At 49.4% G+C, this 71,435-nt stretch overlaps 1 long non-coding RNA gene across 1 annotated transcript; it reads right to left on the bottom strand.

Moving 5' to 3' along the window:
* Window positions 1-26,227: 26,227 nt before the first annotated feature.
* On the bottom strand, window positions 26,228-49,842 carry LOC118531083 (uncharacterized). Its single transcript, XR_004914978.2, has 3 exons — window positions 49,405-49,842; window positions 48,621-48,719; window positions 26,228-26,373 (listed from the first exon to the last, which is right to left on the bottom strand). It is a non-coding gene; the product is annotated as an uncharacterized LOC118531083 (long non-coding RNA).
* Window positions 49,843-71,435: the final 21,593 nt, after the last annotated feature.

Here is a 71,435-nt window from a genome sequence, read left to right as displayed (position 1 = left end):
GGTATTTACCCCAAAGATACAGATGTAGTGAAAAGAAGGGGCACCTGCACCCCAATGTTCATAGCAGCAATGTCCACAATAGCCAAACTGTGGAAGGAGCAGAAGATGCCCTTCAACAGACGAATGGATAAAGATGTGGTTCATATATACAGTGGAATATTACTCAGCCATCAGAAAAGATGAATACCTACCATTTACATCAACATGGATGGAACTGGAGGGTATTATACTAAGTGAAATAACTCAATCAGAGAAAGACAACTATCATATGGTTTCACTCATATGTGGAATATAAGGAATAGTGCAGAGGACAAGAGGGGAAGGGAGGGAAAACTGAATGGGAAGAAATCAGAGAGGGAGACAAACCATGAGAGACTCTTGACTCCGGGAAATAAACTGAGGGTCGCAGATAGGGAGGTGGATGGGGGGATGGGGTAACTGGGTGATGGGTGTTAAGGAGGGCACGTGATGTGATGAGCACTGGGTGTTATACGCAGCTAATGTATCATTGAACATTATATCAGAAACTAATGATGTACTATATGTTGGCTAATTGAATTTAAATTTAAAAAATAAAAGAAAGAAAAGGCATCCAAATCAGCAAGGAAGAGGTAAAAAGTTTCACTATTTGCTGCTGCTGATACTTTATATGGAAAACCTGAAAGACTCCACCAAAAAACTGCTAGAACTGATACAGGAATTCAGTAAAGTCTCAAGATACAAAATCAATGTACAGAAACCTGTTGCATTTCTTTACACCAATAATGAAGCAACAGAAAGAGAAATTAAGGAATCCATCCCAAATTGGGCACAATTGCACCAAAAATAATAATATACATAGGAATAAACTTAACCAAGGAGGTAAAAGACCTGTACCCTGAAAACTACAAAACACTGATGAAAAATTGAAGATGACACAAAGAAATGAAGATGACACAAGACATTCCATGCTAATGGGTTGGAAGAACAAATATTGTTAAATGCTTATACTACCCAATGCACAATCTTTTACCCATTTTTAATAGCTTTGTTTCCTTATTTTTGCATTTTGTGTTCTTAGTGTATTTTGGATGTAGGTCTTTTATTAAATATGTGTTTTGCAAATATTTTCTCCCAATCTGTGGCTTAACTTTTTGATTTTTCTAACAGTGTCTTTCAGAGTACATGTTTTTAATTTTAATAAAATACAACATGTTAAGTTTTTCTTTCATGGATTGTGCTTTTGGTATTGTATCTAAAAACTCACCAAAAACTGAAGGTCACTTAGGCTTTTTCCCATGTTTTCTTCTAGAAATTTTGTAGCTTTGTGTTTTACATTTAGGTCTACGACCCATTTAAATTTTTTTTTTTTTTTTTTTTTGTGAGAGATGTAAGGTCTGTGTTTATGTGTTTTTATTGCCATTGTTGCTGTTTTGTTTCTTTTGTTTTTGCTTATGGGTGTCCAATTGTTCCAGCACCGTTTATTGAATTTACCTTTGCTCCTTTGTCAAAGATCAACTGACTATATTTGTATGAGTCTATTTCCCAGTCTATTCTGTTCTATGTTCTATTCTTTCACTAATGCCACACTGTCTTGATTACTGTAACTTTATAGTCAGTCTTGAAATCTGGCTGTGTGAGTCCTCCAACTTTGTTCTTCCTCAATATTGTGTTGGCCACTATAGGTCTTTGCTTTTCCATATCAACTTTAGAATCAGCTTGTCAATACAAAACTCCTTGATGGGATTTTGATTAAGATTGTGTTAAATTTATAGATCAAATTGAGAAGAACTGACATCTTAACAGTATTGAGACTTCCAGTCAATAAACACAGAGTATCTGCACATTTCATTTAGACCTTTTTTGATTTCTTTCATCACTTTTGTAGTTTTTCACATATAGATTCTGTACTTACTCATTGGATTTATATCTAAGCATTTTATTTTTTAGTGTTATTGTAAACAGTATTTTTTTTTTACTTCAGATTCCAATTGTTTCTTGCTGATATATAGGAAAGCAATTGACATTTGTATATTAAATTTATATTCTGCAAATTTACTATACTCACTTATTAGTTACAGGAGGTTTTTCTTGTTGATTCTTTGGGAAGTTTTACATAGACAATCATGTCGTCTGTGTACAAAGACAATTTTATTTCTTCCTTCTCAATTTCTATACTTCTTATTTCTTTTTCATGTGTTATTGTACTAGCTAAGATTTCTAGTGTGCTGTTGAATAAAAGTGGTGAGAGAGAACATTTTTGCCTTGTTCCCAATCCTAAAGGGAAAGCCTCTATTTTCTCACCATTAAATATAATGTTAGCCATGGCTATTTGTAGATGTGCTTTATCAAGTTGAAGGAGTTCCCCTCTATTCTTGGTAATAGAATAGACAGTTGTTATGAATGGGTGTTGAATTTTACCAAATTTTTTTTCTGCATCAATTGATATGATCATGTGTGTTTTCTTCTTTAGTTTGTTGATGTGTGGATGGATTACATTGATTTTTGAATTTTGAACCAGCTTTGCATAAATCCCATTCAATCATGTGTATAATTCCTTTTATATATTATTGGATTCAGTTTGCTAATATTTAGGATTTTTGCATCTGTGTTCATGAGAGATATTGTTCTGTAGTTTCCCTTTTTTTGTAATGTCTTTATCTGGTTTGGGTCTTACCCAAATTGGCTCTGACCTCACAGAATGAGCATAGAATTTCTGCTTCAGTTTTCTGTAAGAGATTATGGAGATTTTGTATAGTTTCTTTCTTAAATGTTTGGTAGAATTCACCAATGAAACCATTTGGACCTGGTGCTTTCTTTTTTGGAATTTTATTAATTCCAGATTCAATTTACTTTAATAGATACAGAGCTATTCAGTTTAACTATTTCTCCTTGTGTAAATGTTGGTAGTTTGTATTTTTCAAGAAATTGGTCTATTTCATCCAAGTTATCAAATTTGTGAACATAAAGTTGTTCATAGTATTTCTTTATTATACTTTTTTTAAGGTTTTATTTATTTATTTGAGAGAGACAGAGCAAGCGAGAGCACAAGCAGGGGGAGGGGCAGAGGCAGAGGGAGAAGCAGGCTCCCCACTGAGCAAGGAGCCCAATGAGGGACTTGATCCCAGGATGCTGGGATCATGACCTGAGCCGAAGGCAGACGCTTAACCAACTGAGCCATACAGGTGCCCCTCTTTATTATACTTTTAATGTCCATGATATCACTAATCATGGCTTCTCTTTCATTTCTAATATGTGAAATGTCGTGTCTTCTCTCTTTTTTTCATATTAGCCTGGCTACAGATTTATCAATTTTATTGATATGTTTAAAGAACCAGTTTTTTGTTTTGTTGATTTTCTCTGTTGTTTTCTTTTTTCAAGTTCATTGATTTTTGCTCTAATTTTTATTATTTCTTTTTTTCTACTTTCTTTAGGTTTAAATTGTTCTTCCTTTTTCTAGTGTCCTAAGGTGGAAGCTTAGATTACACATTTTAGATCTTTCTTCCTTTCTAATATATGCATTCAATGCTCTACAGTTCCCTCTAACCACTGATTTTGCTGTATCCCACAAATTTTGATAAGCTGTATTTTTATTTTGCTTTAGTCCTAAGTTTTAAAAATGTCCCTGGAGACTTCTTCTTTGATCCATATGCATTATTTAGAAATGTGTTGTTTAATCTCCAAATATTTAATCTCCAATCTCCGAATGTGTTGTTTAATCTCCAAACATCTCTCTTGATGTTTAATCTTAATGTTTTTTATCCGTTTGGTAAAGCTGAATTTTTACTTGTTTTAATAAGTTTTCAGTTGCTTCTCTTAGATTTTCTAGATAGAAAATAATATCATCTGCAAATGATGAAGATTCATATCTTGTTTTCCAATATTTATACTTGTTAACTTATATTTCTTACCATATTACATTGGCAGGATCTTCAGTATGATGTTGAAAAAGAATGGTAATGATAGGCACCTGAACCTTGTTCTTGAGTTTGATAAGGAAGGCTTCTAATAATTACCCACTGTGTGTGAGGTTTGCTGTGAACTTCTGGTTTCTTCCAGTTTTCTGGGAGTTTTGTTTTGTTTTAAAGAGAAATGGGTATTCAATCCCATAACATTTTTTAAAGCATCTATTAAAATGGTGGTATAATTATTACCTTTTAAATATGACAGTATAATGAATTACTTGATAGATTTTTCCGATGTTGATCAGCATAGTGGGGTGGGTTCAAATCCCACTTCTTCCTCCACAAACTCCTGTGGATTTATAAGCCTCTGCCCACCTAAGTTTTCTAGAAGGTACCTCATGAGACTGTGGGGGGGGGATGTGTATGTATGTGTGTGTATGCCTCAAACCTAGAACAGATTCTAGTTACATAATAAGTACTCATTACTTTTTAAAAGTATTACTTTCTTGGAGGTAAATTCTACATGGTTATGATTCATTTAACACACTGTTAGATTTTGTTTGCTGAATGTTTACTTGTGGCTTTTTTCATTGGTGTGATTAGCTTGTCATATGTTTTACATATCCTGTTTTTGTTCACCTTTGGTATCAGGGTTAGGCTAACTTTCTAGAGTAAGTTGGATAGCTGTTCATCTTTTTCTATGCTCGGAAACAGTTCATATAATAAAGAAAATTATCCAGGCCTGTTGTCTATATTTGTATTAGTTATACAGTGCTGTATAATGAATTATCCCAAAACTTAGTGGCTTAAAACAACAGGCATTTGTTATCTCTCAGTTTCTGCAGCTCAAGAAACCAGACATGGCTTAGCTGGATACCTTTGGTTTAGGGTCTCTCACAACCTGCCTTCAAGGCACTGACTGGAAAAAAAAAAAAAAAAGGCACTGACTGAGGCGGCAGTTATCTCAAAGCTCAACTGGGACAGGATCCACTTCCAAACTCACTCATGTGGCTCTTGGCAGGTTTCAGTTCCTTGTGGGCTGTTGGATTAAGAACCTCAGTTCCTCGCTAGATGTTGGCCAGAGGACTCCCTCAATTCTTTGCCATGTGAACCTCTCCATAGAGGAGCTCACGACATAGCAATTTGCTTCATCAAGGCCAGCAAGAGACAACCAGAAAATGCCAGCAAGACAAAAATAACTTAATATTTTTGTAACCTGATCTTGGAAGTGACACCCCATCGCTTTTGCCACATTCTGTTCACTAGAAGCAAGCCCACAAGGTCCAACCCACACTTAAGGATTAACCAAAGGTGTGAATACAAGGAGGTAGGGATTATTGTGGGCCATTTTAGAAGCTCTCTACCACAACTTTTACAGGTAGTTCTTTGACTACCCTTCCAGTTCTTCTCTGGCTATCAGTCTAACCAATTTTATACTACTTCTTAGATGACTTTGGTAATTTATAATTTCTTAATAAGTAATTTCATCTAGGTTTTGAAATTTATTTGTAAAATAAAGCAATCTTCTCTAGAGCCTAAATTCATTCCTATTATTATTTATGTCTTCCCTCTCTTTTTCTTTATCAGAAAGAGCACTTATATATTTCATTGGTCATTTCAAACAACCAGTTTTTCATTTATTGCTCAACTTTTTTTTTTAAAGATTTTATTTATTTATTTTGCAGAGAGAGACACAGCGAGAGAGGGAACACAAGTAGGGGGAGCAGCAGGTAGAGGGGGAAGCAGGCTTCCCGCTGAGCAGGGAGCCTGATGCAGGGCTCGATCCCAGGACCCTGGGATCATGACCTGAGCCGAAGGCAGACACTTTATGACTGAGCCACCCAGGTGCCCCTATTGTTCAACTTTAAAAAAATTTTTTTCTTTCATTGATTTCTGCTTTTATCGATATCAATTCCTTGAGATTTCCCTTGTGGCTTAATACATCATTCATTTTTATAAGTCTTTCATGTGCATTTTGAAAAGTGTGTGCATTTTCTGTTTGTTAATACAAACATACATTTGTTCAAGTTTGTTAATTGTATTATTTAAACCCTGTATGTTCTTGTTTAGTTAGGTTAGTTAGTAAGTTAGTTAGCACCTGATGTGATAATTCCTGTGGAAAGTGTGTTTTTATGCTACGATAATGAATTTGCTGATCTCTATTTTAAGCCTAAATTGTAAGGGCTTAAAGTTATATCTTTGTGGAAGCCAGTACCCATTATTGATGAAGTATTTTAATCTTTTTTTTATTGCTTTTTTTGTTTTGAATTGTTTTGTCTAACATTAATATTGTTATACCTGTATTCTTTTTATGGGCACTGGAGTATATTTTTCAATTCTTTTATTTTCAACCTTTTGGTGCTCTTTTGTTTTACAAATATGTCTTGTAAATGGTTTAAAAAGTATACATTTTATTTCTAAGCTTCTAGGGTTCACCTGCACAATATTACTACACATACTAAAACTTTAATATAAATTCTCTGTCAACATTTAACATTAATCAGTATCTCTATTCTCCCTCCAAACAAGGCAAGAAACCTAGAATGCACTTTCTTACCTCTTTTCCCTCTTTGCCATCCCCTCCCCATGTTGTCACCCCACTCACTTCTTGCACTGATATCTTCTTTTACAGATTTACTGATTTATTTGCTCATTTCTTACTATATCTCACCTTTTGTGTTCGAATTCATTGTGTTCCTTAGCATAATATATTTACTATTGGTTATTTCACAGAAGATTTGTGACTTATAAGCTTTCTGAGTGCTTGGGTGTGTTGAAAATGCCTTTGTTTTACCCTCTCCATGGTCTCTTTCTATTGATCACTAAGTGTATTCTTGAATGGTAATAACTTTTTTAAAAAACATATAGTATCTATCATTTCTAGAGATTTGGAATATAAGAAGGAGTCTATTAGGGATACTTGATCCACCATTTACTCTCCCCACACCTGTCTATTCACTCAGGTCTTACTAATATCTGTGGACCAGGGCTGGGAAAACCACCCTTCTACCATCCCTTTCTTTGTTCACCTGCCCCTACCAGGAAGTTTGGTCAATTATCAGGACTCATTGGGTCAAGTCACTATGCATCACATATTAGGATAAAGGTGTGGATTGGTCCTCTTTTTCTCTTTCACCCATGTGGCTGAAGCCATGTGCTAGCTTAGGGACAGCTTTTAGTCAGCCATTAGTCTTTTTTGTCTCTTTCTTCCATGATGCTAATGAAAGTGTGTTAAGATCCATTCGGGTTTGGCCTTGCAGTTTCCAACTGAGATCCCCTCAAGACTCTAGGCTAGGCTGCACACGTCTGCCTGGTGGCCTGGTGTACCTGAGCTCACACTGAGGTTTGACACCCGAAGCCCAGCTAACAGCAAAGTGCTATTCTGCTTTCCTTTGTTATTGTTCTATGTGGATATATCTCTCCTGAGAACCTTGTGGGGCGAACTAGTTTGGGTCTGGGGTAATATTTTGGTATTCTTAGGAAATTTGGCCACAAAAGAATACTATTGCACTAACACTAATTGCACTAGATTTCCACCAATAGCTTCACAGTAACATTCGTGCAGTTGTACTTCATTAACAATATCAAGAGTAAAACTGAATATGCCTTCAGTGAAGAAGACATGGGTGTCAATTTCAATGTGCCAGAGCCCCAGAGCTATGGTGTAGTTTATAAAGGCTATGGACTAAAACTCTAGGGTGCTCCTTTCTAATCATAGACTATGTGAATGCACACCACCCCCCCAGAATTGTGCACCGCAACACTATGAGGTGTCCCTGTCCAGCCCTGCCGCAGCTGCCTGTAAGCATGTTTGCCAATCTTTTTGCCTTTAGCAAATGATCCTATAAATGTCTGCTGTCCTAACATTCCAAGTCTTGTCATGGTGCCTTATCGCATTCTCCTCGGATGAGACCTGTCAGCCCTTTGACACCTGCTTGGGTTAAACTTGAGGCTTAGATAGCGAACATGGCCCAAATTACATAGATAGGAAGTGGAAGAACCAGTGTTCCTACTGACTCCAAAGTCTATACTCTGTCTACTGCAGGCAAAGGGCTGGAGAAATGCAACTGGCAAAATGGTTGAGGTCTTATACCAGCCCATGAAGGGCAAGGTTTTCCCAGACTTGTCGATTCATTTGTCACATTGCCCCTAAGTCTCTACTGGGCAATCAATCACCTAAGGTCTCTCCTAACTCTACCATTTGGTGATATAGGGTATCTCCAATCTCTCCTACATTACCGAGTCCCCTTTTGGTTGCAAATGGTAGGAATCTAACTCAAACTGGCCTAAGTCAAAATAGGATTTTGTCAATTCACATAAATGTAAAGTACAAGGGTGGTCTGGTCAGACAGTGCTAGATCCCAAGCTCAAATGAGGCTTATCCATCTCTTAGATGCCCATTTCTCTTTGTAGGCATCATTCTCAGACAGACTCCTCTCACAGAATCTCCAAGACTCTAGGCTGGTGTCTTTTGGCTGATCAATCCCTAGTGTCTCATTCCTTATACTTTCATCAAAAGTTTCAGGGAGGATTTGTATTGGCCCAGCTGTGGTCACATGACTCTGCATAAACCAATTACTCTGTCCAGTGTGATGGAATGCTCTGAGTGGCCAGGGCTGGGTCAGCCATCAACCCTTGACGCTGACTGATAGGAATTCACAGCGTGGGAGGGGTAGTTTCTCAAAAAAAATTTGGGGTGCTGTTATTAAAAGAGAAAGAATGGATGCTGAGCAGATTAAAACAATGGCCTCCTGCATTTCTCATGGTTTTTTTTTTCATTTTTTTAAATATTTTATTTATTTATTTGACAGGAAGAGAGAGAGAGAGAACAAGCAGGGGGAGCTGCAGAGGGAGAGGGAGAAGCAGGCTCCCCGCTGAGCAGGGAGCCCTATGATGAGGGGCTCCATCCTAGGACCCTGGGATCATGACCTGAGCTTAAGGCAGATGCTTAACCGACTGAGCCACCCAGGCACCCCTGTATTTCTCATTTTACAGACGAGAAAACTGAGACCCAGAGAAGGGTAGGGACTAGCCCATAATTATATGATTTTTGTATCAAGCAATATTAAGTGACTTCTGCAGGCCAAGCATTTCGAGAAGCTGCCTCTTGCTTCTGCCCCAGCATCAGAGATGCTAAGACACCCAGTGGCAGGCTTGCAAATGTGTGCTGTGAAAAAATACCGTGGGATGGAAATCAAGACACCCTCGATCCTAGTCCTAGTTCTGCCACGAACTTGCTGAGTGAAATTGGGCAAGCCCCTTCTTCACTCTAGGCCTCAGTTTCCCCATCTGTAAGCTGAGAGGGCTGGATTGAATGGTCAGAAAACATACGGTCAGAAAAAAATGATGCTTTTCTTCCACTCTCGGGGAAGGGGAGAGAGAAGGAAGAAGACGGAGGGGAAGTTTCTCCTCTCTATCTGGAACTATGTGGAATTTCTGCAGTGGGGACATTTAACCTGACTTTCATTTGAGGTGAAATGTCTGATATTCCTGATAGTAATAACATGCCCTGGATGGGGCAGGGAGGAGTAAGTTTCCCTGAAAAGAATGTCAAAAAGCCCCCCTCTGTTCCTTCTCTTGAAGCACAACTCCTGGCAGGCAGGGCTCCGAGCACAAGTATCCAGGGAAGTGGGTGTTCCTGAGAAGCTGGGGTCAGAGGAATCCATCCTGGGTTGGCAGGCAGCCATTATGGCTGCATGTCAGGCTTTCGGCACCTCCTTCTCCCTTCAGTGTGCCCTGTCCTGCCCTGCTATGCCTATTGGTTGGCTTCAGGCTGGGCCAAGAAGAGTGGAAGGCTAGGGTGAGGGCCAAACAATGGGTGGTGCATGAGGTGCCACCTGAGATGTCAGGCATGGGCCCTGGCAGAGCAGAGAAGGGAAGTGGTGTGAGCACATGGGTGTGTTGGGGTGTGGGGGCGGGGGTGTTGGTGGACAATAGCTAGCTTCTACTACGTGTGCTTGTCCCTCCCTAGATAGCCACCCCACCCCCCAACTGGTTCCATCTCCTCCTCATTGGGAGGTCTCTTGGCTGCCACCCCATCCTTTCCTGCTGCAACACAAATGTTTCATCTTAACCCTCCCTCTGTCACAAACTAGGCCCTAGCCCAGAGAGGTGTGGGGAACAGGGTCACTCATTCATTAAGAAATGCAGCTAAAATTTCTCAACTCTTTTCACTACTGGCTAAATGCACTGTATGTTAAACAATGAAAGTGGAAGTCCTGCCTTGTGTCTAACTTTGTCCCTTCATACTGTATTTATTCTCCTCTGGAGCTAGCAAACCACTGGTCACCAGCCACTACATAAACAGTGCTTGGAGTCAGTGAATAAGTGATGCCCTTGCCCTCCCCCCTTGCCGGGTTTCCCATCTCTCCCCCAGCCTGTTTTCCTGCCTTAATGATCCTTCTGTGATGGGGTGATGAGTGGGCACTGGAGAGCCCATGCTGACCGACTAGCCCCGAGCAGGCAGCCCTCCAATTACCCACAGCGCTCAGGCGAAGAGCAGGCAGGGGGTGGGGAGAGAGGGCTTTCTTCCCCCCTTTAAATATATATATTTAAGCAAGGAAACAGATTTCACTTTCAATCTTCTTTCCAAGAGATTGTTATAAACAAAAGCAGGTCTGGGGCAGGAGGAGGAGGGGGAAGAGAGGAAAATGATTTGGGAGATTAAGGAGGCAGCCACGACAGCGTCCCTTTTTAAACCTCAATAAGGTTGTTTTTCTTGGTCGTTTTTTTCCTCCTTCCCTCTCCAGCCAGCATTACTTAAAAGGAACATTATGTTATCACAAATCAGATTTCCAAACATCATCTCCAGGTCACTATGAACAGCTCAGCAATTTGGCTACAGATTCCTGGAGAAGGCGTCCCCTTTAACCTCAAACTCAGAAGGGAGCTGCCCCCCATTGCAAATGCTGGGGAAGCCCTCCTGGCTGAGAGAAGTGAGAGGAAGGGCTTGGGGGGCTGGGGTGCACCCTTGTGCCTTCAGGGAGGAGAGTGTGGCTACTCATCACCATGCCACCCCACCTCCATATGCCTGCAGGGGGAAGCTTGGGGGGGGGTTCTCGCTGCCCCTTGGAGGATCTCCTTGGCTCTGCTGGGTGGGGGCTGGACCTAGTTGGGGCAATGTGGGTTTCATTTTTCCTCTGCCATAAACTTGGGGCTTACTGATGCCACGGAGCTGCCAGGGGAGATTAAAGTCAACGTTGGCGCCCTAGTTCCAAGGCATGGTGAGAGACCACAAGTATTCCAGCTGTGACAGTGTGGGCCAGGGTGAGAGATAAGGGTGAGGCTGAGGGTGTGGGGCAGCTGAGGGGTTTCTGGAAGAGTGATGCCATGCCTATGGTCTCTTCCTTCTGGCCACGTACAAGGCTGCCCTTTGCCCTCAACTTTATTCTCCCTTCTGAAGATTGGGCAAGAGTTGAGGAGGAGAAGAAAGACAAGGCAGGCTAGAAAGTGTCTGAAGTGTGTAGACCTGGGATGGAACTGCAGTAAGAAGGATTTGGGATAGACACGAAGGATTTCCAAATAATGAAGACTCAGAACTGGTGGAGCAATTTTTCTCACAAAGAATTGAGATGAACCAGTGAACTGTAAAGAGTTGGTGATCTTGGCCTCTAACCAAATGGAAGCAGCTGAGTGACAATAATTGGGATTGGGGTCCCTGCATGTTTTGTGAGTACTCCACTGTCATAGAACAGAGCCAAGCACAAAAGGTTAAATTCCAGGTCCTCAAGCCAGAACATTCCTCCGATGATCCTACCTCCATTAACATTTGTGTACTTCCCAATAGCCCTGGGGGGACAAGAATTGGGACCTCCATTTTATAGATGGGAAAAAAAAGTTCAAAGAGGAAGTGGCTCAGGAAGACCACACAAGAAGTGAGTTAAGGAGTTGGAACTAGACCTCCTATCTCCTGGCCTTCAGCCCCAGGCTCTTTTCTTTGGCCCTTGCCATTATGGGTAGACCTTTGCAGGCCGGTCCTTGCTCCAGTGACTTCCTAAATGAAGCAGATGACAAGGCCGGCTCAGGAGTAGGCTCTGGGCTTTGAATGGGGTGGACATAGTGGGATAGTCCAAACGACAAAGGATGGCCCTGCCAGTGTGGAACCTACAGAAAGAGCTCCACCAGCAAGCGCAAAACTCAGTGAGAGAGCTGACAGAGAGGCCTGCCTGTCACTACAAGGAGGGCTGGGTGGGAGGCTGGGCTGCCAGAGATGGCTGGAAACAGAGAACAGCCCAGGGCCTGGGGGCCCACGTGGGGAGAACCTTCTTCAACAGCACTCTGAGGATCAGGGAGGCGAGTCCCCCTGGCCCAGGTGATAAGGCCCTTGGTACTCTCATAGCCACTCTGTGACTTTGGTGTGAGAGGAGCCAAGGGGACTCCTTGGAGTCAACCTAGGAGTCACAGCTGGCCAAGAGTTCCTTCCTCAGGAGCTTCATGGTGGCCCAGGGGCCGCATCCAGTACAGGGCAAGGAAAAGCAACCCACACCTTCCATGGGCCAGATCTTTGCACATCGTTATCCCGTCGACTCCTACCAACGGTCTTGTGAGGTGATTTTGGTCTCCATTTCATGATGGGAAAGTCGGGCTTTACTTGTCAAGTAAAATAAGAAGCTTGCTCGTCAATAACCCAGCACAAATGTTGGATTTGAACTCAGTTCTGTCTCATTAAGACTTGCACTCTCTCTGCTAAGCTATGACCTCAAGAGTGCAGTCTGAGACCATTCAGGGGTTATGGTGGAAGGTGCCTCACAAAGGCCACGAGGGAACCCTGAGTTTGGAGGGTTCTGGGTCTTTGATCCTCCAGGTTTCCCACTCTAAGGGCCCTCAGACTCCCTGACTGCAGGAAGTGGACCCAGGAGCCTGGGCAGGCCAGAGATCAGTAGCTTGGGGGGCTGGGGTTCCAGCTGGGGACAGCCTCCTGCCACTCCCCCAATCTCTAGATTCCTCCTTCCTTTTAAGTTCCCTAGCTCTCCCTCCAGAGCTCTCAGACTCAGCACCCCAAGAAAGCTCTGTCCCAGGAGAGGGGGCACTGAGGGGGCATTCTGCTTTGCTCCTCATGCCACTAACTTCTGGGCACCTGGCCAGGCTGCCTTTCTGCCCCAGTCCTTTGGGAAGGGAGCTGGAGGCAGCCTTGGGTAGACTGATGCTCAATCCACCACCCCCATAACCAGGCCGCTTAGCTATCAACACTGAGCATGCAGAGGCCTCTCCCTTGCTTGCTTTATTTATCTTGGCCCAAGGACAATGAAGCCCGGATCTGAGGGGAGGATGGAGAGGCCATTTCCAATATTTCCTCCTGGCCTCTCTATGCCCCTGATATGCCCCTTAGTACCCGGGAGGAGAGGGCAGAGGTTGATGGTCTGAAAACAATGGTTGTAAGCAGGGGTGGGAGGGTGGGGAGGGAGGACTCAGTGTCCACAATCCCTGTCATGGGCCTACAGGTAATGAATGTATACCACCCCCAGAATGCGACTGTGAGACCTGGCAGGGAGGGCCAAGGCCTCAGACCTCGGACCTTCCGCTGAGCCCTGCATTACCTGCAGGCAGCTGTGGGTAGGACAAGGGTAGGGGCTGCTGTCCCTGTCTCAGGGCCAGGACCGCACAGCCGTGCAAAACTGCCTGCCCTGGGAACCACTGTGGAGAATCCTCTGTCTAGGCCAAAAGAAGGAGGGGGCTTGTGGGCCCACCTGGGGCCCCAGGAAGCTTCCGACTAGCATCTCAGGAGCCCATTTGCCTTAGCAGAGTGGCCCCACCATGGAGCTCCCGGCCATCTCCCTCTCTGGCTTGTTTGCACTGCTGGAATCCCTGTCTCCATTTATCATGTCCCCCGCCACACCCAGCGCTGTCCTTCAGCCAAGCCACACACATGGAACTGCTTTCATCTCCCTCCTCTGCTGGGCCTGCCCCTTCCCAAGGGCTCAGGGACTTCACTCCTCTGAATTCCCTCCAATTTGTCTCCATCACCCCCATGCTCAGGAAGGTTCGGCTGCACAGTGGCCTCAAGAGGAGAGGCGGGAGACTTGGGGCCTGCAGTGGGCTGTCCTGCTCCCCAAGCCCCACTAACATTAGGGAGGGGAGGACATTTCCAGTGTCTCTCAGCCTCCCTCTTCCCTTCTGGGCTCTGCAGGGGCCTGAGGTGCTGGAGGGTGGGGGTTGTCACCCCAGTTCAGTCAGCAAATGCCTCTGAGCCATTCCAATATGGGAAACCAAAGGGGTCTGACTTGGTTCCTGCCCATGAGGGTCTGGCAGACCAGTAAAGGAGGTCATATTACTCATAATAGCAATAATAACACTATGACAGCATTTACTCTATGGCAGGCACTTTCCTGAGCACTGCACACAGATTAATCATTTCCTCCTCACAAGGGCCCTGTGAGGTGGGAGCTATAACTAGCTCCATTTTATAGGTAAAGAAACTGAGGCTCGAAGAGGTTACATAAATTGTCCTGGGCACTGGGGAGTGTCAGAGCTGGGGTTCCATCCCCAGGGAGGCTGACTACGGGACCTGTGCTTCTAAGTGCTATACTTCACCTGGCCAGGAAGCTCAGCCAAGGTTTAAAGGAGAGGCGGGGATTTCCAGTAGGGCGGCTCTGGAAAGGCTTCCTGGAGGAAGAAGCACTTTCAAAGAGCTTCGCAGGGAATTTGAAAAGCAGAGAGGTGGGAGGGCATTCTGGCTGAAGGCAATAGTAGAAGCAAAGAACAGGGCCTAGGACAGTCTGGGGTTCCAAGCATGGCAAGGGCTGAGGGGAACTGGTAGCCTTGGGAGGCAAGGCTGGGAAGGCGATAGGGCCTCGAGGTGAACAGCTTCAAGAAGGAGCAGAACCTGATCAGAGCTTGGTTTGAAATCTCACTGAGGCTCCGGAGAGAGCCTGTTGTAATTGTCAGGCAAGAGATGATCCTGTTGTGTTCTGTGGTGGTGGCAGCAAGGACGGTGTGGGGGTGTCAGGATGGCAGAGATCACGGATTGACGGAATCTGGTCCCCAAATGGATGCCGGGTGTCAGGGAAGGCAAGGAGGCCACTGGGGGGGCAGAACGCTGTGGAGGCAGGACAGTGTTCGGTTTGGGTCCTGGAGAGTCTGAGGTGCCTGTGGGGCCTCCAGCAAGGATGGGAGAAGGAGAGCCCTGCGTACCTCAGGCGTAGAGTTCATGACTTCAGAGGGTGGGAGATGGTGCTGGAAGGGAGGCTGGAGCCCTGAATACCAAGTTCGGCCATGAGGACTTGACTCTGTGGGCAACAGGGAGTCCTTCAAGGGTTTTCAAGCAGGGGAAGCCATGTAATCAGATTTGCTGTTAGGAAGGCCACTCTGGCGAGATTATCAACATCGAGGACAGGTAGCGGGGTGAGGCGACTTGAGGAGGCCTGAGGAGAGACGGTGGGCGTGGGAAAGAAGGGACGGATGTGACAGACATTTGGAGGACAGAAAGGGCGGGACTGGAGAGGGGAAGCAAGGTAAAAAGAGTAAGCGATACAGCCGCCACATAGAGAAGAAGCAAGCGAGAGAGTGAGAGCGGGACCAGCCAGACGGAGACAGGTGCTGAGGACGAGGCAGGGAGAAACGGGGGCGGCTGGCAGCGAAGGGGGAGGCGAACGCGGGGCTTGTTGCTTCCTCTGCTTGTTTGCTCCCCTGAGGGCCCTGGCTGCAAACCTTTGTTTGAGGACAGAAGAAATGCTTCCAAAGGCAGTGGCCCCCTCCTGCCACAGGTTATAAATCTCCAGGGCCAGACACTCACACACACACACACACACACACACACACACCTGCTGCAGGCCTGGGCTCGGCAGCTGGGCCACCGGGGTAGGGGCCAGTACTTTCCCAAGACAGGAGGATTTCCAGGCTCTGTTTCCAAAGGAATTCCCGGCTGGTGAGACGCCAGAAAGGAGGGAGAGAAGGAACCCGTGCATCCCTGAGCAGGGCCGAGCACTTCACGGAAGGGCGTGGTGGGGCGAGGGGCCCAGGAGGAGACATGGGGCCAGATGGAGGGAGGGTTAATGGAAAGGAGTGGGGGCTGGCCAGGGAGCAAGGCAAAGTAAGGGTACACAGGAGGGTGGGGGCCAGGAATCCAAAACTGAAAGAGGCCTGAGGCCTGGCAGCCAGCGGGCTGGGAACTGCCCCCTCTGGGCCTCGGGCCTCGGACATGAGGTAAGCCTTCCCCTGGGCTCAGGCCTGCGAGTCACAGGGAGGCACTGGTGTCAGTGACCGTGTGAGGCCCACGGCAAGGGCCAGCACATCTTCCACGCAAACATAGAATGAGGCCATCTCGGAGCTGGAAAGACTTCGGCAAGTGCTTGGTATCCAACCCCAAAAGGTGACAGGCAGGAAGCAGGGAGCTCAGAGAGGGGGAGCGACTGTCCGGTGAGGCAGTGGCAGAGCTGGGACCACACCCCAGCCCGTGAACACCTGGGCCAGGGCTTTCTGGAACAAAGTTCTGCCTTCTGAAGAAAGGGGATGATGATAACAAAGATGGCGGTATCTTGGGATTCTTCGGCGACCGTGTGGACAGAAATCTTTCTTTCTGTAATCTGCTGGGGACAGAGAGGACCCAGGGCGAACTACAGCAGCAGTAACTGTCAGAGCAATTAGACTTCGGTGATCCTCGGAGGTATCAAATGTGGGAAACTTGAGGCAACTGTGGACGGAGGCCAAGGAGTAATTCCGAGGCAGGAGAAAGGACGTGTTGGGAGCCATTGGGAGAAACTCGGGCACCGAACTAGAGGATGGCAGGATGCTTGCTGGAGGTTGCATGGCTGTTGGGAATGGCTCTCAGCTGGAGGAGCAGAGTGGAGGACAGGGCAGGGGATGGGGGCCAGGGAGGGCCAGATGACTAGGAGTCCTCAGAAGAGAGACACTTGTTTCAGACAGTAGCTATAAAAGGGACCGTATGAGTCCGGGTCTCCAGGGAGCTTGGTTTCACCTGCACTCCAGAAAACTGCCTGGAGATCCAAACAGAAAGACTCTGGCTTCCCAGGAGGCTGGTGAAGTGGGAGAGAGACACCAGGTGGCCACACTCTGGGGACTGTCTCCAGAGCGAAGGCTTCTGAGATGGAAGTTTCTAATTGCACTGGGGGGAGGGGGCAGGTGACGGCACCTCTCATTCTCTTTGGCTCTGACAGACAGTGGAGGCTGCAGGCAAGGGGTAGCTGCCCACACCCCCTCTGGTGCGCAGGCAAGAAATCGGCGTGCATATTGCACGTGCATACCCTCTCCCTTACATGTGCTTGTGGGAAGACCTGCATGCTCTCTGGACAGAAAGAAACCTCCGGGCCATGGGTATCAGAGACTGCAATGCCTCTCGGTGGTCCCCACCCAGGGGACTTTCTGGACATTTTGTGCGCTCCTTGAGCAAGCTCTGTGCTGTAGCTCATGACCACTCTGCCATGGCTACCCAGACCCTAATGTAGCCTTTTCCTGTTTTGCCCCGGAGTTGGCTCCAGGCCTTTGCAGTAAGCCCACCACGCAGACTCTTGCTCTGCCCGGGAAGGTCTCCTTTAGGAGTTCCCAGTTCTTAGGCATTTTCTGCCTTCTCTGCTAAAGTCCCCCTTTCTGATGCTCCAGTGCATACAATAAGCACTGATGCAAGCTTGTCGATGGTGTGAAAGAGACAGAAAAATAAGGCTGAGTGTCTCCTGACCCCCAGCCCCTGAATGCTGGCAGTCAAGAGTTCTCTAAGGCACCAAGAGCTCGCCAGATCTCCTGGTCTTGCCACACTTGCCATCCCTGAGGGTGGTAGTGGCTAGGCCTAATCAGGAGGAGGATGGTGTGGGGCAGATGGCAAGGTTGGGGGGGGGACAAGCCACAGAACAATTTGCTGTCTTCTGGCGACCAGTAGGAGCAAAGACAGAGCATCCTTGACTCCGATTCTTAGTTCGCAGACCACCACGCCCACCCCAAGGTGATACTTGTAGTTAGAAGAGACCACAAGCCAGCCAGTCATCCTGTTTGAAGAAGTGTCTACACTGTTTTGGAAGAGATAACAACATGGCCTTTGTCTTTCTCCTTATCCCCTTCTCACTGTCCCTGTCCTCTAGTCCTTTACGTGGTAGTTGTCTGGCCCTCCTCTAAAAAGGGGAGGCAAAGGCCACCGAGCTAGGCTGAAGAGGTAATTGGGGCAGATCTGTGTCCCTCCTGTGAACCGGCTGCCTCGTGGAACCCAGGATTGAGGCAAAGGAAGAGAAACGCAGATCCCTCTGCCTCTCTAGAGGAAAGGTTTACAAAGCTGACCCTACCTCAGTTGCCATGGAAATGACTAGCTGCATCGTGGTGAAGGCCCCAAGGGCAGACACACCAGGCTGGTTTGTATGGGCAAGCACCTCTCCAGTAGAGGGATGGAGTCATTGGCACTCGGGTCACCTGTCAGGCCCAGACTGGGCCAACGGCCTTTCAGTGCCAGCTTCGACCACTTGGGGTCTTTTCTTAGGACTCTGAAGCCAGGAAAGTTCTCCAGAAATAGAATCCAAACTATCCTCTTCCCCCGATCTTGACAGTGGGTGAAAACTTTCTTTTAGGCACGTATTTAGGTACAGACAAAACCCTCCAAGGGTCATCCTATTCATTCCTCAGCCTTCAGACTGGAAAACTTTTCTCCCAACTTGGTAGCCAATGCCTTCCTGCCATGTTCATGCATTCCGATCTCAAGAATGGCACGACAAAGCTCCAGTGACATTGGTCTCGGGCTGCTGCCTCAGCCACCTTCCCAGAAAGCTTGGGAGCCATGCGTGCTGGCTTCTAAGAGCAAGCTGGGGGACCCTCCAGGGAAGGTGAGTAAGGAGTCACATGGCGTAGCCGGGGGCACCTTGGGGCCCAAGGCCCCTCTCGTGCTGAGGATTACCTCAGAGTGAGGTCTTTAAGACTCCTGGGAGCTGCCCCCCTGCCTTCCTGGTAGCCTGCCTGCATCTCAATTTCTAAGCAGAGCCTGGGGCCTGGCCTCAGGAGTAACCCAATTTCCAGCCCAAGGCCTTCTGAGAGCCATGGAGTGGGGCAGCCCCAATCAGCCTTGGCTGCCTCGCTTCCTGCAGGTGGAAAAATCATTCTATTTTTCCCAAATGGATTTGTCTACTCAAACAACAAACAGACCCAGAAATACACGTGAAGTCACAGACACGTGCAAAAACAGCTCCACAGACACACACAGAGTCAGCCTCCCTCTCTCTCTCTCTCTCTCTCTCTCACACACACACACACACTCTGTCTCTCTCTGTCTCTCTGGCTTTCTTTCTCTGTCTGTGTCCCTGTCTTCCACTCGCCCTCTTTCTTTTTCTCTCACTCACCCTTTCCCAAGACCTGCCTCCTGGCTGCACTACAGCATTTATCAAAATGGCCTGACCTCATGTTGTAAAAATATACAGCGTGCAACAAAATCCACCTTAAACTCTCTTCTAAATACATTAAAATAAGAGGAATTCTCATCTGCCTGATTGAATTTGCTGCTTGATATTAGAAGCATGCCAGGCCCTTCCGGGCCCAGTCTGGGGCAGGGAGGGGCCGGGATTCCCTGCCTGACTCCCTTCTCCTGGCCAACAGCTCAGCTCCCTTGCGTAGGTGGCGCCGGGGTGAGGGAGCAAATGAAAGCTGTGTTCCAGCCAAGAGGCCTTGGGTGGCTACCCCAGCCAGCAGCTAATGCGGTCCACTGAGCAAGTGCAGACAAACGCCGTGTCTCCTTTGGCCCACACAGCACCTCATCTCGCCTGGAAGCTGTGAGCCTCTGCCCCGCTCCAGCCGGCACCAAGGCTCACAAATCATCCTGCAGTTACTCCCAGACTCGGCTAATACTCACCTCCACGGCCCACAGGACCAGCCATTCCTTGAGGTCAGGAGCCATATCTTCTTTTTGCTCGTGGCGCCAGGATCCAAAATGGCCCGATAGCGAGTAAAAACTTGGGGAAACATTTGTCGAATGACCACATTTGCCCCTTCCTTCATTCAACCTATGTTTATCGAACCCTTAGTATGTGTCCGGCACTGATGAGCACTGGGAACACAGCAGAAAACCAAAAAGGCCTCAAATCCCTGCCGTCGTGCAGCTGTTATTTAAGAACACATAAGTAACAACAATGAACTGGCCCACTCGTTGTCAAGTACAGAAGGCAATGGCTGCCCTGAATCAGACTCCCCCTAGGCCTCCTACTCCCTGGCGCAGCAAACGATAGGACTTGCTAGATCTTAGACTCTCCTTTTCAGACTACAACATCTGCCTCATCCTGGCTTGCTCAGCACTTGGATATGAGGCTGCTGGCTCCTGGGGGCAACACTGTACAGGCAGAGAAGGAGGAAGGGGCAGGGGCCTGACATGAGCCTCCCGAACCCCGTGAGGATGAAGGCTGGGAAGTAGTGAGGGGAGTTTCTAAGTGTGCAAGATTTGGTGCCAAACGACAGGGACTCAGACGACAGTGGGCCCCGACGTTCCAAGCGGAATAGCCACTGGCTATGAATTAGATGGGGAACGCTGCAGCACGGAGTCGGCTACAGGTGGATCCAGTGTCTGAGAGAAAAGCAGTCATCAGGTAGGGAGAAGCCCAGGGTGCTATACGGAGGAACCAATCGGTTGGTAAAAGCGGTGCTATGCTGGTAAATGATTAGCAACTTGCTCACTGGGAGGGGAAAAAAAGCCCCGATTTGTAGTGTTTACCAATCACCGTGGTGTAAAGGCTCCCACAGTGGCTGAGTCCAAGCTGTCAACACGACATCGTTGAACGTCGATTTGGAAAGAGATGGGCACAAGCCGCTCTCTCGAGCCAGTCTCAGCCTTGCCCTGGGCTGGGGGTGGGGGCAGGATCAGGAGTTAGGTTCTAGGAGAGAGACCAGCCAGAGGCTAAACAGAGCAAAAGACCAGGGCTAGGAACCGAGGGATACAGGCGTAGGGAAAGCTACAATCCTAGGGGCGATCTGGAGCCCCCAACGTGGGCAGCGCTGGAAAAAAGGTGAAGCTGAATGTCAGCAGATGAGGATGAGTGGTGACTGAGCTGCTTAAGTCCTATGGCCTCTGCCAGGACTAGCTTGAAAACCTTTGGCCGATTTGATGGCTGTAGAGACAGAAGAAAATGAGTAGTGGGGGGCTGAGGGTTCGTGGAGAGATGCTGATAACGTGTGATCCTTGAAATAATAGCACACCTTTATTTAGTGTTTCCTCTGTGTCAGGTGTTTTGCACATATCAGCACACCAAAGCTTGACAAACCACCCTGCGAGGCAGGTCCCTAGGATTATCCCAATTTTACAGGTGAGGAGAATGCGACACAGATCAAGTAACTATCCCATGTCACCTGGGCAGTCTGGCTGATGCCAAATAGGCATCAAAACCCTGCCCTACATCGAAAAATTAATGATGTATGGGCGCCTGGGTGGCTCAGTCGTTAAGCGTCTGCCTTCGGCTCAGGTCATGATCCCAGGGTCCTGGGATCGAGCCCCACATCGGGCTCTCTGCTCGGCGGGAGGCCTGCTTCTCCCTCTCCCACTCCCCCTGCTTGTATTCCCTCTCTCACTGTGTCTCTCTCTGTCAAATAAATAAATAAAATCTTTAAAAAAAAAACTAATGATGTACTATATGGTGGCTAACTGAACATAAAAAAAAAAAACAACCCTGCCTTCAACCACTGTGTTGTACTGCCTCTAACTGTACTTCATTGATGGAACCTTCTGGAAGTAGAACTCTTGCCTGGGCCCAGAGTGGCCAGCAGAGCTCTCTGGCCTGGTCTACTGCTCCTAAAATGCTTCTTCTCACACATTTCCCTACAACCCACCCACCAAACAGTTCCTGTTCCTGGCCTTTCTGGGCCTACGGCCACCCACACCCCAGCAGACTCCTGTCTCGGCCTCGTTCTTTGTGGTTGATGGGACCTGTACTGGTGATATGTGTGTGTTGAGGTGAGGGGTGGCTAAGCATGGGTGGTCTTTGGAAGAGGGAGGCACCTCAGTCTGGGAGGAGGAAAAGGGGAGGAGAACAGGAAGGACGAAGAAAGAGGACAGAGAGATCGGAGGAGAGGGGGGTGGTACCTCCAGGCCTGGACTGGGCAGAACCTGATCTCTAAGCATCGCTGTGACCCCTGCACAGAGTGAGGTATGAGTCGCCGAAGTGTAAACAGGATGAGAGGATATGATAGGCTTTTGTGGGTGGCTTGTGGATTTAGTTGACCACTTACAGTGTGTGTGTGTGTGTGTGTGTGTGTGTGTGTGTATGTGTGCACACACACACCTGCTCACACACCATATTCAAAAGAGAGGCCGTAGCTGAGTGTGATCGATGAGGCACGCTGGTGAGAGGCCGGGACCGTGTAGGAGGAACACTGACATCCTCGACTCCTGGAATTTCCCTGGACCTCTGGAAAAACCCCAGCAGAGAGGCTTGGCAAGGGCTCCAGGGAAGCTCCACGAGGGTGCTGCGAGGGCCAGAAGCGCTCCAGGAGGGGCTTTCCTCTGGGCCGAGGTCACCAGCCCTCTTCCCTGCCCTTCCTAGATACAAATCTTCAGCCTCCCACAAATGCTTGGAGAGGTGAGACGTTTCCTCTGAGCCTTACTCTGTGAAGGGAAGAGACAGACAACTGAGGAAAAGCTCATGAGGAAGCACCTGGGGCAGGCACCTGGCCCAGCCCAGCCTGCCCTGGGCTGTCCCAGTCATTGCCAGTGGCCTCTGGAGCATTCCCAACATCCCGTCCCTCTCCTGCATGCGTGGCGCAGAGGAAAGAGCAAGGCCTCTGCAGTCTATTAAGATTTCGGTTTTAATTCTTGCTCCAGCAAGTACCTGCTTTGGGGCCTTGAGCCTGCTGCCGCGCATCACGGACCCGCAGTCTCCTCATCTATAAAATAAGGAATACCGTCTACCCTACAGAATGGTTGTGAGGAAGGAAGGAGATCACAGACGTGAATGCCTCTGGCACAGTCCGTGTCATGCTCAGTCCCTCTTTCCCCTTCTCTGTAGCCAGACACTGAGGACAACCTCCTCTCAGGTCAAGAATCTGGGGATCCAGAAGCTTTCTCTCTCTATTCCTCAGGGCAGGGAAGATGGATCAAGAAGGGCTCTCTAGGGGCGCCTGCGTGGCTCAGTTGGTCTGCCTTCAGCTCCAGTCATGATCTCAGGGTCCTGGGATCGAGCCCCCCGCATCGGGCTCCCTACTCAGTGAGGAGCCTGCTTCTCCCTCTCCCTCTGCCTGCCATTTCCCCTGCTTGTGCTCTCTCTCTCTCTGTGTCAAATAAATAAATAAAATCCAAAAAAAAAAAAAAAAGAAGGGCTCTCTATCCTTCCACTTGAGCCTTTTCTGGACTGTCCTTGATTTATCCATTAACGGATGAATAACAGACCTTGAACCCAACGCCCAAGCAACGGCCCTCGTTACTCATACCCACTGGCTCAGGTTGACCCAACATCCCTTGTCCACACTCCTAGAAAACTCTCTATGGACACAGAAAACCCGTCTTCTGACATTTTTGGCAACACACGGATTTTAAAAGATAATTTCAGAATTTCACACCATAGAAAGCTTAAGACATTTCATCCTGGAAGTGTAGATGTTGTATACATTGAAACAGGACTTCATAGAAAAGGCTGATTTGGGGACACAGGTACTCTCCTAGTCCCTGTTCCTCCTCCAAGCCCACTGACACTAGGAGCATTTTGGCCGGTAGCTCACATGGGCTGTGAAGACTTTTAAAAAGCAAGCTGGGGATGGGTCAGGTGGCTGGTCAGGAATATACTAGGGGTCCCTAGTATTCCTACCTTGCTTTTTAGGTGGCTACACCTAAAAAGCGAGTGGGGGATCTGAGGGCAAAGCCAGGAGGTGACCGAGGGGCCCCAGTGGAAATTGTCCTAATGAGCCCCAGGGTCTTGGGCCCTGCCTCTGCCACTCCCATCCGTCTGATTGTAGGTGACAGATGTAACTTCTTTGGGCCTTGATTTCCCCACCTGAAATACAAAGGGTCTGGGCTATTGTGGGTATCAAATATGCTGATGCACGAGAAGCATTTTGTAGGCCACGAGCCCTGCACACGTGGGAAGCAAAGGCAGGAAAGTAATACTGCTAAGCCCCTGCCCTGGACCCCTTTGTGTTGGGCGCTCGGAGACACTCATAAGCTCCCTCACCGAACTGAGAGCTCCTTGGGACCAGGGGCTGGGGCTGGATTTCCTGTTTGTCACTGTGCTTGCCCGTTGCCCAGCCCTAGGTATGGCAGAACACAGGTGCCCCAGCAGTGTTTGGTGACCAAACATACAATCTCCCGGGCATTCTCGCAGCAACCCACTTATTTTGACCATCCCCATCTTACAGAGTTGTGACCTGAGGCCCAGGGAGGGGAATGCATTTGCCCAAGGTCACACAAGCAGTAGTGGCCAAGAAGGAGCAGTGTGTGACACAAGTCTTTTCGTGTTCCATGTGTCCCCTGCCTTTTTCCCAGCTTATCATCTCTGATGCTTCCCTGACCTACTCTCTGGTTGCTTGGGAAGGCCACTGGAACAAATGGGAGAGCCCAGGGGGCAGAGAATGGCAAGAGGTTCGGGTGACAAAGCTTCAGGCCACTCCCGGCTTGCTTGAGCTTGATGTCACCCATGGCTGAAGCTGCATCCAAGATGGTCTGTTGCCCACAGGTGACCTTGGATTTCTGAGCCCGCTAGTACTGGGCAGGACTGCCTCTGGTGAATCTGCATGAGGGACTCTGGGGGTGATGAGGTGTTGGGGAGGGAAATTGCTGAGAATAGCAGAGAGAGGCCCCATGGCCTTCCTTGGTGACCCACTGTATCTAAAGATTCTTACTCGGAGGAAGTTCTTCCTGGTACCTACGCTAAGTTCCTTGCTACCATTTAAAACCCATTCTTTCTAGTTTTGTTGGCCTCTGGGCTTTTGGACAAACAACTTTTCACCGTCCTTTAGAAAACCTCCTTCAGGAGCCCTAGCCAGCAATGCTCCCATACTCAAGACAAAGATGAGGAGAACTTGCCACAGAATCTACCCAAGGAAATCATCAAGAGGGGCCCGACTCATTGCCTAAAGGGGTCTGAGTACACAGAGCCTGTGCTCAGCTTCTGCCTCTGTCCATTGCTGCCTGTATAACTCGGGGTGTGTCACTTATCCATCCTGTGTCCCAGTTTCTCCATGTACAGTAGGTGATATTGATCCCTCTCTCAGTGCCTGATGAAGAGTTGGTTGCTGGATAAACAGAATTGTAATCTAGTGTTAATATCAGTCTGCATCTTGATGGCACTGTGCTCTCTGCTCATTGGTTCCCATCCTTCCCAGGCCAGCCCCTTTTCCTCTGAGTTGCCTGGGCCTGGATTTTGCACCTCCAAGTCCGGCCATGAGCTCCAGCCAGTGTCTGCATAGGCCTGGGAGGCCTGCCTGAGCTGTGCCTTCCACAGCCCACCCAGCTGCTCTCAGAGCTCTGTGGCCTCCCCATCTTCCCTTTCTCTGAAAGCTTCTGTGGTTCCTTTTCAGCCAGAGTCCAGAGTCATTATTCGGGCCTCCAGTGTTCAGAAGCCATGTCACTCCATGCAGCTCTGTATCAATATTTGCATTTCCAAAGCCCAATTTACATTATAATTATCCTTGTCTAGCCAGGCAGGGAACACCACACAAATTTGGGGGAGGACTTTGAGCCAACTACAAGGATTGGCAATCACATCTTGTTGGACTTCATTCCCCTAGTATTAGAATATTTTCTCAGTTTCTTTGGGTGACCCCATGTGACCACAGCTTTCCTTGTCACTCTTGCCTCTTCCCCAGGTAGGCAGTATGTCTGAGCCCAGCCATGGCCTGCCCCTCCTCAGGCCCTTCGCTGAGCTCTAGACTATAGGGCCAGCTCCACTTATCAGTCTTCCCCTGGCACTCCATCCCATTCCTGACACCAGTCAAGTGTGGACAGAAAATGTGGCTTTTTGTCCATCTGTTTAGCAAACCTTAAAAATATAGTGGTCAATACCGGCGAGGTTGTGCTGAGACGGGTCATCTCATACACTCCTGCTGGAAGTGTCCATTGGTACGGCCTTTTCGATGGGCAATTTGGAAATATCAAGACCCATAAATACAGGTATAGACTTTAAACCAATAATTACACTTCAAGGAATCCATGCTAAAGAAGTATTTGCAAGTTTGGATTAAAATGTATGTAAAAGCTAGCCATAAAAATGTTAATAAGTTAAATGTCCAACATTAGAAAATGGAATTACATACAGTCTGTAAGGATGTTTTGAAGGGTATATAATGACATAGAAAATGTTATGCTATAATGCTAAGTTAAAACATGCAAAACACCAAATCATATATAAAGTATAATCCTGATTTTTTTATGAACTACAAATAATCAAATACAAGGATGAAGAAAATCAACCAATTGTTAACAGCATCTAAGTCTAGGTAGTGGAACTGTAGTGGATTATGATAATAAAACTTAACATTTGTAGTGGTGCCTGGGTAGCTCAGTCGGTTGGGCATCCGACTCTTAACCTCAGTTCAGGTCTTCATCTCAGGGTCTTGAATTCAAGCCCCGTGTTGCACACCACACTGGGCATGGAGCCTACTTAAAAAGAAAAAAACAAAAACTTAACATTTGTATAACACTTCTGAAGGGCCGGGAACTTTCATGTACGTACTCAGCACTTTACATATATTTACTCCCTATGACTACCCTACAAGATAAATACTGCCTTATCCCCATTTTACAGATGAAGAGACAGGTGCAGAAAGTTGAAGTGACTTGCCTCAGGTCACATGGCTAGGCATTTTCTTCTTTGTACTTGTCATCATTTTCAGGATTCTCCACGACGAGTACATTTGGCTTTCATAACCAGAACAGAAACGTACAGGGATTTTAAGAAAACTCAGAGTGCATTCCTGGGTCACAGAGGCTCGGCAGCTCAGCTGGAAACAGCTTCACTGCACAGCCTGTTTTGACCTTGGTATTCCAGGTCTCAGGAGCAACGTTCCCATCCTCGTGGGCTTCTTTTGGTAAGCCCCTGCTCAGGGCCAGCCCCTGCCCCTGCTTGATGAGCCTTTTGGCTAACCGCCTACCTCCCCACCTCCTGGCCTTTGTTCCTGGATCCTTTCTGGATGCACACCTCCACAACCCATCCCTAGAATGGCAGAGGCCTGCAGTGCTCTGGCTCCACCTGTCAGCCCCATCTCAGGGACATAGCAAAAGTCGGAGGGGTGCGCGGCGCAGAGGAGGACATTTGTCCGCAGTCATCTGTTTCCACGGGTTCCACAAAGACGCTAATTTTTTTTCAATTCTAACAGAGAAGTGGCAGCATATAGGGAGAGAGGCTGAACTCCTTACACTGGCCCTGAGCACTCTGAACTCTGGAGAGGCCGCTGCCCCATCTTTTTCTGGCCTAGATCAGCTTCCTACTGCTCGACTACTTCTGATGCAGGACACACGCACATCTGTGTGGGTCTGAGTAGCAGCCACCCAACCTCCCTGGGGTCACACCTAGCTGCAAGCAGGGTTCAAGTAGAAATGGAAGTTCTCTGGAGTGGAGGAGGGGCTGCCACTCTACCTCTTCTTCCCGTGCCCTCTCCAAGCCCTGGCCACTGTCCCAAATGAGGCCGTGGGGTGCGTTGGGGAGACCAGCCCACAGAATATGGAGAGCGGGAGTCTGGGGGGAAAGGCCATCAGTAGGAGACCTGGGATCTAGTCTTGGCTTCTCTCAGTGGCTATGGGACCTAGGCAAGGTCCTTTCCTTCTCTGAGCCCCAGAATCTTTCTCTGGAAAGTGGTACCCATCTCACTGGGCTGTCCTGAGAGTCAACCCACACTAAGATAAGACAGCATTTGGTGTCGTAGAGAACAGTGTAGAATCGCGCACTGGTTCAGACCTGAAAGACATGCCCCTGTCCAAGGCTCTATCTGTGTGACCTCGGGGGTGGCATGCCTTTGAACAACCCAATGAAAGCAACGAGGCCAGTTCCTATAAAGGCACACAAGCACACAAAATGTTGCACATAGTTTCAGGAAGCCCCTGAACCTCGTGGGTACCTCTCATGAGCTACCTCTGGGCTAACCCCTGACCTGGGTGAAGGGGCTAACCTTTTCTCTAGCTTGCGTCTGCTCACACACCTACAGTGATGGGGAACTCACTCCCCTCTAAGCAACTGGTCCGCCTTGGCAGAACTCTGACTTCCCTTCTGCTCCGCTGAAATCTGCCTCCCTGGAGCCTTTCTTGGAGGTTTCCCTGCTCAAGGAACCTGGGAAATATCTGGGACCATGTGTAGTCATGACTCTGAGTTATCTGGGCAGGAGGGATGGGGTTTCCTCCACTGCAAGCCAGGCAAACTACTTTGCTGTTGCTGCTGCGCCCAGGGGTGGATGCTGGATTTTCTGCCTCATAAAGCTGTCCTCCAAGTCCCTCTGGAGCCAATGTGTGGCCAGGCCCTGGCAGCCAGCTGGTCTGCGCACTGGCCCCAGAGGAAAAAGGCAGCTGGGGGAGCCTGACAGGCCCTCTTCCCTCAAGCTGCAACCCTGTCAAAACCAGTGTTTAAAGCAACCCATCTTCCCCTCTCCTACCCCTGCTGTCTCCACAGCATAGGATAATGTCCCCTTGTGAGCTCAAGAACCAAAGAAAATGGGTTTCGAGTCAGGGATATGGATACTGACTATCTCATACAGAAGCAAGGAATATTACACCAAGTAATGAATGTAAAAAAACAAGAATGTAACAAATGGTAGTCCCCTTCTTCCTTCTGCCCTTCTCCCTAGGGGCTCTCCATTTCGGTGGGGCAGAGTTAGTGGGAAGAAACTAGAATGGGCACGTATTGACTCTGGTTCATGTCCTGGGCACATTAGATCTTGACAAGAACCCCACCAATAGGTTTGACTTGGTTCCTCAGCTCACACGGCTGGCACAGGGTAATGAGGGATTTGAACCCAGGTCTGGCACCCCAAGCCCTGCATCATACCGCCTCCCGAGGAGGGTGGATGGTACCCTCTACTTGTGAAGTAGCCTCTCCTTTAAGCCATTCCGCTTGTTCTGGGGTGAAAGGAGCAAAGCCGTCAATGGATTCCCTTAGCCCCAAGTTGTCCCCACGTTGTGTTTGGAGTGACCTGACCTTCCACAGGTGTGAGACCACTGCTGTGCAGAGGAATTGGACCTGAGTTCCGGGACCTGCTGGGCAATGACCAGATCCATGCATCACGAGTAAACGAGAGGGCCCCTTCTGGCTTCACCAGAAGGAACCAAATGGCCTGAGCATTCAGGTAGGAAATAGAGGCCCATGAAAGGAGAAGTTTGCTCAACTCAGATCAAGACAAATACGTCTCAGGTGGCCGAGGGAGGACTTCGGTGGCCTGGGCAGAGGGCAGGGCTAAGGTGGAGAACCAGAGCAGCCTGGGAAAGAAGGTAAAGCTGAGTTGGAGGAGGGTTTGTCTGAGGCCCCTGGGCCGCTAGGCTATAAGGGAGCTGGGGCTCATGAGCCCAGCGAGCGTGCCCTGCAAGGTGCCCTCAGTGAGCCTCGGCCTCCTGAGGTTGCTCAGAGCCTGGCCAGAGCCTAACTCAGCTCCAGGGAAGGCATTCCTGTGCCTTGGATGGCAGAGCTGGAAGGCTTGTTGCCATGGCAGCCAGGGGGCTGAGAACAGGAGCAGGAGAAAAGCAGCCCTGCTCGAGGGTTGTAACCAAAGGAAGGCACTTCCCGGGTCTTCTGGTGCCCAACCCAAGAGGATGTTGCTGTCTGGGGTTCATGGCTGGTATTGGGGCTAAAGCCTTCTTCAGCCCACCCAGGGCCAGTCTCCAGTGTGAGTGTGAGTGTGAGTGTGTGTGTGAGTGTGTATCTGTTCATTTGTATATGTGTGTGGGGACACAGAATCCCAGGGGACCATCTGTGTGTATGGATATGTGCATATGTATACACTCATGTGGGTCCACAGAGGCCTGGAAGGGCGAGGGATGTGTGTGTGTGTATGTCTTTGTGTATGTTTCTTAGAGAGTAAGAAGAGGAGGAAGAAAGACAGAAGCCCTAAATGACTCTGGTTTTTGGAGCAGCCAGCCCGGTGTGGTGGGTGTAGGGAGCAGAGTGGGCCGGTCAGGGGCCTGATTGGAACCAGACTTGGCAAGGAGGGGCTATAAATGTTTTTTCCCTGCCTGTCCTGAGAAATTTATGTCACACCCACTCCATCATCCTGGCAGGGGCAGCCTCTCCCAGCTGCCTGTGGTTCTGGGCCTTCCAGCACAACCAGCAACCACTATGGGAGTCCCCTGGGCTTCCTCTGGTCCTAGGCTTGAATGGACCCCATCCCGTAATGGCTTGAGGCTGACAGGGATGAGCCATGGTTGGAGGAGGAGAGAACTTGACCCCACATGGCCTTCTTTTCCACAGTCTCGTGTGGTGGTAGGGGGCAGGCATTAGGAAGGTGTAGGGAGGAAGGAAAAACAGGAGAGGAGCTGGGCTCCATTTAGAGTATCTTCCCTGGGGCACCTGGGTGGCTCAGTTGGTGAAGCGTCTGCCTTCGGCTCAGGTCATGATCTCAGGGTCCTGGGATCGAGCCCCGCATCGGGCTCCCTGCTCAGCGGGGAGTCTGCTTCTCCCTCTCCCACTCCCCCTGCTTGTGTTCCCTCTCTCGCTGTCTATCTCTCTGTCAAATAAATAAATAAAATCTTAAAAAAAAAAAAAGAGTATATTCCCTGCCTTCTCCTCTTAACGGGGTAGGAACCGAAGGCAGACAGAAAAGGAGAAGATGGCTCCTCAAGTAGGCTTCACAGACCATTTGAGATTCAGATGGAAACTGAAGCCCAGGGAGGGAAAGGGACTTGCCCAAGGCCACACATTGAAGAAACCAACCCACCCTGCTGTATGTGGATCTTCTCCTTACCTGTAAGCTAGAGATCTCTCCCAACCTAGAATTAGGCACCCCCTTTTTCTGACCATGTTACTCCATCCTTAAAATCTTTTCCTTGGGGCGCCTGGGTGGCTCAGTTGGTTGAGCATCTGACTCATGATTTTGGTTCAGGTCATGATCTCATGGGTAGTGAGATGGAGCCCCGTGTTGGACTCTGCGCTCAGCGAGGAGTCTGCCTGAGACTCTCTCCCTCTGCCCCTGCCCCACTCCCCACGCTCTCGCTCTCATTCTTTCTCAAATAAATCTTTAAAAAAAAATTCTTCCCTGGTTTCCCTTTGTTTTTGCAATAAAGGCGAGACTCCTGAGCATGGATTACCCGGTCTGCCCTGCTCTGGTCCCTGCCTACCTCTCCATCCACATCTTTTACCAAGATCCCTCTTGCCACTGGGCCTTTGCACATGCTATGTCCTCTGCTTGGATAATTTTCTTTCCCTTTTTCTGGTTTTGACTCCTACTTCTATGTCAGCACACAGCTCATCAGGGGAATGTCTCTATATCTTCCTGGCTAGGACATGCTGCCTAGCATTTCACTCTCATGGTACTGTGGACCTCTCCTCCACAGCATTTCTTACTATTGTAATTTTACTTTTGTTGTGTGCTTTGTGATTAATGGCCATCTTCCCTACCATACTCAAAACTCCATGAGGGCGGGGACCACAGCTGCTTTTGTTCACAGCATCATGCTGTCCTAGTGCTCAGTGCAGGCCTGGCAAATAACCAACAGTGACAAGGACATCAGGAGCTAATATGTGAGGCTTAGCATGTGCCAGGCACTCTTCCCAGGGCTTTACTTGAAATAACACGTTTAGTCTTCACAAACTCTATAAGGTAACTACTATTGTTATCTGTGTTCTTAACCACTATCAGTGTAAGTGCTTAATAATAAATATTTATTGACTACATACTTTTGTTTGAGCCCCTCGCCGTTCCAATCCTGAAGGGAGGTGCCAGCCCCTGAGCACCTCTCTGGATCTTGAGGTGGCCCCTGTCCCAGGACTTCTGCTACCTGCCCATAGTCACTCCTATCCCGTGTCCCTTCTCTCAACTTCCCCTACATGCACTGCTTGCATCTGTCTGCTCCCTTGGTTGACATGAGAAGGTTCTAGGGCTTGGCGATGCCTCTGAATTTAGGTAAGCACGTTTTCACCCCTGAGTATTTGCTCTGGTCATTATATCACAGCCAGAGTCCATTGACCTGGTCTCACCTACTCAGGCTCAACCGCTTCCCAGCTGGGTACCTTGTCAATTCACCTCCCGAGCCTCAGTTTCCCCATCTGTAAAATAGTTATTCACAGGACTGCAAAATAGGGCCATGAGTTATTCGCAGGACTGCAAAATAGGGCTAGTGAGTTTTTCTGTGTGTGTTTGGTAACTGCCAAGCACAAGACTGATATTAGGTATCACTTGAGTCATTATTAATAATAAGTTTATAATGTAAACTGGAACTTTCTCTTCATGGTTTCGAGCTCTAGAGCCCAATGGAGATGAAAAGGAACACATGGTACTAATGGTAGGTGTTCAGTGTGCCCCCTTCCCAACCCTGGTCCACCACCCTGCTTCTCTTGCCTGCCCTGCCAGCCTTCTTACCTCTGCCACACCCAGGATATGCTTTGGACTGGTTAAGAACCCTCAACCCTGTATGGGGAAGGAGACAAAGCTGTTTCCCCACTGCATCCCCTCCCTGCCACCCTCCCACCCAACTGGCCTTACTGTTTCTCTGCTAGGCCAAGGGCAGGGAATGCATGGCCCCCTTTTGCCCCCCAGGGCCCAAGAGCTCTGCCCCTCCCCACCATGGCATCTTGAGCTGAGTCTATGGCTCTTGGTGGAGGGTGGCTGTGGGTTGGGGGGGCAGAGACAGGAGGGTTACAAAAGCTGTGCCTTGCTTACCCAGTGCCTCCGGGGGACCAATGAATGCACAGAGCCATAGCCCAGGGTGGGGGTAGGCTCAGCCGCGTGTTTTCATTTTGCTCTGTTTGTTTTCTGTTTAGACCAACTGCTCAGGTCTGGTTTGGGCCTCTGAGGGCTGATGGAGTTTGGCAGGTAAGGATTTCTGGGGCCACCCATCTCTGCCTTATACAGGGCTGTGGGCTCAGCTGCTGCCAGGGCCTGCAGGAGCAGGAAGCCCAGCCTGCTCTACTTACTGGCCCTTTTCTCTCCATTTTTCTCTTTTCTCTTTTTCTCTCCCTTTCCCTCTTTCCTTCTTTCACTTTTGCTCCTTCTGTATCTATTTCCCGTCTCCCTCCCTCTCTCCCTTTCTCTCAGCTCTCTCTTGGAATTTGTCCCTGTCTCTTTCCTGACTCCCTGTGCCTCTTTTATTTAATAATTCTTTCTGTCATGCCCTCTTTCCCCTTTCTTTGTCTTTCATTTTTCCTTTTTTTCTTTCTCAAAAGGAGAGGAAGAAATCAAGTCCTGGGGCACCAGGAGGTCTGAGTTCTGGCCCACCCTCCACCATTACCTCTTTCAAAGTAACCTTCAACAGATCCTTTTCTATCTCTGGGCCTCAGTTTCCCCATATGCACACTGAAGGCCCTAACTTATGTGACCTCTGAGGTCTAAGCTAGAAAGTCTTTCGAGTATTTATTCCTGCAGGGGAAAGGAGGGAGGGGATAGATCAGACTCTCTCTTCAGGAAACATGGCCTGAAATGGAGTCTGGAGGAAGAGGAGGGAGGAATCGGTAGGAGGGAGATCAGCGCCATCTTGAGCAGTGAGGGTTTATGGGAAAGGGCAGAGATGTCCACACCGCCCCTCCTCCATGTGTGCCAAAACCCAATTTAGAGAACCCAAAGAACAAAGCTGGGAACTGAAGTCTGGAAAGGTCAAGACACTACTCCAGCAATGGCAGACAATAGGACTAAAGAAAAGAGCACCTGGTCTTGCTTCTTGATCTTCCATCTGCTTTCCACACAGCCCTGGATCAGGCCAAAGCCCAGTTGGCCCCTATGTTCAAGCCCACCTCTCCTCTCATTATGACATTTGCCCAGAACTTTCTAGTGACTCGAGGGCAAAGAAGTCAGGGCTTAGGGAGTGTCATACATCTCTGAATTGCCTTCTCTCTTGCTCCAACAGACATCTCAAATCCTAGTGCTGACCAAACTAAACTCATCCTCCATGTTCATCCCATACTTCTTCCTCCAGGGTTTCTTTCCTCAGTGAATGGACAGCCATCCTCCCACGATCCTTGGTTAGAGGGCCTTGGCCTAGGCTTTTGCTTCTCCATCACCTCCCAGATCCCTCCCACCTCTAAGTCATGGGGCTTTATCTCCTTGTGGTTCTCCTCCCCTCCCCACCCCCCCCCCCCCACTGCTGCTTCAACCACCATTTCCTGCATAACCTGCTGCCACACAACCTCCTCCTGCTTTCCTGGTCTTCTGTCTCACTGTCTTCAATTCAGCTGCCCAAGTAACCCTAATATTTGGATATCAAGGCAACTTCAAGCTTTGGGCTATTATAAAGGGGACTGTTATAAATATTCTTGTGCATCTGTTTTGGTAACGAAATTGTTGGGTTGTAGGGTAAGCCTATGTTGGGCTTTGGCAAATACTGCCTCACACTTTTCCAGAGTGGGACCAATTTATACACCAAGCAGCAGGGCAGGAGAGTTTGGGCTGCTCCTCATTTTCACCAATATTAAGTTAGTCATTTCCATTTTCTTTCCTTTAACGCATTCTGGTGGGTGTATGGTGGCATGTCATTATAGCTTTGATTTGCATTTTCCCCGTAACTAATTCAGTTGAACACTTTTTCATGTTTATTGTCCACCTTGATATTCTTCGTTTATTGCACATTCTTCTGTTGGGCTGCCTAATATACTCTGGATTATGAGTCCTTTGTCAGATATATCTATTATAAATAGAGTCTCCCATTCTTTGGGTTATCTTATTATTCTCTTAAACCAATCTTTTCATGAACAAACACTATTTTTATATACTCCAAATTATCCATTTTTTTCCTTCATGGATAGCATTTTTTCACCTTGTTTAAGAAATCTTTGTCTACTCCAAGGTTACAAAGTTGTTCCCCTATGTTTCCTCTGAAACGTCATTGTTTTGCATTTCACATTTGTATCTGTAATCCATCTGGAACTGATTTCTGTGTATGATGTGAGGTAAGGGTCAAGATATTTTTTTTTTCTACATAGCTATCCAAATAACCCAGCACCATTTATTTTTTAAAACACTTGCCAATATACCTACAGTGTCATTTTTGTCATAAATTAGGTGATTATATATGTGTAGGTCTGTTTCCGAATTTTCTATTCTTTCCTTTTGTCACTTTCTATATCCTGGTGCCAATATCACAATGTCTTAATTACTTCAGCTTTCTAGGTCTTGATATCTGTTAGAGTCCTCCAGCTATATTCTCCTTCAAGATAACGTGAACTATTCTTGGCCCTTTGTATTCCCATCTGAATTTTAGGGCCAATTTGTCAATTTTGCCACCAAAAACAATTGCTGCGATTTTTAAATGAGATCACATTGACTCTGTAGACTAATCTGGGGAGAAATGACATCTTTATAACATTAAGTTTTCTAATCCATGAATATGGTTTAGCCCTTAACTTAAATCTTCTTTAATTTTGGAGGGAGGTTCTTTTTGTGTGTGTGTGTGTGTGTGTGTGTGTGTGTTTTCAGTGTACATGCTTTCCACATCTTTCATTAGATGGGCGCCTGGGTGGCTCAGTTGGTTAAGCCACTGCCTTCGGCTCAGGTCATGATCCTGGAGTCCCGGGATCGAGTCCCACATCGGACTCCCTGCTCAGCGGGGAGTCTGCTTCTCCCTCTGACCCTCCCCCTTCTCATGCTCTCTCTCTCTATCTCATTCTCTCTCTCAAATAAATAAATAAAATCTTAAAAAAAATAAATAAATAAATTTCAGCCACTGGATAGCTATGTGGTGATATCTCATTGTGATTTTAATTTATATTAATGATGTCGACTAACTTTTCATGTGCTTATTTGCCATCTGTACATCCTCTTTGGTGAAATGTCTCTGCATGTCTTTTACCAATTTTTTAATTGGATTGTTTGTTTTGTCTTGTTTCACTGTTGTATCTTAAGAGTTCTTTATATATTCTAGATACAAGTCCTGTGTCAAATACTTGGTTTACAAATATTTTCTCTCAGTTTGCAGTTTGTCTTTTCATCCATTTTCATCACAGAGCAAAAGTATTTAATTTGATGAAGTCCAATTTATCCATTTTTTTTCTTTTACAGTGGTGTAACTAACAATTCTTCACCAATATCTAAGTCCAGAAAATTTTCTCCTACGTTTTCTTCTAAATGATCTATAGTTTTATATTTTATATTTAAATTTATGATTCATTGAGTTAAATTTTGATCTGTATATCACCTCCTGCCAATATCACATGGTCTTAATTTTGGTAGATATATAAGTCTTAAAATCAGGTAAAGTGTTTCCTCACACTATATTCTTCTTTTTCAAAATCATTTTGACTATTCTAGTTCTTTTGCCTTTCCATATAAATTTTAGAATAATCTTGCCTATATCCACAGAAAAAACTTGCTAGAATTTTGATAAGAATGGCATTAAATGTATATATCAATTTGGAGAGAATTGACATCTTTACTATGTTGAGTCTTCCAATCAATGAACACCTAGGTATGTCTCTTCATTTATTTAGATATTCTTTGATTTCTTTCATCAGCATTTTTAAAATTTTCAGCTTGTAAGTCTTGCACATGTTTTGTTACATTTATATCTAATTCGTTTTATTTTTGGAGACATTTTAAATGGCATTGCATTTAAAATTTGGGTGTTCACATGTTCATTGCTAGTATATAGAAATATAACTGATTTTTGTATGTTTATCTTACATCCTGTGACTTTGAGGAACTTAATTATTAGTTCTTGTTCACTCTCTTCCTAATTTTTAAGTGTTTTTATTATGAAAGTGTGTTAGATTTTGTATAGTGCTTTTCCCATATCAATTGGTAAGTTTATTGGTTTTTCTTTCTTAGCCTATTAATATGGTGGATTACACTGACTGATTTTCAAGTATCAAACTATCCTTGCATTCTTAGACTGAACCCCACTTGGTTGTAGTGTATAATTCCTTTAATATATTATTGAATTCTATTTGTTGATGTTTGGTTGAGAATTTTTCTATTTTCATGTGGGCTATTGGTGTGTGGTTTTCTTTTTGTGTACTGTCTTTGCCCAGTTTTGGTGTCTGGGTAGTGCTGGCTTCATAAAATGAGTTGGGAAGTCTCCCCTCCTTTTCCTTTTTCTGGAAGACATTATATAGAATTTCTGTTCATTGTTCCATCAACTTTCAGTAGAATTCTCCAGTGAAACCATCTGGTCCTAGAGATTTCTTTTGGGGGTATTTTTTAATCACAAATTTATTTTTTGATAGTTTTAATAGTTGATACTACCCAAAATATTGGTTTCATATTGGATGAGTTGTGGTAGTTTGTGCTTTTCAAGGAATTAATCCACTTCATCTAAACTGTCAAGTTTATGTGTATAGAGTCGTTCATAATGTTCTGTTATTGTCCTTTTGATGTCTGCAGGGTCTGTACTGATATCCTCTGTTTCATTCCCGATATTCACAATGTGTGCCTTCTCTCTTTTTCCTTTGTCTTATTAGAGGTTTGTCAATTTTATTAATCTTTTCAAAGAATCCGCTCTTTTGTTTCATTGATTTTTCACCCTTGAAATCCTGACTTATACTTCACTTGGTCATGACACATTGTTCTTTTAATATATTTTTAAATTTTATTTCCTAATATTTTGATTTCTTATTTTTCACCCATATTTACAAAAGAGATTGATCTGAAGTGTTCTTTTCTTGTAATGCCCTTATCTAGTTTTGGTATCAAGATTTGTCTAGTTATTTAGCTAGCCTCATAAAAAGAGTTGGGAAGCGTTCTTTCTTTTTCTCTTTCTCTGGAAAGATTTGTGTAATGTTGATGTTATTGGTCACATAGAGTTTTATGCACTTACATATGTTTGGAAGTAAATAGCTTCATCTCTGTGCATGGAGGTAAGTGGAGCAAGGTAGCATATTTTTAATCCCCTACCATCTGCCAGACACCATGCTAGGAATTTTACAGTCATTATCTCATTGTTTCCTTATAAAAATCTCACTGGACAAGAATTTTTATACTTGTATCTGAGCTCAGAAAACTGAGATTCATTGGCTTGCCTAAGATCATACAGATGTGGGATTCAAAGCTAAGTCTTACTTGTTGACCACCTACTACTACAGTCTAGGTACTGTGCTCTGAGATGGTCATCTGCTATAGTGCTGAATCCTTCCAGCAGCTCAGTGAGATAGTAATCATATTTTTCATTGTAGAGATGAGAAAGCCAAAGCTTAGAGAATTTGAGGAAATTGTCCAGAGCTGAATGTCTAGGATGTGGCCAAGTTGGGCTCCAGGGTGGTATTTTGCCATTCTGCAGCCAGACTGTGTTCTTTGTGCTGTGGTCAGAATGTTCATCTCCCGACAATGAGCACATTTCTTGTGTGTTAGTGACTGCCGCCATTGTTAGCAGCTCCGGGGAAGGGAGGGGTCATGATGGCCAGAACAGCTGCTGGCCCCAGGTTTCAGGTGCAACAATGAATCAAAGCTGAAGAGAGAGCTAGGGAGTTAAGCTGCTGGGCAGCTGAAGAAAAGGGCTCAGGCAAGTGGGCCCTGAGCCTGGGGGACTGGGAGGTGGCTTGGCAGACCCATATACAGACCAAGAGATGGGTCGATGGGTGGGGAGGTGAATGGTGGCTGGACTCTGCTAGGTCACAATGCCACCCCTCTATTATGTGAAACAGCTTTCCTGGGTTGGCCTGGCTGGACTGAATTTCCTTTTGTCCCTGCAAAGCCCAAGCCTGAGCCACTACTAACTCTTGGAAAGGAGAGAGTAGGGAAAAGAAGAGAGGTACCCAGAGGCCCTAGCCCTGAGCCAGAGACATGGAGGTAGAGTCTAGGATTAATGATATGGCAGAGCAGAGAAGGTCCTTACAGATCACTTGGTTCAGGCACCTCACTGTCTAAAGAGAAACCAAGGCCCAGAGAAATGAGGGTAAAGTGATTTACTTGTCCAAGGCCCCGCGCAACCCTAAACAGCCACCTAAGGAAGACAGCATGGGCTTTGAGGCCCAACTCCACCATGTATTAACTTGTGACTCTAGGAGCAAGTTACTTGAATGCTCTGGGCCTGTTTTCTCATGTGTACCTCACTGTAGTAACCACTTCTATGAGATATCTATTGTTGTACTGATAAAATGAAACACTTAGGACCGTGTCTGGCGCATAGGGAGCACTGTGTATGTGCTGTTGTTGTTACTGGAGACCCGTGGGTGGGATGGAAAGAGCAGGGGTTCAAGATTCAGCCCTCCTGGGTTCCAGTCAGACTGCCACACGAACTGTGTGGCTTTGGGCGGGTTCCTTCCCTCTCTGTGCCTCAGCGCCCTCATCTACAGTATGTGTAAGGTGTGACTACTAAAAGTTGCCTGCTGCCGGGGCTGTGAGAAAATTCAGCCCTATCACGTGAACGGATCACCTGGCTCACAGAAGGCCTTGGAGAACATGTGGCTGTTATAACTGCTCTTGAGACTGATGGAGAGGAATCCTCCAGGGTGTCTGCTCCCCAAGCCTCACACACTCATACCTTTCAGGTATGAGACCTTACCTCCTCCCTACCAGAGCCAGGCAAAAGCTCCAACCCCCCGTCTCAGGCCCTGCAGCCTCTCTGCTCCTGCCACCCCTCCCACCCCCCACCGGCTGACTTGCTGACTTCACAACTTCCTTGCTTCTCACAACACTGGGGGCTGTGAAAGTGACTCTGAAGAGACTTTGAGGGCCATTCCAGCTGGAGGCCCTGCACCCTTACTGATGGCCACTGGAAGTAGGGAGATAGGGCCTGCCTGCTGAAGCTCTCCCTCCACCCTCGCAGGGACCACTTGCCCAAAGCCTCCTCTCTATCTGACCTGGTCAGTGGATTTGGAGCAGTCAGTTAGAACAAGAATCAGAGACTCACAGGCCTTCTAAGTGGAGATCACTCCTTGTCCCCATGCGTTGTAGTTTAGGGGAGGGGGAACACTGACAGAAAAAGTAAGGAATGTGGCCAAGGTCACATAGCAATAATTCCCATACTACAGGGTAAGAAGCTGTGGCTCAGAATGCAGAGTTAAGATCACAACCCAGACCTCCTAACTGCTGTCTTTTCTAGAACTAAAGTACATCAGAACTGAAAGAGATCTTGGTTGAGGGTTGAGTCTAATCTCATTTTATAGATGAGTAACATTGAGGCCTAGAGAGGGAAAGGGACTTGCCTGAGGTCCAAAAGGAGTTCATGACAGAGGTGGGACCCAAACTCAGGGCTCCTGTTCTCTTGGTCAGGGCTCTTCCCATACCCCATAGCTGCAGAGGGAGTAGCAGTGGGCCCAAAGGCTTCCATGGGGTGGGGAAACCAGCACAGTACTGGGATGCTTTTAGCCCCAACCCAGTAGGAACTATTGTCTTCCCACCCCCCACCCTGGTGCTCTGGGGACCCTTTTTACCTACCCCACTGGCACCCTGAGGAGGGCATTCTCACGTGGCTGAGCCCTAATGAGAATCAGAGACCTGAGTTCCAGACTCTGTGTCCTCTCTCTATGCCTCTGCTTCTCCACCTTTAAAATGGTGTGTGGAGTGTGGGGCAAGGGAAGACTAGTTGAGTCACAGCATTCAAATTAACTAGAGGGTTGGGGAATCTCCAGATGTCCAGGCTCTACCCCAAATCTGTGAAATCAGGCCTAATCCCCCAAGGGATTCACATGAGCAGCAGGGTCAAGGTGTTCTCTAAGGGCTCCTCTACCTGACTTCTGCTCAGATTCCCTGACTGACATAGGGTGTCTGCAACTGGGAAGCGGGAGGGTCCTGACAACACCCCTCCCACAGTGCCCACACTGAGCATGCCAGGCCAAACTACAGGCCACTTTCCCAGGGTTGGCAAATTGTTTTGGGGGTTTCCAGCACTGTCTGCGTTCCTCCTGGGATGCTGCTCCTGTGGTAGGAGTCGGCCTGTCCACACCCCTCCACCTCCCCTCTCCTTGACCCCCAAGCTCCTCCCTGGTTGACTGCATGTGGCAGGGAAACCATGCAGGCTCCAGAATCACAAGCAGCTTAGGGTGAAGTCCCTGCTTCACCAGGAGGTTTGCAGCCTCAAGCAAATCATTTCACTTCTTTAAGCCCAGGCTTTCTTATTCCTAAAATGGGGATCGTAATAGTTCTTAGCTCACAGCACTGTTGTGTAGATAGGCTGAGCCCACGCACCTAATGCTTTTGGCACAGCATCCCTACTAGAGAGCACTCGGAGAGCAATAATTCCCCTCCCCCGAGGCTGCTGCTCAGCCCCAGGGGCAAACTGGCCCCTGGCTCCCTCAGAGGAACCTTGGGCAAACTGCCTTGCTCTCCTTCAGAAAACTCAACATCCTGAACCAGGCCCCATTCGAAGACAAAGAGGTGAAAAGTGTGCTCTCTGCGCCTGGTGTTTTCTAGTTTGTGAGACATGTTCACTCCCACTTGCTTGTATCGCCTTCCCAGCAAGCACATGAGAGAGGAATTGTAATCCTTGCTGTACAGGTGACAAAGCTGGAGCTCAGAGACATTCACTCATTTGTCCAACAGTCCCTGAGATACAGGGATAGGCCAAGTCTGTGTGGTCCTGCCTTTGCCCTCAGGGAGCTAACAGTCTAGTACAGGGGACAAAAGTTATGGAAATATGTTGATTTCCATGGAACGTGCTATGAAGGGAATAAAACAAAACAGCAAGGAGCTATGAGCAAGAAAACCCAGAAGGACACATCTTATTCAGATGGGGAGGACAGTGCAGGGCATGATCTTTCTGAGGAGGTGACATCTCAGCTGAGACCCGAGGGATGAGAAGAAGCCAACCACGCAAAATAAAGAAAGAACATTCCGGGCAGTGAAAACAGCAGATGCAAAGGTCTTGAGGTGGCAGTGAATTTGGTGAGTTCACAGAACTGCAGAGCAGGCTGGAGCACAGTTTAGAATTGGTAGTACTGGGATCAGAACCCAGGGTCATTTGGCCCCAGAGTCTGAGCTGCATCCACTGTATCTTCACCGTCTTGACCTGGCAAGATCAGGGAAGGTGCCACTTCACTGGGCATGGCCTGCACTAACACTGAGCCACCTCAGCACAGGTGCAATAACCAGCCTTTGTTTCTGTCTAGCTTTACAACACATGCAGGAAAGGGGCGCCTGGGTGGCTCAGTCATTGGGCGTCTGTCTTCGGCTTGGGTCATGGTCCCAGGGTCCTGGGATCGAGCCCCGCATCAGGCTCCCTGCTCAGTGGGAAGCCTGCTTCTCCCTCTCCAACTCCCCCTGCTTGTGTTCCCTCCCTTGCTGTGTCTCTCTCTGTCAAATGAATAAATCTTAAAAAAAAAAAAAAAACACATGCAGGAAAATGTTCTCCTGCCTATCATCGCATTTTCCCCAACAACGTACTCATTCGATAAATATTTACTGAGCACCTACTATGGGCCAAGCACTTTTCTAGGTACTGGATATATATCCACGAAGAAAATAAATAGACGAAGATCTCTTCCCTTATGAAGCCCATAATCTGGTGAGAGAGGAGGCCAAAAGGAAACAAGATAAAGAAAATATACCATATAGTTGATGTTGAGAAGTGTTATGGAAAAAACAATGAAGGAGGAGGAAAAAGAGTCAGGATGTCTGAGGGCATGGCATGGTTACAAGCGTAGCTACCATGACCAGGAAGGTCACACTGGGAGGGTGACATTTGAGAAAGTGGAAAGACCATTCTATGCAGAGAGAATAATCCATGAGAAGAATCTGAGTTGGTTGTGTGTCAGACAGGTTTGAGGAACTGTGAAGAGGCCAGTGTGGCTCGAGTTGAGTGAGCAAAGAGGAAAGGAACAAGGTAAGAAGGTAGAAAGGTAATGAAGGCCCAGATCTTGGAGGACTTTTGGCCACCATGGTGATGTTGGCTTTACTCTTAGAGAGATGGGGAGCTTTCGGACCTGACGTGAGTTTGACAGGATCCCTCAGGCTTGGATTCAGGTGTAGAGGAGAGGCTGTGGGGGCAAGGGCTGAAGGGTGGCCTAGAGGGTGGAGGCGGTGAGATGTGGTTGGGTTTTGGAGGTATTCTGAAGATAGAGACAAGAGGCTTTGCTGAAAGATGGGATGTGAGGGGTTGAAGAAAAAAGGAGTCAAGGAATACCTCATAGGGTATGAAGTCCACATGTCTCCACCTCTACTGTCACCACCCTAGTCCAAGGCACCACCCCAGTCTTGCCAGGACCTCTGCAAAGGCCTCTCACTTGGGCTCCTTATTCCCACATGGCCTCCCCACAATCTACTCTCCACCCAGCAGCCAAAGGGATCCTCTTAAAATGCAAACCAGGCCATGTCACTTTCCTGCTTAAAACCCTCCGGTGGCTTCCCATGACACTCAGAAAAAAGCCCATGTCCCATACGAGCTGGCTCCTGTCTGCCTTTCAATGACCCGTGATCTTTCCTACCTCTCCCCCATCTCCTGCTGTGCTCCAGCCTGCTCTGCATTTCCATGAACTCACCAAATTCACTGCCACCTCAGGATCTTTGCATCTGCTGTTTTCACTGCCCGGAATGTTCTTTCTTTATTTTGCGTGGTTGGCTTCTTCTCATCCCTCGGGTCTCAGCTGAGATGTCACCTCCTCAGAAAGATCATGCCCTGCACTGTCCTCCCCATCTGAATAAGATGTGTCCTTCTGGGTTTTCTTGCTCATAGCTCCTTGCTGTTTTGTTTTATTCCCTTCATAGCAAGTTCCATGGATAAAAGTTATGGAAATATGTTGATTTCCATAACTCTTTCATCCCCTAGATGAACTAACTAGACTGTTAGCTCCCTGAGGGCAAGGGCAGGACCACACAGACTTGGCCTATCCCTGTATCTCAGTGCCTGCTTCCAAGACAGGTACTCAGTGTGAGTGTGGCAGGGTACTAAGTGATTTGCAAGCATATGCTCCTTTAACACCTCCAGGAGGACTGTGAAATAGACATTGCTATTATCCCCATTTTACAGATGAGGAAACTGAGGCACAGAAAGGCCATGAGGTTTACTGAGGGTTGCTGGAGTGGGGGGTGGGGTGGGAGGGATGGGGTGACTGGGTGATGGACACTGGGGAGGGTATGTGCTCTGGTAAGCGCTGTGAATTGTGCAAGACTGTTGAATCTCAGATCTGGACCTCTGAAACAAATAATGCAATATATGTTAAGAAAGAAAAAAAGAAGAAGAAGAATGTAGCAGGAGGGGAAGAATGAAGGGGGGGAAATCGGAGGGGGAGAAGAACCATGAGAGACGATGGACTCTGAAAAACAAACTGAGGGTTCTGGAGGGGAGGGGGGTGGGAGGATGGGTTAGCCTGGTGATGGGTATTGAGGAGGGCACGTTCTGCATGGAGCACTGGGTGTTATGCACAAACAATGAATCATGGAACACTATATCTAAAACTAATGATGTAATGTATGGGGATTAACATAACAATAAAAAAATTTTTTAAAAAAGGCCATGAGGTTTGCCAATGATAGACCCAAGTTTCAAACTTGTGTCTGTCTGATCCCATCACATGCACTTTTTATAATCACACACACACACACACACACACAACACACACACACACAGTGGGTGCTCTGGAAATACTTTTTAATGAACGAAGGACTGAAAATGTTAAAAAGTTAGTCTGAACCTCAGGTCCATCAGATGCAAAATCTATATTCAACCTCCACCTCTTAGGCTGATATAACAGAATGCCCCATACCATTTTTGATGTGAGATTGTGCAAAGAACATGATCTTTGGAGCCAAGCAGGTCCAGGTTCCAATCCCTGTCCCACTAGTATGGCCTCAAGCAGGTCACTTCACATCTGACAACCACTATTTGCTCATCTATAAAATGGTAATGATGGTCACCCCTAATTCTCAGGGTTTCTGGCAGAAGCATGACTTTGGACAAGCCTCTCAGTCTGTTTCTTTCTCCAGTGTTCTCTAATTTAGTGGCATTCTGTGATCAATCTCAATCTGTCCTATTGGAGCTTATTTTGCCCATTCAACTTCTCCTTCTGTCCATCCATCCAGCTGCCAGTCCATCCAGCCATCAGCCCATCTTACCCATCCGTCCATCCATCCATCCATCCATCCATCCCGATGGAGCCCGCTGCTGTGGACCAGGCCCTCTGATAGGCCATGAGCTCCAGAGGAGAGTAGAATAGTGACAAAGCTTGTAATCTAAGGTCCAAATAGCAGCTGAGGTCCCCATCATGCCTTGTGCTACCACTGGGAGAGACCTGAAAGCCTGAGAGAAAATGGTAAGTTAGTTCATTGAGATTGAGTGGTAGATAAGAGGTAGGAGAGGGTAATGAGAAATGAAAGCTGAGGAAGGTCGGGCCCTGAATGGCACATGAGTGAATCTGAATTGTGGGCAGTTAATTGGAACAACTACCGTGGAAGGCACACTGGCAGCTTCCATCGATGTTACGGATGACACAGCAGTTGCCGACCTCAGTGTCTGAGAAACAGCGAGTGCCCTGGAGCAACACTTGGCGCATGACTATGCACGGGGATTGCACTGTTTTGATAATATAAAATAAAATGTATAATAGTATGAATAGCCACCGAGAGGGAACTGGTTAAATATGATTTTGGCCCACCTCTGCTAAGGAATATGAAGTAAATGAAGTAAATCTCTTGAGGACAGAACAAGAGTCAATGACATTTTTTAAAATTGCAACAGAATGAGTTGATATACACACATATATTTCCTAGCTCTATTACCTGAGAGGGCCTACAAGCAGGGACAGCTCAGTAGCAGTGAACGTACTTAGTGACCAGATCTTGGTTTCTAATTCCAGCCTCCAATAAAAGGAGTCAGTGCTTCTTGAAGAAACGGCTGAATCAGGTCTGGGGCAGGGAAAGACCAAGATACGCCTGGACCATCTTGCAGTGCCAGAAAATAAGGAAGTACTCAGAAAAGAACGAGAGATTGTTGGAATAACTCAGGAGCCAAGCTGAAGGAGGTTTCAATTAGCCAAAGTGGGAACAATTTGAGCATAAAATAAACAACAATAGTGTTGGATTTTTAATATATATATGTGTGTGTGTGTGTATGAATATATATATATATATATACATATATATATACATATATATATATGAATTTTAGAATAGTTTTAGATGTACAAAAAAGGTAGAAAGGTCATACAGAGGGTTCCCCTCTACCTGGCACCCAGTTTCTCCTATTGTTAATATCTCCCATCAGTGTAGCACACGGGTTACAATTAATGGACCTATATTGATACATTATTATTAACTAAGGTCCATACTTTCTTCAGGTTTCCTTAGTTTTTTACTTAGTGACAATTATCTGTTTTAGCATCCTATCCAGGATACCACATTGCATTTAGTTGTCAGTTCCCCCTGAGCTTCTCTTGGCTGTGACAGTTCTGAGAAATTCCCCTGCTGTCGATGACTTTGGCAGTTTTGAGGAGTATTGGTTGGGTATTGTGTAGAATGTCCCTCAATTTGGATTTGAAAAATCGTGATGCTTTTCTCATGGATAAAGTGGAGAGTGTTCACTGGGATTACCTGGCTGAGGTAGTGTTTGTCAGGTGTCTCCATGCTACCTTTTTTTTTAAGATTTTATTTATTTATTTGTCAGAGAGAGGAAGAGAAAGAGCGGCAGGCAGAGGGGGAAGCAGGCTCCCTGCTGAGCAAGGAACCCAATATGGGACTTGATCCCAGGACTCTGGGATCATCACCTGAGCCGAAGACAGACACCTAACCGACTGAGCCGCCCAGTAGCCCCTCCATGTTACCTTTTCCCCTTTTCCACACTGTCCTCTTTGGAAGGAAGTCATTAGCACAGCTCATACTCAAGGAGTGGGGAGTTATAGTCTGCCCTCTTGAGGGAGGGGAGAATACTAGATTTCAACTGATAGAATAAAATAAATATCCATTGGCCCGTACTAACACAAATAACTGAAGAAGTAAATACCAGGGGAGAGGAGACAGCTTTTCCTTAGGGTAAAATTCCAATTAATAGATGTAGAAAGAAAGAGGGAAATAGAACATGACCATTAGGAAGGCAATCACACTAATAAATGTTGATCCACTGATGGATGCTACAGTTAGCAGATGGGCGTGGAACATTTGAGGAGAAACAGGCTTGTATGCTCTCAAAGTATCTTCCCAAGACAAGTGCCAACTACAGTTGACCCTTGAACAACACAGGGGTTAGGGGTACCCACCTCCCTGCTCCATGCAGTCAAAAATATGTATATAACTTTTTGACTCCCCAAAACTAGACAGAATAGCCTATTCTTGACCAGAAGCCTTACTGGTAACATAACCAGTTGGTTAACACATATTTTGTATGTTATATGTATTATATACTGTATCCTTACAATAAGCTACTAAGAAAATCACAAGGAAGAGAAAGCACATTCACAGCATTTTACTGTACTTATTGAAAAAAAAAACCCACATATAAGTGGACCCGTGCAGTTCAAACTCGTGTTGTTCAAGGGTCAACTGTATATATCAAAGGGAAGTAGAGTAACTTTATAGTGGGGAAACCCTGCAGACATCGGCTTAACCAAGTGATCAAGGTAGACATCACCAGCGGTAAGACATTGTCAACGTCACAAACCTCTTGGTGTGAGGAGCTGAGAAGGACCCAACGTCATTTCTGTGGTATTCTTGCCAAAAATGCATAGTCATGAGAAAACAGCAGACAAGTCATGAGAAAACAGCAGACAAACCCAAATCAAGGGCCATTCTACTAAACACCTGACTCGTACTCTTCACAAGTGCCAAGGTCACGAGAGATGAGGAAAGACTGAGGGCCTGTCACGCATTGGGAGAGACCAAGGAGACATAACAACTCAATACAGTGTGGGGTCCTGGATAGAATCCTGGAACAGCAAAAGGGCATGAGTGGGAAAACTGGTGAAATACAAGTAAGATCTGTAGCTCAGTTAATAGTATGATACCAAGGTTAATTTCTTGGTTTTGATCATTGTACTAAGGTTATATAACATGTTAATATCAGGGGAAGGTAAGTGAGGGGTGTATGGGAGCTCTCTGCTCTATTTTTTGCAACTTTTTTCTGTGAGTCTAAAATTAGTTCAAAATAAAGGGTTTAAAAATTTGCCGCATAAAAGATTGAGGGCAGATACCCTTCCAGGGAAGGCCTCTGATGGCAGAAACAGAAGATGTTTTCAGGGGATTTTTGAAGGGTGCTTGTCTTGGGCAGTTAAGGAAAAAAAAGCCAAGGAAGAGGCCTGAGTGGAGCCCTTGGGTACTCAGAGATCCTGAGAACGCTCTGGCCCTCTTTGGATCTGGGGCTGGGAGACCTCCTCTCCTCAGAGTTGTCCCCACAAAGATTTGTTCAACATCGCAGCCTCAAGGGAACTGGGTTTTGTCTCCAGAGCGGACCCGGGGCCCTGTGTCACAGGTTGGGACTGCAAGCTCCGCCTTTGTCCCCTCCAGCTCAGGGCTGTGAGGGGCAGCCCTCTGCACGCCCCTCTCCCTTCCCGGGATTCCCACCCTGGAGGGCGGGGTGGCGACGTGAGGCTGACGCAGTTGGGGGAAGGCTTGGCAGGCAGAGCTCGGTGCTCCAGGGGGAGGGCGGCTCAGACAGTGGTTAGCTTCGGAGTGGGGCTTAACGGAGGGAAGGGGGGAAAGGGAGGGGGGCTCTCCTTCTCAAGGGGCCCTTTCATGTTGAAATCAGCCAGCGTGAATGCTGGCGGCCCAGGAGCCCAGCCGGGGGAAATGTGAGAGCCCTCTTATCTCCCCTCTTGTCACAGCGCCGTCTGCGGTTCCCAGCCGGCCAGCGAGGATGCATTAGGAGAAGTGTCGGTGGGCAGGGGAAGGGGGGTGCCCGCATTAAGACCTTGGGCCAGGCCCACTCACTTAAGGGCGCTGGGGGAAGCAGGTTTCAGATCCTCCAGGGGCTGGAGATGAGGGTGGACTGGAAGGCTCTGCATCTCGGAGCAAGAGGAAGACTGCAGGCTTGGGGGGAACAGGAAAGAAAGCCTCAGGTCCCACGTCTCTACAGCATCCCCTCTCCCACTCTGGGTGTGCAGACCTGCTTACACACCTGCAGAAACAAGGAGCTCATTCCCTCTTGGGAGGGCCCTGGACTCATGGCGCCGGTTCCACCCTTGGATTCAGTGCGAATTTCTGGGCAGGAAACCTTGGACATTTGACCGGGGAGGCTGTGGCCCCACCTTCTCTGGGACACTTTCGGCCCAGGAGTGACCCCTGCTGTCCAGACAACCTTGGAGGCTGAGGGCTGAGCCTGCCAGCTTCCCGTTGGGTGGCCCTTCCGGCCCCTTTCCAACCCTCCTACCCAGTGATCCTGTGTTTCTCTGAGATGGGCTGCAAGGTTCTTGGTAAATCTGCTGCTGCAGGAGGGAAGTCGGGTGAGACCAACATCTGGACCGTTGGGGGCATTTGTTGGCCCCCACAGCTGGAGGTTTCAGCAACCCATGTCTTCACACACGCCATTTACCCACGCAAGTTCCTGGCCCCCAACCCAGCTCCCACTGCCCAGGGCCCCAGGCCTCCTCCCCACAACTGCACAGGGCCCTCAGAAAACGCGGTCAGGCCAGAGCTGAGGTCGTCCCAGCAGCCTCTTGCTGCCCAAGAGAGGGAAGGGCATAGAGGCCATGGAGCTCTGGGGAGGTATAGGTACCTGGAAAGCAGGACGAGGTGAAGGCGAGAGCGTGAGGAGGCCCCGGAGACAGCTTGGTGCAGGGAGAGGCGTGGGACTGTGGGCCTCTGGGTCCTGCCCCAGTTCTGCCAGGACCTGCTGGGTGACCTTCTGTCAGTCTGCTCCTCTGTTTTTGCAAGCGCCAAAAGGGAAGAATCCCTGAGCACATCACTGAAAATTGCCCCCTAACCCTGTCGTGGTTTTATTCCTTGCATTTTTCTCCTTCACGGCATGTGTCACCATCTGAGATCCTCTTTCGCCTACCCTAGGACACCATCTCCATGAGGGCAGGGGACTTGTCTCCATCATCACTGGACCCCGAGCTCCACAAGAGACAAGGTGGTCTCTCCAGCCTGCCCAGCGCCGGGTGCTCTCATTCCATTTGTGCCAAATGAGATTCTGGGCTCCAGCCAGGGAGGGAGGAACCCTGATGGGGGTGGCAGGTGCCTAACAAAGGAGAATTTTCTCCTGGAGCTGTGTAGGAGCGGACCTCGGGGTTGGCCCAGGGTGTGGAAGGTTAGACTGAGGCCCCAGGGAAAAGGGCACGGGCCTGGCTGTTGGGTCCCAAGACCCACTCAAGGCTCGATCTAACTCAGCCTGGGGGCAGGCCCTGGAAGGCAGGGACTGGGATTGATTGCTCCAGGTGTCCTAAGAACCAAGATCGGGACGTGGCAGGGCAAAGGGACTCAGGCACTGTTTGCAGGTTGGAGACAATTAATTGCTCACCTTTTTGCACCCACCTTTCTGCCTCTTGGCTTTGCCCCAGGGACTTCCTGACACCTTCCCAAGTGAGCCCTGACATCCCCCACAGGCTGCCTGTTCTTTATGCATCACCCCATTGTGCCCCCACAACAATGGGCTAGGTATTATAATATTATCCTCATTCTACAAATGAGGAGATGGAGAGTCGGAGAGGCTCAATGACTTGCCCAAGGCCACACAGACAAGAAAGTACAGAGCCAGGATTTGAGCCAGGTCTGTGTTCTTCTTTTTACCCTGCCGCCTTCTGTAAAATGTGTTCAGGGCTCCAACTCAAATTGCCCAAAACACATGGGTTCTAGCCTCCGAAGTTTCCACACATTTTTGCTATCTCATCGCATCCTTGCTCTCTCACCCTGTGAGATGAGCGAGGCAGGCACCATTGCCCCATTTCACAGTCTGGAGAGGGGCCTGTAGTCACCCAGCCAGTAAGTGGCATCACTGGGACCTGAGTCCAAGTCATTCCCATGATAATCATGAGTCTTACCCTTTGCCTTTGGCCAGTCTGGCCTGAAGCTCTTGGCCCACTTCCTGGCCCAGGGCTCCTGCCCTCCCAGCCTGCAATCAACATCACCAACACCACGAGCACCCCAGGGACCTGGCCCTGAACAGGGATTGCTCTTTTTAGCCCATACACAAGGGTCTTTCAGAGGCTTTTGCTGGACCTCCAGTGAGGAGGCAGGTGACAGTGGGAAGGTGGGCAGGCTGCCATGCGTTGGGCAGAGAAGGCAAACTTTGGGGTTCCACAGAGTATCTATAAAGTTTGCTGGGCAGAGTAACCCACATCTGAGTGCATGTGAAGTCTCTGCTGGAGCTCCCTCCGCAGAGCTGATGGGCCCAGGGCATATGGACGGCAGCACAAAAGGCCTAAAAAGAGAACAGAAGGGCAGGATTAGAGAGGAGGGGTGTTCAGGGAAATTCTGGGTAGGAAATCACTAAAAAAGCTTTCAAAGGAAAGGACGAAGCCCTTGGCTTTGTGTATCAGGAGTGGCTCAGAGGACGCAGGCAATGGGAGGTGCCAGAGCCTGGCTCAGCAGAGTGCTGGTAGACCACGGGCAACTTTTATAGACATGATCTCCCCGCCTTCTTTTCCCTTCCCTTCAAGGAAGAAGAGATGGGACTGAGTAGTCCCATTTTCCAGAGTGGGTACCAGGCACTGAAAAGGGACCTGAGAGAGCCAGACTTGCATAGTTAGGAAGTGGGCAGATCTGGGCTGTGAACCAGGTCAATCTGGTTTCAGAGAGCGTGCTCCAAAATGCTCCAAAGGAGAAAAGGGAGAAAATGCCCTTGCATGGTGGCAGCTGACAGATCCCCTGAGCCCAGAGTTATGCACCTGGGGCTGGTGTAGCTCGGCCCTTGAGACATCCTGGACAGCTGTAGCCCCTTCCTTGAGACACTTTAGGCTGCAAGGTAGGTGGAGGACATCAATCCAAACCCCTGCCTCCAACCCTCTTATGCTTAGGTCCTGTCTGCAACATTCATGATCAGTGGCATTTCACTAGGCAGAAATAGGAGACGGCATTCCAGGCCAAGTGCACAGCCTGGGCAAAGGCATGGGGACTGGAGAGGCCATGGCAGGTGCAGGGCAGGTGAGACTAGGGCGGCCAGAGCAAGACCGTTGAGAGAGATGAGAAAGGTAGGAAGCTGGTTGAGTCTTAGGCTGAAAAGGACCCCCAAGATTTTCTAGTCCAGATCCTCCCACTGGCTTGCACCCCTTATACAGCAGCCCTGGGCCACATGGTAAATGTCTGCTCCCCCTTCCCCTGGTCACCCTGCAGGATTTCCTGCAAGAAGTCAGAAGTGGCCTTACAGCTCATCTAGCCTGGTGCCTTCATTTGCAGATGGGGACACTGAGACCAAGAGAGGGAAAGTGACTCATGCAAGGCCACACAGCCAGCTAGTGGTAACCCGGGGGCAGGCTGTTTGTGGGCACTCAGTAAATATCCATTGAATTGAAGTTTGGAAGAGTCCAGGTAACCTGTGGTCAGAGAACTCTGTAGATACGCAGTAAGCCTCTCTCCTCCAGAGCGAGCATCCCCAGTTCCTGGGGCCCCTCCTCAATATGTGGAGCAGTGCCGAACTAGGCACCTAGTAGGAACTCAACAAACATCTGTTGAATCAATAAAGGCCGGGTTGGAAAATGATGGGACTTTAGGATGGTCATGAGGGCACTCAGGCTAAGGGGGCCCATGGGAGCTGATCCAGCCCATGCTGCATGCACCAAGCCACGTGTCCTGGTGCAGGGCTGCAGACACCCAAAGGAGGCACTTTTTGCTGACTTGTACTAGGACACTGTATAGGCTGGTGATGGTGCTGGGGGCCTCATAGGGCCAAAGAGAAAGTCAGTCTCCTCTGTAGGCTGCGCTCTCTCCTCCAAACAGGTATCCCTTTGGCCATGGCCCAGAACAGGAGAGATGCCTTCACCCTCCTGGACCCCAGCTATCAGTTAGTGCACGAGCTCTCTGGGCCACCACATCCCACTGTGAACTCACACGAGTTTTCCCATCAGCTAATGCCAAATCCTTGGCTGCTCACTCTCTTGCTCACCCCCACATGGTGCACCGGCCTCTTAGGAGGTCTTTCCCCCAAACGTCCTCAGATTGTGTGTGCTTAGTAGGCACTGCCCTTCTGGAATCTTGAACAGCAAGGGGGCAAGCTTTTACAGATGGGGAAACCAAGGCTTAGAGAGGTGAAATAACTTGGTCAAGGTCACCCAGCAAGGCCATCCTTACTTGGATTTAAACTGAGAACTGTCTATGCCAAGGCTCATGCTTGGCCCATTGCTCCCCTGTAGGGCTCTCCCTCTGGATGCCTGATGGCAGGCCCTTGCCCATCCTGTCTGGTACAAGGTATCTGTGTCAAGTTGACATCAGAATCTCTGGCCATGTGCTATAGATGCCACCTGTGTGACTCTAGGCAGGAGCTCCCACCTGGCTTCTTAGTAGGAGACAGATGGACTTTTGTCCCACCCACTGGCCCTACCACTTAGAGCTATGGCAGGACTTCCAAGAACAGCTCCCCAGTCTGTCCACCCTCCAGCCTGCTCAGGTTGGGGTCAAAGGCTGGGGAGTGTGCTCAGGAGCCAGGCCCTGACTGTATGAATTCCTGCCTCTAATCTGGGCAGGATTTCCCTGGGAAGGGGGAGTCTGCAAATCCCAACCCTTCCCTAGAGGCCACTCCACAGAAAATGGAACCCCCACACACAAGTCCAGCCAGCATGCTGCTCACCTTCGGCAGGGTGGGCCAGAGGGTGCTGAAAGAAGCTCCAATTAGTTGGGGAGTCTCAACCGTTCAGGCTCTTGTTGGGGAATGAAGGGAATGAAGAATGCATGGCACAGCAAAAGATGGAGAGAGAAAGATAGTGTCAGATAGACAGAGGGGTGAGAGAATAGAGAGAGCGTAAGCCAGCAGATGAGCAAGGGAGACTATGGGAGTCAAGAGGCCTGGATTCTAGGCCCAGCTCTGTCATGTCTTGCATCATGCTCCCTGAGTGACCAGTCACTCCCTCTCTTTAGGCCTCTCAGTCCCATTTGTCAGGTTGTGGGGGGCAGGGGTAGGGCTGGCCCACTACCACCCCAGTTGCCCACCCAGCTTGACCTCAGTGGGGCCCTGGCCCTGCCACCACCCACTTCCTGCTGACCCTTCTGGAAGAATCGGGGATGAAGTCAAGATCCAGGGAGCCTTGCTAATTTGCCCGAGCATTCCCAGAAGTCTTAGATGCTAACCCTATCATCGTCACCCCAAATGGGCGAAGGTGAAGGAAGGGAGGGTGAGAGGAGGAGTGTCCCACTTGTCCAGTCCCTCCTGGTGCCTTCCCAAACATCATCTTCCTCAATACTCAGAACTACCCTTCAAGGTGGGCCTTAGGACGCCTGAAGTGGGCACTCTTGCTAGCTCAAGGTCACATAGTCAGTAGGCGGTGGAGCTGAGATAGAACACTCAGGTGCTAGTTTTGTGTCACTGCTCCAGGGTCCTGTCATGGCCGCAGCAGGGAACCTCCCTCACAGTTGGGCATTGTCACTCTGACTGTCTCCCTGTCCCACACGGGCCTGGCCACAAGGCAGGGGCTCTGGACAGGCTTATGGAAGTGAGCTAGACTGAAGGAGGTAGCCCAGAGAAGCCTTGGTGGGGGGGGGCGATCTGCCATGGGCGGTTGTGCCTCCCTGTTTCAGTGCCCCCTCCCCTGCCCAAAGTAGAGGTGCCTGGCATTGCCCCCGTCCTGGGATCCCGGGCAGGCCCAATTGACCCTGATGGTCCACGGTACCCTGCCATTAGAGCTTCCATTGTCACTAGCGGGGGAGGGGGGAGAGTGAACATTGCTGCCCAGCAGCCCGTCGCTGCCAGCTGGGACCAGGTACAGAGCGGAGCAGGTTGCAAGCACCCAGAGCTGGAGCAAGAGAGGATGCAAGAGGCAGAAAGACAGACCCGGAGAGAGAGGGAAAAGAGGAAGCAGAGAAAAGTAGAGACAGACCAGAGCCAGGGAGACAGTGAGAACCAGCAAGAGAGAGACTCAGAGGCAGAAAAACATGCAGAAAGACAGAGAGAGAGAAACTGGAGAGAGACCCAGAATCAGAGGGACAATGAGAGACAGAGAGGGAGGCCGCGCATAGGCCTGGAGGCAGAGAGACAGAGAAATGAAGAGGAAAACAAAGACAGAGTGAGGGAGACAGGGACAGAGACGTGGACAGAAGCAGTAGAAGGCAGAGGCCCAGAAGGGCAAAGAGAAGTGGCAGGGAGGGATGATGGCAACCCCGAGCTGGAGGCCAGGCCTGAGCCATCCCAGCTCTGTCCAGGCCGGAGAGCCAGAACAGCAGGCCCCCTCCCAGATTCCTGCTCCCTCCTCCCTACCTTTGCCTTGTGCTCCCCAGCCTTGTCCATTTGGGGCACACAGAGGACAAACAATACCATTTGTACGGCACAATGGGATAAGGCCTCACTGGGCCTTTCTGAGAGCTGAAGGGGTGAAGACCTCATCAGACTTGTAACCTATTGGGCACAAGAGTTGGGAAGCCTTGTCCCCAAACACTGCTGGGATCCCGGCAGGGCACCAGAGCCAGTCCACAGCTGGGAGGGAAGACTCCAGAGCCTCACTTTGGTGCTTCCCCTTTCTCCTGGGGTTCTCAGTTTGCCCTGTGTTTTGGCGGCCCAGCATACCCAGTCCACTGGCTGGGATGAGAAGCCACAGGGCAACGGGCCCAAGGCCACTGTGGGGCCCACCAGAAACCCATAGTCTGCTCCAGGTACAGCTGGCCACCCTTCTCCCGTCTCCTCCTATACTCATTTGTATACCCACCTCCCTCACCCTTTGCTCTGCCTTTTCTCTCACCTGACGTCTGCACCATCCTGACATGCTGCCTCCTTCCAGCCACCACCTGTCCATTGGGCCCCAGATCCTATCTCGCCCCTGCCAGCCAGGTAGACCCCAGGAAGTCAGGCCTCTGGCCAAGATTTCAAAGGCTCCATGGCTACCAGCTGCCTAAGCCCAGGAAGAGGGGCCTAGGACCCGCAGGAAAGCCTCTTTCTACCATCCGAGCTCTGCTTGATTGGGCTAGTCAGGGTAAGACCTAGCTCTGCCTTGCAGGCCTGGATCCCGCAAGGGTCAGTGTGAGGGCACCGCCCTCCCAGACATCACACTTTCCACTTTTCACCCTGCAACCTTGAAGCCCTCATGGTCTGTGTCTTCTCCTCTGGGTCCTGCAAGGCAAGGGCAGTGCGCACTCAGCCACCAGCCACCAGCCCTGCCCTGTGTCAGATGTTTAAGGTGATGGGACCCCAGAGCTCCATAGGACATAGGATTGAGCTTTCAGGCTCCAGGCTAAAGGGCTCAAGTGTGTGTGTGTGTGTGTGTGTGTGTGTGTGTGTGTGTTTGTGTGTGTGTCCTGCACCCTAAGAGCAGTACATTCCCAGTACACATCATGGGCTTTCAGCTGGGGTGGGGAAGAAAGGGACAGGTTCTGCTCTGAGGGCCTGGGGACCATACTTGACCTGGTGAGGTCGGGCACCTGGCTCAGACCCAGAAGAAAGAATTCTTTCTCTCAGCTGGAATGTCTGCCTGGGGGTGGTGGGATGAGAGGAGAAGTCCAAAGCCCATTTACTCGCTGCCTACAGGGACAGAGAGACCAGGGCATTCTTGGTGGCATGGGAGAAGGACAGGTGTCTCTCCTCCACTGCCCCCCCCCATGCCCTCTGCCCTGCAGAAGCTGGTGTGGTTGATGGTTGATGGTTGGGTTGCTAAGGGGCAGTGTGGAAGGGAGACAGGTCCCAGTGGGTACCCAGGAGCCTGGCAGTGATTCTCTGGCCATACTTTCGGCCTTTTTCCAGACCACAGTTAGGCCCTTAGCTGGCATCTGAGGTCCCACGCAGCCAGGTCACCCCACCTAAGGAGAAACACTATTTCCATGCTCTCTACCCATTACATTCTTGGAAATGCCGAGGTTCAGTCAGTGAGAATGTCAGGGTCAGATCTTCCTCAGCAGAGGCCCCAAGTGACCAAAACCTGTTCCTAAAGAAGTCTTGCCAGCAGTGGAAAGAACTCCTTAATCCCACCCCGGGGTTCACTTGGCACGGCTGCCTCAAGGATTGAGCTTTGTCTTTGTAGTCCGTGTGCCCACAGGGCTGTCTGGCCAGCACCTGCCACACAGCCAACCCTTCTATTTCTCTAGAAGAGGCAGCATAATGTTGAAAACAGAACATTCACGTTTGTGACCCTTGGGTTTAAACCTAAGTAAGACCAGCCATCTCCTAGCCATGTGACATTAAGCGAGTCCTTGAACTTCTCTCAGCCTCCACTTTCTCATCAGCCAAAATGAGGGTAATGTCTAGTGCCTGTCTGCCTTACCTACCTCACAAGCCCTAGTTGGGGGGCGGTCATTTACTTAGCCATTAAAAAAAAAAAAAAGATTTATCAAGTACCTACCATGTACCAGACACTCTTCTGGGGCCTCAGGGTGCTACCATGAGGAGGGGGGAGAGAAATTCTTTGCCTTTGAAGAGCATCCTTTCTTGAGGCAGAATAGTCAATAAACAAACAGCTCATAGAACATCAAGTGGTTGTAAGTACCGTAAAGATGAAGCCAAATGAGGGGGCGGAGGGTGAGGGCAGCGGGGCCCTGGCTCTGTCTTCCCCATCTTCCTGCCCTGCAGAGTCCACGTGGGTCCTGGCTTCTGAGTGGCCCAGACGGGCAGGCAGAGCAGGGCACTGATCTGAAAACCCAGTGGCCTGGCCTATTTCTGTCCTGGGGCCCTGGCCCTGATCCAACCCAGATCCCAGTCTCCCTTGCTTCCCCAGCTTCAATTCATGAGCTGGGCAGAAAGCCGGCTCTGCATTCCCTCCCGCCAGTCTCCTCAGCCACCTCCCAGTGGTCAGCCTGGGCAACCGCTCAGGCCTGCCCTCCCCCCCCCCACATATGTGCTCGCCCTCCCCACCCTCATCTCCTACTCTGGGTACGAGTGGGGCTGCCGCTGTCCTCCGCCGAGCAAACTAAAAGGCAGGAGCTCAGAATCAGCTGAGGCTTCACTGAAGGGGTACTAATGTCATCTCTCATCACGTGATGGGAGCGGAGGGAGGAATGAAATCAGCTGGGTTTCCCAGAGGCCCTCCAGAGCTCCAGGCCTTCCCCACCAGCCTCCTTGCCTGGGTGCCAAGGCCACTGTGGCATGGAGGGCGGAGCATCCACAGGGCAGCAGAGAGAGGGTGGGGCTTTCGGCAGACTGGAGGGAAGCTGAAGTGGCGGAGCAGAGGGGTTTCCTCATGAGGCCCCTGCTCGAGGGCCTCACGAGAGCCTCGCGAGGGCCTTTCCTTCGGCAGCTATATCCGGGAGCTAGGGGCCTAGCGACAGTTCTCTAGGGGCCTAGAGACAGTTCTCGTTACCCCTTCCCAATGTGTTTGCTTTTGCTTTTATGTGTTGAGGATTTAACATTGCTGGGGCTGCTACGCACGTTGAAAATTGTTGAGAAAGAAAGGTTTTTTTCCTGTTTGTAAAAGTTAATCGAGCTTATTATAAAATTTGGGAGCTACAGAAAAGTACTAGGAAGACAAAAATACATTTCCTCCCGCCCACTACCCAGATATAATCCTTGTTCACATTTGGCTTTAATCCCTGCTGTCATTCTTCTCCGCCTCGGTCTAGAGCCCTGGGTAGTTGTACCGAGAGCTACACACACACACTTTAATATACTTAGGAACACAGATAATAATAAGAGCTAGCTCTTACGGTAGGCCTGCTCGATGCTAAGCCTGGTCCTCTGTACTCTGCGTGCATTAACAGGATTATCCTCCCCAACAATCCTTAGAGGTAGGTACTGTTATTAACCCCATGTGCCATCTGAGGAAACTGGGGGAAAAGAGGTTGAATATCCAACCCAAGGTCATGCGTTTAGTAAATAGCAGAGCGGGAAAATGTACCCAGACGATCTTCTTGACTTGGGCCATCTATGTGTTCAATCACAATACTAGACTGCCTTAACATGCATAAAATGATACAAGATATGTCCCAAAGATCGTACGCAATGTGCATGCCCGGTTTCAGAGACAGTAATGCAATGAGCATCTGTGCTGTCACACTCCCCCCAGCTTATGAAATAGAGCATCACTGTTCACGGTTGTTTTTTTTTCCCCTTTCTGCCTCACAAGCTACCAGGCACATGTCCCTACATCACTCCAACTCTTAGATAGTATGACTCTTTAAACAGTAATGAGGATTCCTCCTCCTTGGCCTCCAAAATCCCCCTGGAATCTTGGGCCCACTGCTCTGCCCCTTCTGAGATAGGCCTCAGGACACACAGTGGCTGGCCAGCTGGGATCGCTGGGTGGCCTGGGTAGCCCTACAGGCTCGCCTTTTCTCTTGCTGATGCCCATCAGCTTATCCTCTGGCAGATGGGAGAGAACAGGAAGAAGAGATAAGGGGGAGAGGGGAAGGACAGGGGAGGGAGGGAGGAGGTGCGAGGTGCACACTCACTGAGCTACTGACGTGGGTCCTGGGACCCAGACTTTGGGGCCTGAAGGGTTCTGGGAGAGCACAGGTGGGTTGTCCTCTCCAACTCAACTGTACGGCCCAATGTGGGGGGCTATGTCCTGCAAACGGGAGAGGTCGGTACAAAGCATTTCCATTGCAGGGGCGCGTGGGTGGCTCAGTGGGTTAAGCGTCTGCCTTCGGCTCAGGTCATGATCCCAGGGTCCTGGGATTGAGCCCTGCGTTGGGGTCCCTGCTCAGTGGGGAACTTGCTTCTCCCTCTCCCTCTGCTGCTCCCCCTGCTTGGGCTCTCTCTCTCTCTCTGTGTCAAATGAATAAATAAAATCTTTAAAAAAAAAAAAACAGAAACAAAACACTTCCATTCCAATGGGCTCGGAGGCATTCATTCAACACATTTTCTGGACATCTACTACATGCTAAGCACAGTGCTGTGTTCTGGGACACGGTGGATGAGGAGACGACCACCATTCCTGCTCTCATGGGGGGTTTCACCTATCTATCTATCATCTATCTATCTATCTATCTATCTATCTATCTATCTAGATGACCACCATTCCTCCATCTCATGGGAGGACAGACATTCAATGACTACCGCCCAAATAATGATGTGATTCTGGTTGACGTGAATACTCTGAAGTGGATATGTGAGCTGCTAGAAGGGCATATGACAGAGGTTCCTGCTAGCCTGGGGTCAGGCCTGGGGAAGGGGAGCCCTTAAGAACTTGGCCTGCATCCTCTACTGCAGGTGGAAGAAGGTGGGGATGGAAAGGGCAGGCAAGGCTCGGGCTCCTGTCCACTTGAAGTCATTCTAAAGGCCCAGAATCCACTGGCTGGTGGGTGGCCTTTGGCCTGGACCCAGCTGAATTGGGTAGCCTTTTCCCCTTCTTCCTTCTCCTACAGTCACTCCCAGGGGAAGGCTTGACCCATCTCCTTTGTCTAGTCCTACACCTAGTGGCAGACACTCTGAATGAGCATGCTGGGCAGCCTCCGGGGCAAGTCACCCCAGTCGAGCGCCTCTCTGATGGTTAGGCATCCTAGTGCCAGGACTTGCCCACATCCGAGCTCTCCTGCTGGCCCAGCCCAGGTGGCCTTGAACCTCAGTGGCAGCTTCTGCCCTTCCTGGGGTCCTCCCCTCCCCATTCTGCACCCACACAAGGGCCCAGACCCTTCCCTCTGTTTCAGGAGACACTGGGAAAAAGAGAAGCTGAAAGGCCAGGCATCCAGAGCCAAGTCTGACTCACCTCGGGGGCCCCAGGTGGCAGAAAAGGGCCTCTCCCCCTCCTCTTGCCCATCCACTCATCCTTCACGGAAAGTGCCTGAGCCACAGGGTATCGTGGTTAAAAACACAAGCTCCTGTGCCAGATGGGCCAGGGTTTGAATCCTGGCTGTGCCAGTTAGTAGTCGTGTAGCCCTGGGCCAGTTACCTAACCATAGGCTTTGTCGTCCCACCTGTAAAATGGGGATGACGGTGGCAGTATCTATATCACGGAGTGGTCACAAAGACTCAATGCATACATGCTTGCAAAGTGCTTAGAGTAGCACTTGGCGCTAAATAGAAGATGTAGAGATTAGCTCTTTATAGCTTTGCTGTCTCCCGGGGCCTGGGGCAAAAGGCAAGTGTTGGTCTGAGCCCTGCCTTGGACATCCCCAAGCAAACCTATTGCCCAGAGTATGGAGGCTTGAGAACAGTTGGTTTCTTCGTTCTGTCAGAGATTCATAGACTCTGCACCTGTCGTGGCTGGAAAAACCCTCAGAGACCATCCAGGTCAGCCACTCCCCCCTCCCCAGCAGATGAAACACTAAGGTCCAGGGAGGGGGCCCAGAGTGCATGGCAATGTCGCACAGAGAGTGAGGGATGGAGAAGGGGCTGTGACCCTGGCCTTTTAGTCACAGCATTAGTCTAGGTCGGTCACTCAGCATTCTCAAGCTTGGATTCAAGTCTGGGCTTTGGCACTTGATGGCACTTGGCTGTGGGACCTCGAACAAGGAACTTAACTCATGCGAGCTTCAGGTTCCCGGTCTGTAAAATGGGAAGGATCATATCTACCTCGTAGGGTTGTTGAGAGCATGAACTAGAATAATGCATGTAAAGGGCTCGACATGGGGCCCGGCACAAAGTAACACATGTTAGCTGTCATCCTTAAGCCAAAGATCTTTCACTGCCCCGGGATGCTGGTGCTGGTGCTCAGGTGGCACTCACTGAGCAGGCCAGGCCAACCCCAGGGGCTCACCAACTGACTCTGTGCCCATTGGGCTGGCCTATCAATTCTTCCCCTCTGGGCTCAGGCCCTCTGTGCCTGCTGTGAAGGCAGCCCTGACTGGCTTAAACTGGAAATGACCCGTCAGGGGCCTGGCTGGATTAGACGCATTCAGGCTTAAGGACAAAGGAGATGCCAGGTGGCGGTGTGAAGGTATCACCCATACTCCCTGCCCTGGGGGGACACCAAGATTTCCTCTGTCTTCTCCCTCAGGCTAAGCCAGACAGGAGACCCAACTTCCTTGGAGACCATCTCTTGGGTCGCTTTGAGCCAGGGTTTTTCCCTTCAGAAGCCAGCCCGCAGGCCAGGTGGAGCTGGGACCATTTGACAAAAGGGCTGTCACAGAATGTCCGTTCCAGCATTTCTCTGGAATCCTCATGTGGAGAGCTTTGAGAATGCTCGTGCCAAGGCTCCAGCCAGCCTGGACTCCGCTTGGTGGAGCAGGACTGGGTCTGGGGCACGGACATTGACTTGCAGCTCCCCACATGATTCTGATGCAAGCCCCTGCACCAGATGCTGCAGAAGGCACGGCACGTGATTTCAAGATGCTTCGGCCAAGGTTCCTGGCCTGAAGAGACATCCAGGCTAGCGGGGAGATAAGTAAAGAAACAACAATAAGGAAAAGGGACATTTGCTCTGATGTGAAAGTACGTTGGCAGCACAAATGGGCTTTACCTGGGTTGTTTCACAGAGGAGGTGGCATTTGAACTCGGATCATCCATGTAGACAACATTCAGAAACTGTGTGTTGGGCCCCTGCTATGTACTAGGGACAATTCCAGGTGTTGGAGATACGGCAGTGACCAAGAGGAAGTCCATACCCTCCTGGAGCTTAATTCCAGTAAGAATGTCCTGTGAAGGGCCACTGAAGTGGGGGAGCGGGGGTGGGGAGAAGGCATTCCAGGGAGACGGACCATCACAAGCAGATGGGCGGGGAAGAAGAGGGCTTGTTTTAACACTGCTGTTTGATGTGGCCCAAGCTCTGGCATCAAAAGCACAAGTGGCAAGATAAGAGAAACGAAATCTGGGCAGGGCGCAGATGATGAGAGTGGGTACACAAAAGCCCAATCAAGGAACAGGAGTTTATCCTGAGGACAACAGGAGCGGTGTCAATGTTGTGAGCAGAGGAATGACTCGCTCCGATTTGGGTTTAGAATGACGACTCTGGGGTCCCTGTGGAAGAAGCTGGACCACTGGCCCATCCTAGGTGGATCTTGCTCCTGACCCCACCTCAGTCAAAATCCTGAAGTGTTGATTTCCTCTTGAGGGAGGGCCTTCATGAGGCAAGGGTTGGAGGCAACAGTACGCAGCAGACACTGAGGGCTTCATAACTAGTAGGTCTTGCTGACTTTTGGGAAGCCCCTGAGAACCTAATAAACACCCTTGACTGCCTCCCCAGAATAACCCACCAAGCTGCCGACTCTTTCATAGAAGATAAGGGGTTTAGGGAACCTTTAATAACAGGACCACATATTCAAGAGTCTGGCTCCAGCTGCCCTCACGGGAACAACGTTGGGGAACAGGGTGGTCTTTGCTCCCCACTCTGCTTACCCCTTCCTAGGATCTGCACGTTGGGAAAGGGGCAGTTTGGGAAGAGAAGTTCAAGGAGGCTTGGGGAGAGTCAGGACAAGGGGAGAGATTCCATTGCCATTTTGAACCCGTTTGGCTCCTCCACGCTTTCCCCTCCCTCCAAAAGGCAGATTCTGGGTGGGTGAGGCTAGAGAGGCTACTGGTTTTATTTTTTCTTTTTTTCCATTTTTTTATTATGTTCAATTAACCCAGATATAGTACATCATTAGTTTTTGATGTAGTGTTCAACGATTCATTAGTTGTGTATAACACCCAGTGCTCATCACCCCACGTGCCCTCCTTAATGCCCATCACCCAGTTACCCCATCCCCCCACCCCCCTCCCTTCTGTAACCCTCAGTTTGTTTCCCGGAGTCCAGAGTCTCTCATGGTTTGTCTCCTTCTCTGATTTCTTCCCCTTCAGTTTTCTCTCCCTTCCCCTGCGGTCCTCCGTGCTTTTGCTTATGTTCCACATATGAGTGAAACCATATGATAATTGTCTTTCTCCGCTTGACTTATTTCACTCAGCATAATCCCCTCCAATTCCATCCACATCGATGCAAATGGTGGGTATTCATTCTTTCTGATGGCTGAGTAATATTCCATTGTAGATATGAACCACATCTTCTTTATCCATTCGTCTGTTGAAGGGCATCTCGGCTCCTTCCACAGTTTGGCTATTGTGGACATTGCTGCTATGAACATTGGGGTGCAGGTGCCCCTTCTTTGCACTGTGTTTGTATTTTGGGGGTAAATACCTAGTAGTGCAATTGCTGGGTCATAGGGTAGCTCTATTTTTAACTTTTTGAGGAACCTCCATACTGTTTTCCAGAGTGGCTGCACCAGCTTGCATTCCCACCGATGGGGTAAGAGGGTTCCCCTTTCTCCACATCCTCGCCAACACTTGTTGTTTCCTATCTTGTTAATTTTAGCCATTCTGACTGGTGTAAGGTGGTATCTCATTGTGGTTTGGATTTGTATTTCCCTGATGGCTATTGATGTTGAACATTTTTCCATGTGTCTGTTGGCCATTTGTATGTCTTCTTTGGAGAAGTGTCTGTTCATGTCTTCTGCCCATTTCTTGACTGGATTATTTGTTTTTTGGGTGTTGAGTTGAGGCTACTGGTTTTAGACCGGCTTGGACCCGGACTATGGGGGGAGTAGGAGTTAGGAAACAGCAAGGAACACTAGGTATTAAATAGCCACTCAGTCAGGCACGGGCTGGGGCCTCCATAGCCAGCTTATCCTTCACTCCACACATAAGACTGCATGTATCAGAGGAGACACAAGCCCCACTTGCAGATGAGGAAGCAGGCTCAGAGGGGGGAAAACAAGCCCAAGGCCCCTCAGCCCAGAATGGGTGAGTAGTGAATGGAACCCCAGCCTGCCTCACCCAGGTGCCTTAGTCTCTCCCCCCCACCACCTTGCCTCAAGGGAAGGCCCGGCTCCCAGGCCGGCTGGGCTCAGCCTTGTCCCGCTGGTGGGCATCCGTGAGTGAGGGGCCTCTGACACCCAGGCCTGAGAGTCCCCCCCCCCCCGCCCTATTCAGGTCTCAGGCTAGCTGAGCTGTGTTGGGAATAGCAGCCACCCATCCGGAGGGGGTGTGGAGCCGCAGCTGAGTTTATTAAGAGCAAAAGATGACTCCAGCTGCACAGGAAACTCAGTAACCCTGATTATGTGTTTATTCTTTCCCTTCCTTCCCTCCCACCTCCTTCTCCTCTTTCTTCCTGCCTCCTCCCTATCTGTCTTCCTACCTTCTATCTTTTCTCACAACTTCGTACTCTGAATTGCCCTCCACCCTCATCTCCTCTTCTCCCATCACCAGCTCCAGGCCAGCCAGCTCGCTCTAGAAGGCTCTCGTCCTCTGCCTCTAAAGTCAGGGATAAGTGAGTAGCACATAGAGGCCCGAGCCTCCTCCCTCTGGTAGGGAGCCACAGGCTAGAGGCGGCCCTAGAGATCAGCTTGTCCAACCCCCCTCTCCCTTTTTTATGGGTGGGGAGACTGAGCCCAGAAAGAATGGAGGACTGTGCTCGACAGTTATCCAGAGCCAGAAGTAGAATTGCAGATGCCCGAAGCAAGCTTTCAGGGGGCATCGGTGGGTGACATGATAGCATGGGTGCTGGAGGAGGTGCCAGGAACTTGGAGCCCCTGGGGCCACGCCTCCACCAGGGAAGTTCAGGACAGGCTGACACTCAGCCAACTCTTCCTATTGGTCTAGAATCCTAGGGCTACAGGCTATCTGAGGCCACAGGACCCACTAAGGTCATCTAGCCCAATCCCTTGTGACTCAGAGAGGGAAACAGAGGAACTGCCGGGAAGGTCTTTCATCCTGAGCCACGGAGCCCCATGGCAGGCCTGGAAATGCTCCAGTGGGGATGTGCTAGGAGGAAGAAGAAGGATCCATGTTTGGCAAGAAAGTACTTCCTGCCAGCAGGCTTGGTGGGCAAATGGAAATGGGTGAACAAAAGTGGCTAGAACATCTCTTTCCTCAGAGATCTCTCAGAAAGAGGGGAGCCCTGCCTGGGCCCCTCAAGATCCTTGTCCTTCGGTAGCCGAGTCATGTGTGGCACGTGGGTACGATACCTCCTTTGGGGAGGAGCCTGGGGATGGAGGTGGCAGGAGGAAAAGGGGCCTTTGCTCAGCTCGAAACAAAATCTCCATTAACCCAACCTGACACATTGGTATTAGCTTTTCCTACGCTAAATTACGCAAGGATAAACTTGGGGCTGGGAGAGAAACCACACCGATTAGCGTCAGCTCCAGACCCACCACACCATGACCAGGGGCAGGGACAGGCATTTGCGAGGTGGTTCTTTTCCTCCTTATTTCTTCCTCAGAGTTTTTCTTCCCCTGTCTTCCTGCAGAGTGCCAAGAACACAGAATGGACTTGCCACATTCTGCACTGAGCCAACACGAACCCTCTGAAAGCTTGAAAGTGGGGTGGCAGGAGCAGGGAGCCTTCCCGAAGGTCTCGGGGTTGGAGTGACTAGAAGAACAGGGAGGAAAAGAGGATATCATCATTCAAGACATCAGTGGGGAATAAAATTAAGTAGGAGCTTTAATAAAACTAGCTGGATCTCACTGTGTTACCAGAGTACATCCCTTGTCACTGGTCTCTGAGCCCCGGCCTCTCTGACGGGCTACACGGACAAGGCGTGGTGAGGGACTAGGAGCTGCAGCTGGAGTTCTGCTCTCAGGATGGGGGCACAGGACCAGCATGCCCCAGGCACTGCCTAAGGGCCAGGAACTTTGCCAGGCACTTCGCTCCACTTCTCTCATCGAAACCTCACAGTCCCGCTCGGCAGTCGGGATTATTCGCCTCATCTCACAGATGAGGAAACTGCAGTTCAGAGAGGTTGAACAACATGCCAAAGGCCACACAGCTGAGAAATGGAAGAGACCAAATTGAACCCGGGTCTTTTGGACCCACTTCCCCAGGCTTCTGCCACAGCCCATGGCATCTGACAAGTGTCCTTGGAAGGGAATTGATGAGAAGCAAGAAGCAATAGAAGAATCCCTTTCTTTTCATGGATCACTGATCAGTTCTGGGGACCGCAGTTTGAATGATACAGCTCCTCAGTCCTCACCCCATCTGTTCATGTGCTGACCCATCTCAGTCCCCGGGAAACATGCCCTCTCTCTGTTGGCAGATGTAAGGGCAGGTGAGAGCAGACTTCAGTCTGTCCGTAGCCCATGGCCCAGGAAGGAACAAGCCTCTGACTCAGACACAGGAGCACGTTCGAAGTGCAGACACAGCCTCGTGGTTCAGACAGCCTGGTTCAGATGTTAATCCTAGCTTACTGAGGTATTGGTGGTGAGACCTCTGGCAAGTCACTTCTTTCCCCTATCTATTCATTTCCCATCTTATAAAACTGGGGTAATCCCAGCACCCACCCCATGGGATAGTTGTGAGGATGACATGGGTTAACGCCTGTGAGGTACTTAGAACAGGGTCTGGCACATGGGAAGTGCCATGTAGATGTTTTCATGAAACGATCATTGAATCGCATCATGATTCAGTCCATCACCACCAACAACAGAATGGCCCAGCAGGAAGCCTCAGGAGACCTATTGTAATGACTCAGTGAGAATTAGGATTGCCTGGTAGCAGGGTTGGGGTGCCTGCTCTAATGATTCAACATGAAGTGCTATCGCTCTGGGCAGTCCTTGCAAGATCTACTTTTACCGGTTCCCTCAGAACAGTCGGGAACTATCAGGGGGAGCCATATGAAATTGCCAATGCTTGACCATTGTTGCCCTAGAAAAATGACAATTTCATATGGTTTAACCTAATAGCAGAGTTCATTTTGTGGTGGGTAAGGGTTGGTTCAACCCCCACTCATTTCTTATGTCCTCAGCTGACGGAGGTTGCTAAGCGTATTTGACCCATTTCCATAGAGTAAATAGTTGGTTTCCAGTCGGTGCTTCTAAAGGACTTAAAAACTGTACTTCCTTGAGAAGTTGAAACATTTCTCCTGAATCCAATTTTGCACTATTAGAGCCCTTGATATTTAAAGCCAAGAGGGACTTTGCGGGGGGGGGGGGGGAACTTATTTTCAGATGTCTGAAGATGAGTTCTGAGTAATCAAGGATATCGATGGCATTGCTAAAGGAGCTGGGAGGTAGGGGTCATTGGAAACGGTGTCTGCGACCCTGGGACACTGCCACATCTTACGTAAACTAAATAGAGGGGAAGGCAACAGGGCCTCTGCCATATCTGCTCCTTGATGGCCCCCAGACTTATGGAAAATGGCGCAAGGAGGAAGCATGTGTGCATGTGGGGCGTGTGTCGTCCTCTTTCATCTCTACCTCGTTGTTTGTTCCGGTGATGTCCATGGCACCTTATGGATCCTCCGAATCTCTTTCTCCTCTGGAAGCTCCATGAAGCCAAGGACCACGTCTGTCTTGGTCTTTGAATCCTGAACATTTCGCACATTGCTAGGCACAAAGTAAGCCCTCAGCAAATGTTTTCCAAATGAAGTCATTAATAAACGAACGAAGCAGGTGGGTTCTGCCTGGCCCAGCCATCATAGTTTCCAGGAGGAATCAATGAGGTCCTATGAAAATCCTTTCCAAGAACTTGAAAGCGCCACATGAATGCCTGGGGATGTCATGGGTGTTGTCCAGGATTATGTCAAGACCCCCACAAGCAGTCAGAGCCTGAGTTCTCCAAATGATAAAAGCCAAGAAAGAAGAGGAGGCTGAAGGGGCAGGACATGGCTGCCTTGGAGTGCAAAAAAAAAAGGTCAGTATGGGTCAGTAGCTGCACTGAGGGGTGATGAAAAAGTAGAAAAGCGGGGTGCATCTGCAGCGAGAAGGATTTAGATCAGACCTTCCATACACTGTGGGGAGGTGAGGCAGAGTGTGGATGGCCTTCTCTGGACATCTGGAAAAACAGAAGGCCTCCCCTCCGCACATACCAACACAACCACTTACAGGCAGTGGGACCTTGGGCTAATCCCTTCCCCTCCCTGGGCCTCAGTTTCCCCATCTGTAGCCGGGGTGGGGGATCAGTAGCAGACCCCATGGTCTCTAGAGTTCACTTCAGTTCTTAAAGTCTGGAATTCTGTCTGGAGGCTGGGCCGAGCTGACATAACTTCAGAAGGATGTAGACGGCCATAAAAGTGGTGGGATCCCTGGAGATGGAGAATCCTGCAGGGAAGCCCCCTCCCCCCGCTCTCCACCTCCTGCCCTTTTAACTGCTGCAACCACCACCCTCCCCTGCTCTCCTGGGTTTTTCCTCCCCATACCCCCGCAGCTCTGTCTGGAGGCCCCATTCTCTGACCAGCTTTGTTTGCTTTTAATAAAGTTAATCGCACTCCTAATTTGTATGTAATGAAAAGATAAAAGGGAGACATGGGGGTAAACCTTCCACTGGAGTGGGAGCAGTCCAGTTCCAGGGCTGTGGCAGCCGCCTCCCCACCTCTGCCTTCACCACTGCCTTGCCCGTCTCCAGACTGTGAGCAGGGACTGCCATCTGGGCCCCCGCCCTGGCCCAGTCCAGCCCAGTTGTCCCTGCAGCTCCCCCAGGGAAGCTTCCTTGAGGCCTGCTTGCTCTGCCTTCCGCCTTGCCTGTGGTGGAGAACCAAGATCCCCACTCCCTCCCCCACCTAAGCCCCCATGAACCCCAGAGTCCGGCTTTGTCATACTCCCCGTACCCCAGAACCGGTCGGCTCCAGGGGTAGGCACACAGCAAGTGGCAGCAAAACTTAGATCAGCCATTCTTGACCATGTGCCTACCTGGTCTCTGGGAATGCCTCGGATTCCTTCATGAGAACAGAGGGGGATATATATGCAGGGGGTGGTGATTGGATTCGATTCAACTGTGGGTCTACACTTCTCTCTTATTCCCTGATGCACCTTCTCCTTCACCAGCCCCACTCAGCCAGTTGGTCATCTCGGGCCCTGGTTCTCATCCCAGCTCCGCCACCGGCCTTAGGGCCATTTATTTTTTCCACCTCCCTGGGCCTCAGCCTGGCCATCTCTCCATCCATCGCCAAGGCAGGTAAAGAGTTCAGTGTCCGGGGACTGCGGATGGAGACGTAGCCAATTGTGTGAGGGGTGGTATGTAGGTCCCAGCATGCTGGAGAGGCCTGGGGGACTGCAACAGAGTTCCCAGCTCCGGGGGCAATTTCCTCAGTACCCACCCCCACCCCCAGAGTCAGTTCCATGGGAATCTATCCCCTGCAGTGGTGGTTTGTGGCAGATGGGGAGGGAACCCTAGACTCCTCATGAGGACTGCTTAGTGACACAATCCAGTGAGAACTGTGACAAGGGGTAGAGGCAGCGGGGCTCACCTCCATCTCCAGCCCTTGCCTCAGGCACCTCTGTCCCAGGCCCTTGACTGTCTCCAGCAGAGGGACAGAGGTAAAGCCAGGGGTGGGGTGGGGGTGTGTGGGCGGGGCTGGGGATGGCTTAATGCACCAGGAAGTGGTGAGGTTGCAGAGCAAGCAGCCCTTCCAGTGCCCTCCCAGGGCCAGGTCAGGCAGGGCACAGGCTGGGCTTCAGACCCAGATGGGGGTATGGAGAGAGCAGCTCCACTGGAGGGGGGCTCCCAGCATGGCACGCCTGAGCAGCAATCTGGAAGCTATTGGGCTTGTGCGTTTCTGCGATCCAACGTGAATGCCATGCCCAGTTCATTTCCTCTAAGGAAACACAACCTCAGGGGATAATTAGAGCTTCTTTGTGTACACAATCCCATATTGTTTATCCAACACAAATTAAAAAACGTGGGCCCTGAGAACATGGAGCGAGAGATAAAGGAGACCTCTTCCTCCTTCTCCTCCTCCTCCTCCCTCCCAGCTGGATCTCATTACCCTGCCCAGCCACACCAGGCCAAGCCCCAGCCCCTGCCTCGCCCCCCTACCCTGCTGGCTCCAGCTCCTCACACAGCCTTTGTGCGCCCCCAGACCCGGACCCTCAAAGCCAGGGCCTACGATCCTTCCTAGCCTTCCCCGTGTCTGTGTGCCTATTGCTCTGTTATGAGGGGTGGCTCAGGGGCAGGCTTCTCTGGCCAAAGGGTGCTTGACCAAGAGTGCCCACTTGTCCATGTGCCCCCTCAAGGACCCTCCCACTGAGGAACGTGGGAAATGCCAGCCTGAAGACACGACTCAGCACTGGGAATTTCTGGCAAGGAAGTGCTGGGTCTCTTGGCCCTGGCCTTGGCCCTAGGTCCCTTCCACTGCCCAGATGCACTCTACCCAGACAACAGGGAGCCCAGTCAGCCTGGCCCGGGGGCCCCTCCACAAAGCCCAGCCCCTCTTTCCCCAGGCCTCAGCCCAACAAAGGAGGATTCTCCACTGGGGTGGCTCAGGGCGGGAGGAAGGAGGGTTGCGGGTGGAAAATAGCTCCAGAACCCAAGGTTGGCCATCTCCATGAAAGCCCTATTATTGCTGGGGTTGCTAAACATCTTGCTCAGCATGGCCAATTCAGCTCCCCTCACTTCCCTGTCTCCCCCTAGGAATAGCTCCATATTCCAACACTGCACAGCCAGCCTTTCTCAACCATGGGAGGCGGAATGGGAGGTGCATGGGCAGGGAGGGGCTGAGGCGGATGGAGGGCTGCAGAGGGAGAGCTCACCTTCCCCAAGCCTCGCAGGCTGAGAGGGCAAAGATGGCGCAGCCCCGGCTCTGACCTCCCCTTTCTCTCGTGTCACCCCCTGCTTCCCAGAGGGACCTAGTGCAGGGGAGGGGGGGGGCTGCCTGGGCTTTCCTCGGGGCTGGGAAGGTGTCTCTCCAATCCACTGACTGCTAAGCAGTATGGCTTCTCCGTGTCCCAGGGCCCAAGGCTGCCAAGGACAGGCTACTCTGTTCTGTGCCCCTGACCTACCCCACCTCAGTCACTAAGAAGGCAAGAGGGCTGGGAGAAGGAATGGATTCTCTACTGAGGGCCAGGCCCTCCCACCCTCCCTCAGGCACAGCGCAGTTTGCTGGCTGGCTGGGTGAGCAGAGAGTTTGA

The sequence above is a fragment of the Halichoerus grypus genome, chromosome X, assembly GCF_964656455.1.
Source record: "Halichoerus grypus chromosome X, mHalGry1.hap1.1, whole genome shotgun sequence".
In the NCBI taxonomy this organism is placed as follows: domain Eukaryota; kingdom Metazoa; phylum Chordata; class Mammalia; order Carnivora; family Phocidae; genus Halichoerus; species Halichoerus grypus.
Note: the sequence above shows the minus strand (reverse complement) of the source record. Positions and strands in the feature narration are given on the sequence as shown.